Source organism: Arvicola amphibius, chromosome 3 (genome assembly GCF_903992535.2).
Source record: "Arvicola amphibius chromosome 3, mArvAmp1.2, whole genome shotgun sequence".
Taxonomy (NCBI): Eukaryota; Metazoa; Chordata; class Mammalia; order Rodentia; family Cricetidae; genus Arvicola; species Arvicola amphibius.
In genome coordinates, this window is record NC_052049.1 from 5,272,138 (window position 1) to 5,343,085 (window position 70,948).

Below are 70,948 nucleotides of genomic sequence, written 5' to 3' on the forward strand. Positions count from 1 at the left end.
TGTCTTCTGCCAAAAAGAAAGCATCTCATTTTTTAAATTCAATTACCTCTTTTTAACTATAAAACATTTTTGGACATTTATCATTAATTTGGTTGTTGCTCTTGGTTTGTTTTTTATTTTAATCATTCTCTTTCCAGTCCTCTACATAAATTAAGACTTGGCCTTTCTCATAGACCTTTGTGATGTTCATGAACTTCAATTTAAAAACAAAAAATATGCTGGGAGCCATGTGGATTTCTTGGGGGCTCCTGAGAACAGCATGAACAAACTCTCCTTCTTGCAAGGCCCTGGAGAATCTGACCCATTTTTGGAAAGGCCCATGGCTAGTTTGCTGCATAATTCTGGGCATGACCCCAGGAGTACTCTTCTTGTTTCCCTTACACAAATTATTGCTGGTTAATTTGAGTTTCACTTTCTTAGAGCTATGGATGAAATGGCTATTTACAAAAGGAAAACCTTCCCCTGAAGACTCTACTCTGGGTGAACCAGAAGGGATGTTGTCAAAAATACAGAGTGCATTTGAGTTAGCCCCTAAAGTCTTTGATGTTTCGGGTGTGACCATGAATTCAGGCTTCTTAAGAACAGGATGTGAAATGCACCTTGTGACTACCCTGAAAGAGTCACAGAAGTTCAGGACAATATTACCGATTTGCATAACTGTTCTAGATAGAATGATTTTAACCACAAGAGTCTTAGAGAAATGTTAATAAATAGATGATATCAAGGGTTAATGGAACAGTCTAGGAACAGGGAATGGAGCAGAATCACAGAAACCCACAATGCCCTCATCTTTAATAGCTGTGCCAATGCTGTAGAAACACATGAAAATAAGAGATAAGCAGTGCCAGCTATAAAGAGTAAGCTTTTTAATTGTGTAGCTTACAAGATGGTAGGAAAACTACTGGTATAGTCCCTATAGGAGATATTAGAGTACGGAATGAAGAACGAATTGGTCCAGCCTCGGCTGATGAGTTGATTACGATGAGTATAGATTTGACCAGAGCGAAACATTAACCGCCAGGGACAAAATTCTCTTTCTGTAACCACAAACGCAGCCAGCTAAACACACTGTTCCACCCGCAGGTGTACCCAGTTAGAAAACTTCCTCTGTTGTTTGCTAGATTGCTTGTGCTCCTAATATTAAAGCTATGAATCAAATAGGTAATGATTAGCAATGGGAAGGTTGGGGCCGGAAAGGAAATGAGGTGAGGGAAAAAGTTGGCAGTTACCGTAATTATTGTAAGAAACTTAAGAGACTAAATAAGATTGAAAAAATGTTTAGGCAAACTATTGAAACTGTAAAAATAAAAATGGCTCAGGCTATCTGGGCCACTTGTTTGAAACAGACGGTCAGAGTCTTGTCACTGGGCTGACAGACACACCCGGTCCAGGTCATTGGACCCGCTGGGAATCAGGAGATAGTTTCCCAGAACTCTTACTTTTAAATTAACCCATATTCCTTATCTATGCTTTGTCACGTGGCTCATGGCTTGTTATCTCATTTTCTACACATCCTGCTTCCTTGATGGCTGGCTGGCTCCTCCTCATGACTCCTCTTTCCGCCCGTTTCTCCCAGCACTCACAGAATTTCTCGTCAGAATGATTCATTTTATGTGTTTTATGGGCTGAAAAAGGGTAAACTTTTAAGACATTTGTAGGATTTCTCTCCAGTATGAACTATCATGTGTCCAATAAGCTTATAAAGATTAACAGTATTTGCCACATTCCCCATACTTTTAGAGACTGTGCTCAGAATGAATTCTCTCTCTCTCTCTCTCTCTCTCTCTCTCTCTCTCTTCATCGTCTCGCTCTCTCCTCTCTCCTTCCCTAGCTCGTCTACGTCTCTCCTCTCTCTCCCTCCTCTCCTCTCTCTCTCTGTGCCTAAGGATGAAATATGAGTAAAATCATTTACCTAGCTCTTCACCCTTGAAGGTTTCTCTCCAGTGTGCTGTCTGAAGTTCTTGCAGGTGTGCAAAGTAGAAAAGCATTTCCACACTCAGTGCACTTGGAGGGGTTATCTTCAGAATGGAGTGTTTGATGTCATCTAAGGCATGAAGAGGAAGAAAAACATTTGCCACACTCTTCACAATGTTATGATTTCTCTGCAGTATGAACTTTCTTGTGTCTCCAAAGGGATGAGCTATTACGAAAGGCTTCAGGACACTGTTCACACTTGTAAGGTTTCTCTCCAGTGTGAATTGCTTGATGTCCCCGAAGACTCCTGGAACAGGAAAAGCGTTTCCCACATTCTACGCATTTATAAGGACTGTCTTCAGAATGGATTATTTGATGGCGTCTGAAGAACAAGGATGAGTAAAAACAGCTGCCACACTCTTCACACTTGTAGGGATAGTCTTCCGAGTGAACTGCCTGATGCGTCTGAGGGTTGAAGATGAGAAAAAACAGCTCCCACACTTTTTACACTCATAGGATTTCTCTGCACTATGAACTCTCTGTGTTTCCAAAGGTTGAGTATTTACGAAAGGTTTTGTGACATTCTTCACACTTGTATGATTTCTCTCCAGTATGAATTGCATGATGTTCCCGAAGACTCCTGGAACAGGAAAACCATTTGCCACACTCTGCACACTTATAGGGACTATCTTCAGAATGCATTGTTTGATGTCGTCTAAGGGATGAAGATGAGGAAAAACATTTGTCACACTCCTCACACTTGTATGGTTTCTCTCCAGTATGAACTGTCTGATGTTCTTGAAGGTGTGCAAAGTAGGAAAACCTTTTGCCACACTCTGCACACTTGTAGGGATTGTCTTCAGAATGGATTGTTTGATGTCGTCTAAGGGATGAAGATGAACAAAAATACTTGCCACACTCATCACACTTGTAGGCTTTCTTTGCAGTATGAGCTGCCTTGTTCCCAAAGAGAAAGGCAGGCTTAGTAAATCCTTTTCCATTCAGGTCACACTGGTATGACTTCTCTGCAGTATGAACTCTCATGTGTCTCCAAAAGGATGAGAGATAACGGAAGGCTTTGTGACATTCTTCACACTTGTATGTTTTCTCTCCAGAATGAATTATTTGATGCACCTGAAGTCGTAGAGAACAAGAAAAACTTCTTCCACAATCTTCACATTTGTAGGGATTTTCTCCACAATGAGTTCTTTGATGTTGCTTAAGGAATGAGGGATAGCAAAAGGATTTGCCACATTCTTCACACTTGTAGGGTTTCTCCCCAGAATGAATCCTTTGATGTTGTTTCAGCATTGAAAGATAGTAAAATGATCTGCCACATTCTCCACACTTGTAGGTTTTCTCATCAGTATGATCTTTCTGGTGTATAAAAAGTGATTGGCGAGTATTGAAGGCCTTGTGACAATCTTCACACTTGTAGGGTTTCTTCCCAGAATGAATCTTTTGATGATGCTTCAGCATTGAAGGATAGTAAAAGGATTTGTCACAGTCTCCACACTTGTAGGTTTTCTCATCAGTATGATCTTTCTGGTGTATAAAAAGTGATGAGCGAGTATTGAAGGCCTTGTGACATTCTTCACACGTGTAGGGTTTTCCTCCAGTATGAAGTCTCTTGTGCATGGAAAGAGTTCTGTGAGAACTAAGGCCCTTACCACATTCTTCACACTTGTAGGGTTTCTCCCTTGTATGAATTCTCTGGCGTTGACTATGTAGTGAGTTATAATCAGCATTGGATGTTGTTCCTGTTAAGCAAAGTTGAGATATGAAGAAAAGCTAGGAAATATTCATCATACTTACAATACTTTTATGTGGACAGATTTATTCATACATATTGAACCATCAGTGACAAACTACAGTATATTTCAAACCAATAGGCACTGAGGATGAAGGATAAAATATTGTAGCTAGAAATAATTTATACTTATAGTAGAATAATAGGCACAACAAAATAGAGCACAGGCATAATCGCTAGCTAAGTTGCCTGCCTCTGTGTGATGGAATTGTGGGTTTGACTTTAAAAACCCAATCATGTTCATTTTGGTGCAGACATCTTTCTGGCATGAGTCTGCTCGCAAGCCCAGCAAATACATGAGTCTTCTAAATAGAACAGCATTTCCCTGAGTCTTCATTACAATGTAGATTTAAAAAATAAAAAACCTTGGAGATTTGCAGAAAAACATACACAGCTCACCATGGAGGAATCACAAAGCTTAGGAGAACTAAACCATCATGAATGTCTGAGACATCTTCCTTTGATAACAAAGATGTAACGGAGAGATTATCTCCACAACACCTTCTTTCAATGCACATGGGAAAACCTGCTTTTTTGCCCCTGAACCCCTCATTCCTACACACCTGGGTGCACGGTGGCTGCTGCTTGTATCTTCCCATCCCTAGGTCCTTGTGTTTGCTCCAGAAATGTCACCAGGTGTGGCTTAGAGACGACAAGACCTGTTTGTAGGAAAGGGAACAAGATTGTTGGAGTGTCCTTCTACTGGGAACTGACATGGCCCTTCCAGTACACTGTTTATAAGGAAAGGGATGATGAAATAAATGACTACAGACAATCAGTTCCATACGTGTTTCCTCACAGGATCACTACAGCACATGAAGGAATGTACAATGTCCAGATTCTGAGTCTCATTGAAAGGGAAAAACATTAAAATTTGTAGGAATTTTGTAGAGTCACTATATCTGGGGTAGACATTAGGATGAATACTTTTCACTGCATGTAGGGTAAACTTTAGAATGAATATTTGCTTTCTAGACGTACTTTGATCATGGAGAATCAATGTGGAGAACAGTAAGGAATCTTTGTGGAATACAGTGATTGTTTTCTGTGATTTGTACACTTGTTTTCTGAAGGGACACTGCAGCCTTCGCATGACTGTGGTCACAAGATGCCTCTGGCACACCTGAGGCTCTTAGATTAGTGCATATTACAAATGACAGAGTAACGGACTAAAGACATAGGGCATTTGATGCTTTCCTTTAGAGAGACAGATACATTAGATTAGGAACCTTGGTGTGAGGAAGTACTTTAGCCAAAAAACAACATTGTGTAAGAATAAGTAAATATGCCTTTGCATGGTGGCTGTTCAGCATTCAATTCATGATAGGCTGGACCTTCCTGCTGCCATACAGGCCTTAAACTTTCATCTTGGCGTGACCTCTTATTTTAACCAACCCATGCAGCACAGAACACCCTAACTAAAACTGGGTTGTGAAATATTTTAATTAACATGTATGCTCCATGCCTCATGGCATTGAATTTCTAGCAGTCCCAGTAGACATACTATTGAATGGAATACACGTTTAACACTGACAGTTCAAACACACAGAGAGAATACTGGAAAGCTTTGAGCTATGGATTAACCACTCTAATTCTTCTGAAAACGAAGGATATGAAACTGGCTGTTGAAATGCTCCCATGAGAAACCATACAAAGTGAGGAAGCTATATGTTGAGGGTGAAATAAGTCACTATAGATGAGATGCTCACCCAGGAATTCAAGGTGGCTGTAATTCTCCAACATCACATCCCTGTACAGATTCCACTGAGAAGGCTCCAGACATTCCCTCTCTTCTGGAGAGAAATCAATGGCCACATCCCAGAAGGACAGCATTTCCTGCAATAAAAACCAACGTGTTGATGGAGCGGCGGGGCTGCATTCGGCCACCCAGCTAGCTTTACCCAAAATAATTACACAGAAACTGTATTCTTTTAAACACTGCCGGGCCCATTAGTTTCAGCCTCTTATTGGTTAATTCTCATATCTTGCTTTAACCCATATTTAGTAACTTATATAACACCACGAGGGGTGGCTTAACAGGAGAGATCTTAACCTACGTCCATCTCAGAGAGGAGAAGCATGGCGACTAACTATGGCGACTGCCTGAAGCGTCTCCCCAACTCTGCTTCCTTTCTCCCACAATTCTGTTCTGTCTACTCCGCCTTCCTAATTTCTGTCTCTTAAAGGGCCAAGGCAGTTTCTTTATTAATAATGAAAGTAACACATAGACACTCCTCCATCACCAATGAATGATAATTAATTAAAACCGCAAATAATAATATAATACCAAGATGCATTGGGCTGGATAGTTTTCCTGTCAGCTTGACACTAGCTAGGGTCATTTGAGAAGAGAGAAGCATAATTGAGAGGAAGCCTCCCTAAGACTGCCCTGTAGGGAAGCCTATGGCATTGTCTTAATGACTGATACTAGACAGCACAGCCCATCATGGGTGATGCCCACCACAGTCAGGTGACCCTATATCCTATAAGAAAGCAGAATAATGTGGAATAGTGTGATATGCTTGTATTCTACACACTGAATGAATAGATAGTGGGTCCATCCTTGGGGAAGACCAGTTCCCCCTCTCTCAGCAATTTTTAGGCACATATTGTATTGGCTGGTTTTGTGTGTCAACTTGACACAAGCCAGAGTCATCAGAGAGGAAGGAGCCTCAGTTGAGGATAGTCCTCCATGAGATCCAGCTGTAAGGCATTTCTCAATTAGAGGTCAATGGGGGAGGGCCCAGCCCTCGGTGGGTGATGCCATCTCTGGGTCCTGGGTTCTCTAAGAAAGAGGCAGAGCAAGCCAGGGGAAGCAAGCCAGTAAGTAGTTCCCCTCATCAGCTCCTGCCCCCCAGGATCCTGTCCTGACTTCTTTCAGTGATAAACAGTAATACTGAAGTTTAAGCTAATACTCCCTGCCCTCCCCCAACACACACACAACTTGCTTTTTGGTCATGATGTTTTGTCACAGCAATGGGAACCCAAGATGCATATACTTTGGGGTTTTTTGTTGTTGTTTTGTTTGTTTGTTTTTGGTTTTGGTTTCCCAAACAGGGTTTTTCCGTGTCGCCCTCGTTTTCTTGGATTCACTCTGCAGACTAGGCTAACCTTGAACTCAGAATTCCGCCTATCTCTGCCTCTCGAGTGCCGGGACTAAAGGCATGAGCCATCCCCACTGGGTAGTTTTGTATACATCTTTAGGGGCAGCACCGCATGAAATTCTCATCTGCAGGATATCACGGATATTAATGTTGTCATTAACTCCTACTGTTGGGGCGTCACGTCTCTCCCTTGAAGGCTAGCAAAGCACCTTCTAGTGCTACGAACACTCGTCCGTAGGCCAGAGGCTCTCAGGTCAGACTGAGCATTGTGTCTGAAGTGCACGGTGTTTTCAGCACTAGGAGGAGGGAGGAGCCATGCTCAAGACTTTTGGTGCAGGGGAAAGGTCTACTCTGTAAGGAATCATCACACTGAAAATGTCTGCTAAGCAACAATGAGGATGTTGCCAGTGCGTCTTCAAATCAAATCAGACTGGAGACATTTGGGGAACAGAACACTTATTCCTCAGGGAAAAGCAACTGACACACGGCGAAAGTGTCTTTGTACCTCATGGAGCACGTTCCAAAATCTACAAGGGAGAACACAAAAACCAAACAGAGTTTCTACTCCTTTTTTTTTTTTTGTTAACAATGAGTTTGCCTACAGCAGGGCAACCTGGTCCCTAGGGAAACGACAAACATTGGGACAGAAGGAAGACGTAAAGGCTGTTCTCTGAGAGAACTAGAGCAGGTCCCCAACGGAGAACTCACTCTAAGACACTCCCTGATAGAGCCCAGCAGAAGGGGACACTGTTCCACACAGGGAAGTGTCTGCTCTCCTGGGACTAGCCTTTTGTGAGACGCTGCGCCTGTAAGCAGGATAGGACTAGGAGGGTTTGTTCCCAATACTATTAATAGCAAACATTTCAGAGGACTATGAAACTGGCAAGATTTATTTTCTTTTTGGAGAAGAAATGCAAATGATGTCTGGTCAGAGATGAACAATCTGTCATTCATTAAAAATTGCTACACGATATTCTTACTACAGTTGGGAGGTCAAAACCTGCACTCCACTTGAATAGGGGCTGTTCCTAGAACAACAGAATGGACAGAGTTGATGTTCTGAGAACTCTGGTATCACCTCTCGTTGTCTTTAAGAAATGTCTTTTCAGAGAGCCAGACAAAACCAAACATCTGTAGGGCATTAATGGGAAGTACAAGTCAGATGCCACAAGAGGACCTGATGATACCTGATCAGGTTTTTAACAATAGTGACCCTGCATTCGCAGCAGCCTGTGGACGGACTAAGCCACCTAGTGCTTAGAACGCAGCACACACATCATCGAGGAGCTACTCCTCGATCTCTGTCCCAGTTCTTTATTCTCTGTCCCAGTTCTTTATTCAGCAAGTGTGGAATGGAACCATCACTGATTTTTTTTGCTTTAAGCTACCATTTTTTGGAATGCTATGGCTCAGAGAATGGAATTGGAACCATGAAAAAAGCATGGGAGACTAAATGTAATGTCCTTTATGGAAAACATGAAGGATAGAATGAGAATTTAGTTTAAAAATAAATATCACATGCTCTGTACATTAGCTGTGCAAATGTAGTTGTGAATTTTAACAGCCTGTATATTGTTTCTGAGTCTTCATAGAGCAAGAGGAGTGTCTCCAGTAAAGAGCTGGGACATACACTAACATAGATCTGACTCATGTTTAAAATAGATTTTGCAAAGAAGAGAACAATGAACTGCAGTTTTTAAGAGAACAGGCAGGGAAAACAGGCACAACTTTGAAGTCAACACATGTAACTGATATGTTACTACATGTAAAACGACTACAGAGGACACCATGGCAGACTCTCCTATAACCAGAGTTGACAACATAATGAAAATCTGTGTGGCTCAGGTTTATTCCTCGCATATGTTTGACCCCTGCTCAGATCTTTTGCAAGGTCTCTCCATGGCCTCTGACACAATCATTCAGATCGATCGGCAGGAACTGAATGTCATCACCCAGCACCTCCACTCCAGGGTTCCCAGAGATGACACGTCTAACACAGCACGGCCATGCATGAGCTGTAAACACAATAACTCCTTCCGTCACGCTGACATAGAGCACAGTGAAAGAAGCCCGGGAGGAAAGACACAGGACTGTCAGCAAGGGGACTGGACTGGACCTATGCAAGAGCAGGACCCACCATTAGCAGTTGGCTTTACTGGATGGCTATGCAGTGCCCCATGTGGAGGACAGTGCAGGAAGTGGTTTTGTTCTGGCAAACTGTAAGAAGCATCTGCGCACAGTACACCCTCTGCTGTAAGGACAGGGGAAGGCTTCCCAGCTGCAGCTACAGACAAAGACCCAGGAATGAAATCACAGCAGCCGCATCAGTCAAGAAGTGCAGAATAAAAATGAAGAAATAATGGAGTCTCAGATTAGATATGAAAGGAACAAACTGGAAGAAACCAGTGAAAACTAGAAGAAAGCCGCATCAGGTCATGAGAGCAGCCAACAGAGATTAATATGCAAAAAAGAATGAACATTCATTGCGTATAGGAATATTCAAGCAAGGCAAAGAATTCTTCTTTACAGAGTAAATGCAAACAATTGTCTAATCACCAAAACTTAATGTCTTTAACAGAAACATGTTAGTGACAAAAGTTGAAATTACACCTGGACTGGGTCAGCAGAAGTTAAGCAGAAATAGTTCTTAAGTCAGCAATGCGCTGACTGCACGGGTGTGTCAAGGTGCTCGCTGTAATAAACAGGAAATTAACGATAGAAACTATTTATCCCATACATGAAGTATGTTTAAATGTTTTCTGACACAGACTCCGGTAGCCTAGGCTGGCCTGGAATTCGCTATGAAGCAGGGGAGGACCAGAGGGCCCTGCCTCCCCCGCACAAATGCAGAGGTGACAGGGATGTGCCTCAGACGAGACTGACGTTTCTTTTCTGTCACAGGTCTGGTTACTAAAATCCCAGGGATACACACAGGTCTGGGAGTTCTCCTCACTTGCTGACCTGACACAAAAGTTTTCCTAGTCCCCATTCTGCTTTGCACGGGGTCCTTCACTCCACACGTCTGCAGAATGTGTGTTCTCTCACCCTAGTCAAAGATTATCTATAGCAGCTGATTCTGGAGGATCTGTCTGTGTTTCGGGATTTCCTACCCGTGACTTCTGGAGCCTCGGGTTTTTCCTCTTAATTCTTTACTGGCAGAAAAAAATGGACACAATCAAGACCTCAAGACTGTTACAGCAGACCGGCTACAGAGTACAGGAGGAGTCAGAAACCATTTGCTCTATAGATACTGAGAAATCTCACAGCACCCCTGTGAGAATGGGTCAGAAGTGAAGCAGGCTTCCCCACCAAAGCCGCTCAGTGAGCTCCCAGCTCCCCCTCAGGAGCAGGCAGTCAGCTGACCATCCTTAGCTTGCAACCCTGGACCTTGCACTCCGCGCTTCCAGGCTGCTCTCCTGTCCCAGAAGCCCAAGGCGGACTCGGGCGGCACGTGGCGTCCTAAGGAAGCCATCACTCAGGACACAGTTCCTGTCGCCCTCTCCACAGCCCTGACCTGCAACCTCAGGCGTCCCAGCCAGTTGAGCACAGCACCTCCAAGGCTGCTTCTCCCTGAGGTTCTTCCGCCAGGTCCGCTTCATCCAAGACGGCCCCGCACCCCGCACAGTGCCTCAGGCTGCGATGCACCCAGGACCAACCTCCGTGTCAGAGACGGAACAGGAATGGGCAGCAGGCGGGACTCTCGCCCAACTTTGAGGAAGACGCACGTGTGGAGACCAAAAGCCGGAAAAAGCTTTCCTGGACGTCTTCGGGTGACGTCACAGTCGAGTGAACTACATTTCCCAGAAGTCTGCGCGAAGGAATCCCTGCAATCCTTGAGGGATGATATTTACTCTTCCTAGACTTGTGTTTGAGTGTGGGAGGAAGAAACAGAGTCCGCTGTACAGCTGGAAGGCCTGAGAAGAACCAATTGCTCGAATGTCTGACTAAAGCAAGCTTAGTTTTCAGGAGCACCAGGAAGAGGCCAGTAGACGTTTTCTCCCAGAGTCGGTATTTCAGAAAGCAGCCCTCATTGCCTTTTTAGGTGCCTTTTTGGGGAAGGATTGGCGTTATTAAAACAAAAAACATTTAAAAAATGCTGTCCAGATTATTGGCCGTTAGAAAGGAAGAAATAAAATAAAAAACAAGTTCAGTAATACATTGTGCGGAGTGGGGGTCATTATCAAGGTATCTGGAAAAATGTTTTCGTAAAGCAAAAGCGCAATCATATCACAGGTTATTTTTATGAGGCAGACGGTGGGCATACCTCACGGGGGCACGAGTTCAGCATCGCTGAAACCTGTTTCGTTAGGTACATTAGGTATTGAAAACAAAAACACGGTATGGAGACTTAATGTATCAAAATGTGGTTTCTTAACAAGGTGGCTACTGATTTGGTTTCAAACAGCCACGGGGAAGCAGTTTGATAGTTCACTTTCAGATCCACAGCCCAACATGTGTGAATGGGAGTCGAGACTTTGACAGAAATGTCAGAGATATTACTGCAGCGTTAAAAATCATGTTGAGGGGCTGGAGAGATGGCTCAGTGGTTAAGAGCATTGCCTGCTCTTCTAAAGGTCCTGAGTTCAATTCCCAGCAACCACATGGTGGCTCACAACCATCTGTAATGTCTGGTGCCCTCTTCTGGCCTGCAGGCATCCACACAGACAGACTATTGTATACATAATAAATAAATAAATAAATAAATAAATAAATAAATATTTTTTTAAAAAATCATGTTGAATCAGTTGTGCTTTAAAACGATCAGGCAATACTGTGTAGGGTAATCATTTTGTACACTGTGAAGATCTGTCTTATTCAGGGCACTTTCTGGTTGGTTTAATAAAGAGCTGAATGGCACATAACTCGGCAGGAGAAGGCAGGTGGTATTTCTGGGAAGGGAGAGGAAGAAAATGAATCTAGCTGCCCAGAGAAGTCAGCAAGATGCTGACCAAGCCAGGGATACAAAATGGTGGAAAGGTTTAAAAAAAAAAGCCATGAGACAGAATATAGATTAATAAGTTATGAGAGCTAGTTGGGAGGAAGCCTAGGCTAAAGCTGAGCTTTGATAATTAATAATAAGTCTCTCTGTCATTATTTGTGGGCTAGCGGTCCAGACAAGGAAGTAAGAATACACAATACACTAACTTGGGAACAAAAAGTATCTTTTAAAAATTAATTTTGAGACCAGTCTTAGTGAGCCTAATGTGATTCCAAATGTCAGAGGGTTATGACAACACAGCATGATCCATACCTGGTCTGGAAAATTTAGAGACATTCTCTGTAAATAATAAAGAAGAGAAACAAAAAACAAAACAAACAAAAAAACAGAAATAAGAACAAGAATTACAGCCGGGTGCGGTGGTGGCGCACGCCTGTAGTCCCAGCACTCGGGAGGCAGAGGCAGGCGGATCTCTGCGAGTTCGAGGCCAGCCTGGTCTACAAGAGCTAGTTCCAGGGACAGGCTCTAGAAAAACTACAGGGAAACCCTGTCTCGAAAAACCAAAAAAAAATAAAAAAATAAAAAAAAAAAAAAAAAAAGAACAAGAATTACAAAATACTTTTAAAACTAACAATATAAATAAGAGATTCTTGGTAAAGAAGTTTGAGTATGATTTAGGCTTTGTCTTAAATATGCAGTCCTGCATATAAATAATTCATGTTCCTCTGTACTGACTCAGATTGGTTCATACATGCATCTGACTCCTTAGCTTGTAACACAGTTTTCCTGGGAACACTGGAATCTCTTCAGTGCAGGAGGTTTCTCGGGGACACAAGGACAATCACTGAACAAGGTTAAAGTTCAACCCTCTGACATTTACTTCCAAAGAAGTCCATAATCCGTCTCAGGGTTTGCCACCTGTCCTTAAGTCCCTTGAAACTTTCAACTGTTAATCTATGTAATAAATTCAGTTTTTATGAGAGTTCAATTAGAATTTTAACAATATTACCGTTGTTTTTGTTTGTTTGTTTTATTTTGTTGCATGTGTGTGTGTTCTTTTTCACAAACCCAGATGTATATTTGGCACCAGGTGTGTTGAGTTCATGCTTACGTTTCCTTCTCCTCTCCAGAGTGGTAGGATACAGTTCCTGGCTTAAACTGGTGTGTGTAAGGACAAGTCACACATTATCCGTGGTTAGAATTCCCCTCTACATAAGTTTGATCTATTGTGCTCAATTTCCTTTCTTTCTTTAATACTGAAATTTGTCCTATGTGAGAGTTTTTTGAAAGTCGGATCATTTGCCTCGAATGTATCTCAGTTTCTCAAAATCTGGACAGAAAAATGCAAATTTCTAAAATTAAAAGATACAAGAAAGAAGTATGTAGTGAGGAGCTGCGGGCTCCCCACTACAGAATGGCACCCACGTGGATAACTGAATCCACAGAAAGCTTGAGAAACCTTGGGAAAGAATAGAGTAAAGCATGGCTTCTTGGTAGCAGCAATTTCTCGGGTCAGAACATGTGTTTTTCGGTTTTCAGCCGTAGTAGGAAAAAAAGCTGTGCTGTTTTAAAATGCCGGCTTTCTGGGTCATCCTACCAGGGCAAACTCTGACTCTTTCAAGCAGGCGGTCCTGACTATGGAGCTTTTGATTGTTGTTTAACACTGTTGCAGCTTGCTTGCTGGCAGGGACCTTGAACCGCCACAGAGCTGTGGTGATAAACATGGCTACAGCCCGTACCTCTGCCGTGAGGCTGGAAAGCTAAGGAATGGGCTGGATCTAGCTGTCAAAGTCACAGCTTTAGTCCTACTGATATTGTTTCGTAAATTAAAGACTCATGTGGTCCAAAAAAAGAGATATACAGTAAAAGAAAGATTCAAAGTTGAAGAAAACGTCAAAATGGTTTACAATGTGTTGAAAATATATGTAGACTAAAGTTAAAGTTCTTAAAAGTAAAAAAAAGAAAAAGAAAAAGAAAAAAAAGGAAGTAGTTTGTTGTGGTGGTACACACCTTTAATCCCAACACGTGGGAGGCAGAGGTGGATTGACCTCTGTGACTTCAAGGTGTGGTAGCACACACCTTTAATCCAAATGCCTGGGAGGCAGAGACGGACAGATCTCTGTGAGTTCAAGGTGTGGTAGCATACACCTTTAATCCCAGCACTTGGGAAGCAGAGACAGTTCTGAGAGTTCAAGGACAACCTGGTCTACAGAGTTATTCCAGGACAGAGATATACAGAGAATGTGTCTCAAAAAGTAAAAGTAAAAATAAATGAAATAGAGGTAAAAATAAAGCCACATAAAGATGGAAAATATACGGAGAATTTTGATACTGTATGTTATTATGCTCTCTTTGAATTGTTTGAATGCTGAGGAAGAAGCAACAGCTGCTAAAAGATATTTGTTTATAAATGCTGCTGAACTAATCCAACATAGACATTTTGAAAATACCTTGACTTCAGAATTTGGATCTAAGGATATGATACTTTGGAAAAGAGATTCTTCTTTTGTTTTCACAGAGGATGAGACACTGTGGATTGCTTCTGTCCCAATGTGGTATGATAGACCACGCCCTCCTGAAAGGTTGCTGTGAACACCTTCAGAAAATTACTTCACCCAACTGATGATTGAGATGAACCTGGCACACAGGTTACACCATGAAAAGATCTGATTAACAGCGTCCCCATTCAGCAGGAAGCAGTTTGGAGAGAAATAACTGCGCCCATATTCCCAAATATTGTTTATAAATGTTCTTTTACATTTAAAGGGGGAGATGATATAGATATGAATAATTTGCATTGGTATGGATTTTAAGGTCAATTTTGTTATATGTATATGTATTTCTGATCTTGATTGTGATTGTGTAGTTCATTTTAAAAATGTAATGTATAATTAAGAAATATAGGTTGTTAATGGATAATCATCGATAATAGTAAAGCTTATAGTCATGTTAGATTTTCTAGATATATAGAGATATATTTTAGTTAGATAGGCATTCATAATATCTTTCAAAGACTACAGAATATTCCACTTAAATGTTTTAATAACTTAAGGCTTTTCATGACAATGAGACATATCTGCTCCTGGCAGCACTAGCTACTTCAAGAGGAAAATGGGCATCGAAGAGGCTCCTTATAGAGTTTGATAGCCATTTGGGCAAGAAACTGCTCTTGACTGGACTGATGCATAGACTGGACACAGAGAACCCTAAGAGAGAGGACTGCTGAACTTACCTATAGGTGAGATGACCTTTCGGGGTTCCTGATTCATGAAAGAGTCTCCAAGACATTTTGCAGGACACAGCAGATACTGACTGAACTGCCTTTGAAATTTCCTGCATCATGGAAATGTCTCCTGGAAACTATGGGCCTGTAGGCCGAAGATGGATGCCCCAACAGTACAAAAGAACTTTGGGTGACTGCCCAGGCAGCGAGATGTTTCTGTCACTTCTAGAGTTTAAAAGTTACTTATTTCTTGTTTAATTAGGTAATATTATATCTTTCTGGAGTCTTTGATGGAGTTGAAGAAAGGATAGATAGTTATAGTTTTCCTTAGTTATGATAAAAGATAAAGTAGATATAAATATTGTAACTGTAATTTTTGAATGATAACTGTTTTATATGTATATATGTTATATGTAATTTTACTATGTTAAAGTTAAAGCCTTTCCTTTTTGTTTAAACAGAAAAAGGGGAAATGATGGAGGCGGGTCTTCTATTAATCTGTTGATTTCATTGGTTAATTAATAAAGAAAACGGCTTGGCCTAATAGGTTAGAAAATAGGTGGGTGGAGTAGACAGAACAGGAAGAAGGAAGTGAAATAGATGGCTCAGACAATTGCCCCGCCTCTACAACCAGAGGCGATGAAGCTCCAGCCCAAGATGGACGTATGCTAGAAACTTCCTGGTAAGACACCATTCATGGTGTTACACAGATTATTAGATATGGGTTAAAGCAAGAGATGTGAGAATTAGACAAAAAGAGGCTGAAACTAATATGGGCCAGGCAGTATTTAAAAGAATACAATTTGTGTGTTGTTATTTCGGGTGTAAAGTTAACCATGCAGGAGCCGGGTGGGAAGAAAAGCAGGCCTGCCTGCAGCTCCACACTACAGAAGTATCAAGTAATCTTATTAGAATTTGACGCTGAAATACCTTACTACCCACCATAACTTCCACCCTGGAAACCCCTGAGAGTTTCACTTTCCTCTCTTCCTAGGAAAGGCAATCCATACTCAGTATCCCTTAGACTCTATAGTCAGAAGACAGTCAATGCCCAAAGTCTCTTGACTTTGTAATTCAAACAATTGCTTATCCCTATTTGGATTATGCTCATTGTTAATGAGAAACTGATTGGCTAGTAGCAGGGCAAGAAGAGATTGGATGAGACAACCTGACACAGAGAGAATGATGGGAACAGGAAGCACAGACTCAGAGCAGTCACCAGACACAGTTAGAGAGTATCTTCTTTTCCTCAGTGATCTACTACTAACTTTCGTTGGTAGACATTAGCAGAAGTTTGTCTAAGGCATTTGAGATCTCCTCAAGTGGACTGTCATGCATCCTGGATGACTGAGTTGAAGTCAGGTATACCATAGGGATGTCACAAGACACTGGTTGTCCCAGAAGGGAGTTGAAAGATTACATATCTTTATTACCATGCCTTACCTTGGAACATTGACTTTATAGAACATGATGATAGAAATCTGTAGAGTCCCTGGAGATTAATCTGAACATGAAGAGATACTTAGATACTAACATCCAATCTGTCCTGGTTTCATGTGTGTTTGCATGACCATGTTTGTCCTTGTTACTTAGAAATACATTAAGAAACATCCATACTGTTTCCAGTTTTCTGCAATATCAGACATTTCTTGTGGAAATCCTTGGTCTTGGCACTTGCATGTCTATACGGTTTATACATGAGGTCTGCTACTTCACCTATTCCCTACCCTGTAACCTCTGTAGTGTCTGTTTGTTTAAAGACAAAGTATTTCCTTAGCTATATAGACCAATCTATCAAAAATGTATAGATAGAAATGGTCACAGACAATCAACGCCCCTTCAATTTTAATGTAACTTTTTAGTTACGGGAGAAGTCCATGTGTTTGTTAACTTCTTCTAACTCCCAGAGGAGTTATAAAAGCTCAGTTTATAGCTTAGACTTTACCCCACTGTCTCTTATGACTTAAATTACCTATTTCACTTCGTCTATGGTTGTCTACCACATTTTTGGTGGTATAATCCTCTTGTACACTGTAAAGATTTGTACTCAACTTGGTTTAATCAACACTATTGGCCAGTTAGCCTGGCAGGAAGGATAGGTGTGATGAGCACACTACAGATGATGGGAAGAAGGGCAGAGCAGGAGTCATGAGCCAATGCAGAGGGAGCAGGGACATGAATGTGTCATGCTAGATAAGGACCACCCAGTGGCAATGAGTAAACTGAGGAATAGGGTTAACTGAAAAAGTAAAGAGCTGGTAGTAATAACTCTTTTATATTGGATAAGAATTTACAATTATATAACCCTTAAGATTGGGTTATTAGAAGCGAAAACGAGGAACTACCATCCATACCCATGACTCCCGGCTTTTACCTCTTCCCCTTCATGTCTTGCTCCCTTGGTGTCTCTCAAGATATTCTGTCTTTATCCTGCCCAAAGCCTCTTTAACCAGAAGTCAGGGTTATTAGCCATTTAGACTTTTTATTAAGCCATTAAGAAGTTGACATGACAATGTATCTTCACAGTGTACACACAAAAATCTATTCCACAAAACGTCTCTTACACTAACTACTCTCTTAACCTGAGAAGGCACCCCCCAAAAAAAACTTGTAAAATATTTCTTCAGCCCAACACCTAGTGGTCATTCTGTTTGAATACATTTTACATTCTTATGAAATTCATTATCCATAATGTTATCCTGATAACTGCTCCGATTGCTAAAAAAGTGCCAATATGCACTTAGTGATCCCAGATACTTTGGCGCTTGAGGTCACCAGGCTCTGAAGAAACTTTATTAAGTCTCTGGTTACCTTAAAGGAACCCATGGATGGATGGGAAACAAAGCAAATTCGATGTGCTCACAGCCTGAGGTGAGGGAGCCCAGAATAACAGCCTGTGGGGCCGCAGGAGGCTCCCAAGCTGGAGCTGCCATGACTGCAGTAGCCAAGCAGTCTCCCTCCACCTCTTCACCCTCCTGAAACCCTAATCATGCAGCAGACCACGGAGCCAGGGAGGCCGCTCCCAACTCACAGGGGCTATGGGGGTTTGGGACCACTTTTTCTATGCTGGGGGGCACCTTAGTGGTGCGGCTCTCTAGCTAGAGAAGTTATACTGGGTCCCTAATGCCAGCTGTTCTTAATAGGCCCTCAGGTCTCCCTCCTCTAACTGTGGGAGGATATTCCCTCTGCCCTTGAGATTTTCCGTGCTTTATGACTGTGGTCTGCCTTGCTTTCTTTCCCAACAAGCCTGGCTACTCCTCTTTATATTTTTACTTTTAATACATAGAGGACAATTGCTTTCAGAGTATTGCTAATACTACACATATATGAACATATGTCTTTGAGGCTAGGAATTGGGTGATCCCACATCAGCCCCAAGCATATGAATCTCGAAGGGGTTGTTTTAAATTTCCTGTCCTTAGCCAGTGCCCCTTACTTGAGACAGGGAAAAGGAGATCAAAAAGACAGGTAGAAGACATTGTGGGATTAACAACAGCTAGCAGGCTGCTATGCCAAGGGAGGCCGTCATTGTTTATCTCCAGGTATAAAGGTGTCTGAATAAGGCGGGCGGTGGTGGCGCACGCCTTTAATCCCAGCACTCGGGAGGCAAGAAGGCGGCATCTCTGAGTTCGAGGCCAGCCTGGTCTAAAGAGCTAGCTCCAGGACAGGCTCTAGAAACTACAGGAAACCCTGTCTCGAAAACCAAAAAACAAAAAAAAAAAAAGAAAAAAAAGAAAAAAAAAGGTGTCTGAATAAACACAGATAATGCATTCAATCAGTTTTTTCCAAGTTCTTGCCGATGTATTCACCATAAAAATGCATGACAGAAATACTGTACTATCCATATGTGAAGAATATGTATGGGTGTGTACTATGTAATGAGAAAAAAGAATAAAGTTAAATATTAGGGGATGAGGGAAGGATTTAAGCAGGTAGTGAACATGGATTGTGAAGAGCACCTAAGATACTGATTTTTCTTCAATTCAAGTGCCCATCAAAATCCCAGCAAAATTCTTCAAAGAGCTCGAAAGAACGGTACTCAACTTCATATGGAAGTACAAAAAACCCAGGATAGTCAAACAATCCTGTACAATAAAAGTGTTTCTGGAGGCATCACAATTCCTGACTTCAAACTCCATTACAAAGCTACAGTAGTGAAAACAGCCTGGTATTGGCATAAGAACAGACAGGAGGAACAATGGAACTGAATAGAAGACCCGGATATCAATCCACACATCTTCAAACACCTGATCTTTGATTGTAGTGTGGAGCTGCGGGCTGGCTTCCCGCCGCCCGGCTCCCAACCACCAGCTAGCTTTACCCGAAATAATTACACAGAAACTGTATTCTTTTAAACACTGCCTGGCCTACTAGTTCCAGCCTCTTGTTAGCTAATTCTCACATCTCTTGCTTTAACCCATATCTAATAATCTGTGTAACACCACGAGTGGTGTCTTACCAGGAAAGATTCAGCATGTCTGACCTGGTGGCTGGCTCCATCTTGTCTATCTCCCTGAGGAGAGGCATGTGCAGTCTGTCTCAGAGAGCATGAGACATGGCGAGTTATTACCTTCCCTGCCCAGCATTCTGTTCTGTCTACTATGCCCACCTAAGGGCTGGCCCATCACTGGGCCAGTCAGTTTTCTTTATTAGCCATGAGGTCCTCTATCATTTGATAAATAAGCAAAAAAATATCAAATGGAAAAGAAAAGGATATTTAACAAGTGGTGCTGGCATAACTGGATATCAATATGTAGAAGGATGAAAATAGACACTTATCTATCACCATGCACAAAACTCAAGTCCAAATGGATCAAAGACCTCAACATAAAGCCAGCCACACTGAACCTGATAGAAGAGAAAGTGGGAAGTACACTGAACGCACTGGCACAGGGAACCACTTCCTAAATAGAACCCCAGCAGCACAGACCCTGAGAGAACAATAAATGGGAGACTTCTGAAACTGAAAAGCTTCGTAAAGCAAAAGACATGGTCAACAAGACAAAACAACAGCCTACAGAATGGGAAAAGAATCTTCACTAACCCCACATCAGACAGAGTACAGACCTAAACAGAGAACTCTCAATAGAAGAATCTAAAATGGCTGAAAGACACTTAAGGAAATGTTCATCGTCCTTAGTCATCAGAGAAATGCAAATCAAAACAACTCTGAGATTCCATCTTACACCTGTTAAGAATGGCCAAGATCAAAAACACTGATGAAAACTTATGCTGGAGAGGTTGTGGGGAAAAGGGAACACTTCTGCATTGCTGGTGGGAATGCAAGCTGGTACAACCCCTTTGGATATCAGTGTGGTGATTTCTCAGAAAATTAGGAAACAACCTTCCTCAAGACCCAGTAATACCATTTTGGGTATATATCTAAAGGAGGCTCAATTGTGCCACAACGACATGTGCTCAACTAAATTCATAGCATCTTTGTTTGTCATAGCCAGAACCTGGAAACAACCTAAATGCCCCTCGACCGAAGAATGGATAAGGAAAATGTGGTACATTTACACAATGAAGTACAATACAGCAGAAAAAAAAAATACAGCTTGAATTTTGCAGGAGAATGGATAGAGTTAGAAAACATTATTTTGAGTGAGGGTAACCCAGAAAACAGAAAGACAATTATCATATGTACCACTCATAGGTGGTTTTTAAACATAAAGCAAAGAAGCCAGCCTACAAACCACAATCCCAGAGAATTTAGACAAACACTGTAGACACTAAGAAAGACACACATATATCTGATCTACATGGGAAGTAAAAAAGTAGAAAAAAGACAAGATCTCCTGAGTAAATTGGGAACACAGGGACCTTGGGGGAGGACTGAAGGGGGGGAGGGGAGATGCAGTGTGGGGCAGAGAAAAACGTAGAGCTCAATAAATTATAAATAAAAAGAATTCCAAGACCAATACTGAGATAAGCTCAACAAGCTAATGAATGAGTGGTTAATGGTGGTGACAGCTCTTAATCCTCCTATCTGGTATGACAAAGCAGCAAAGCCTGTTAAGACCGCACACAAGGAAGGATCAACCTTAAGGGAAAGGGCAGTTGAGCTTGGCTACCTCACAGCAGAGCAGTCCATGAGTGGTGAAACCCAAGGACATGCTGGACCAAAGTGACTTAAATAAATTTATATTTAAATAAATTTGCATGAAATTAAAAAAAAATAGCCTTTCTACACAGAAGCCATTCTTGGTTATTAACTGAGATGAATTGAAGTGAGAAGCACATTTCTCTGTTTCCTCTAATTTGCACATTTACATGTTAATGAACTGTTTTAAAAAACTCAATGATAGGAATTATAGGATAGGTCTTTTGTAACTTTCTACCCACCAAGTTCAGTTGACGGCTATGTGCTTCCCCACTTTATGATGATGGATGAGCAGGAACTAAGGCAGCTGTGATCACTGTGGATGTAGGAGAGGGGGGGAGGGTGGAGAAGCCCTGTACATCGTTCCTCTGTTGTAGGCATGACAAAGTCAAGGGGAGGATACAAGGGTTGACTCATCCCTCAAAGCAATCCCTGTCTCTTCCCTGAGGGTTACACTGAGGCAGAGCTTCTTAGTCCCTGCATCTGAGCCCTTCGGGGAGTCCTCTCACCTGCTCCTCGTGAGGCCTTCCCTGTAAGGGTGCTGATCCACTGTAACTTCATGACAGCCAGATTCAGGTACTGTAATCACTGCTAAAATAAGTTTGGACATGTACAAAACCAACAAACTTTAAAATGATATTTGGGGAGAATTTAATACATGCACGTTGCATATCTTTTACTTAAAGTTCCATATTCCTTCATCTATTACTTCTTACTTTGAAAAAACAGCATTGCTCTCACAACATGCTCGGCATTTTCTTTGTTATTTCTTCAATGCACTTAGTGTTTCCTCAATGTTAGGGGTGCAGAAGAGTTAGTGGAACCTGGAGATAACCAGTCGATTGTCTTCCTTAGGAGTCAGCAATTGCCAGAGTTCCTCCACTGAGGTGAGACAGTGAGGGCCTTATGCACCCATGCTTGTTGTATGCTGGGGGTTCAGCTTATGTGTTATCCACATAGTCATAGTCACAGAATATACATACATTAAATGGTATTAGCATTTCTATCAATGTTTTCACTGTTCTAGAAATGTCTCAACATCTCTACTGCTTCAGGGCCACACATCTACTATACCTGGCTCTGACATTCTTCCCAACTCTTCTCCAGGACTTTTGGCTTTAGATGTGTGCAAGGGAAATCACTTACAATGTGTGATACAGTATCACCTATGGATTAGGACCCCCACAATGAATATTCTCTCACTTTGATCATTTTGCATCTGTGTAGTCTTTTCCATCTACCACACAACTAATACATTCTGGAGAGGGTTGAGAGGTGCCTGACTGTAGGTATAAAGTTGAGAACTTGGGTTCATTTAGTTACTGTCCGCTCATTAGAATGACAACATTAAGTCCTCCCTAGGACTTATCACCCAGTCAGCACAGGTTTATCACAACATTAACATCACATGAGTTACAGTTTGTAGAAGGAGCTTCAAATGCAGTCAGCAACTGATTGTTACCCCAAGAGCTTTAATGCCATTGTTGCTCTACAGCACTGCTGTTTTTATCTGAGGCAAAGCAGCTGCACCTGAAACTATCACTGCCTCAGCTGATGATGGCACCTCTGCAGCCACAGCTGCTTCCTTGCTGTGGATATCTTAGACAGTAAGAGTTTTAAAACAGTTTTAACTCTGTCTCTGTCCTTTATTTTACCAATAAGGATTATCAATATAGATTATCAAATGCTGGGTGAAAAATCTGCTAGCTCAGAGAGGCAGAAGCTTCTCACACCAAGGAGGAATTACAACAGCTTGGATGACTCCAGTGAGAAAAACAACAGTAACTTTGACATAGCCCAGATCTCATATTCTGGGCAACCAATGGACAAAGCTATGACATGGTAAGGTTTCATGGAGTATTTATAGTTACAGAAGATAGAGACTTATTAATAATGGCAAGTTTCAAATACACTGCTTGAACAACTGGTTGGGAGTTGGCAGCAAGAGAAGTCTCTGCTGTTCTCCTGATGACATTCTTAGTATTTGTGCTCTTGTAAGCTACATGCTGATGTTGAATTCCAAATGTGAACTTATTTCAGGTGGATAATACCTGATTTGCTGGCAAAGATTTACCACATTCACACACTCATGAAGTTTGCGGGCTGAATCATCTGATGTGTGTTTCAGGTTTGAAGAAGTAAACTTTTCTAAAACATTTGTTGGATTTCTCTCCTGCATTAAACATATCATGTGTTGAATACGGATATTAAGATTAATAAAGTCTTGCTACATTCCCCACAATTTTAGGGTTTCTCTTCAGAATGAGTATTTCTTTTATGTCATAGAAAGGATAAAGTTGAGGAAAAGCATCTGCCACAGTCTTCACCTTTGTAGAGTTTCTCTCCAGTATGAAGTGTCTTGTGTCTACTGAGAGATGACTTAAATGAAAGGTTTTGTGACCATTCGTCACATTTGTAGGGTTTCTCTCCAGTGTGAACTCTCTTGTGTCTACTAAGGTATGAGTTATAACGAAAGGTTTTGTGGCATTCTTCCACTTGTAGGGTTTCTCTCCAGTATGAAGTCTCTTGTGTCTACTAAGGTATGAGTTACAATGAAATGTTTTGTTACATTCTTCACACTTGTAGGGGATTCTCTCCAGTATGAAGTGTCTTTGTGTCTACTAAGAGATGAGCTTAAGATGAAAGGTTTTGTGACATTCTTCACACTCGTAGGGTTTCTCTCCCAGTATGAACTCTCATGTGAGTCCTAAGGGATGAGGAAAATGAAAGGCTTTGTGACATTCATCACACTTGTAGGGATATCTCTCCTGTATGAAGTCTCTTGTGTCTACTAAGGTATGAGTGACAATGAAAGGATTCATGACATACTTCACACTTGTAGGGTTTCTCTCCAGTATGAAGTCTCTTGTGTCTACTAAAGGATGAGAGATAAGGAAAGGCTTTGTGACATTCTTCACACTTGTAGGGTTTCTCTCCAGTATGAATTCTTTGGTGACGCTGAAGATCCCTAGAATTTGAAAACCTTTTGCTGCATTGTACACAGGAATAATGACAGTCTTCAGAATGGATTGTCTGATGTTTTTTAAGGGGATACAGATGAGTTAAAACATCTGGCACAGTATTCCACACATGTAGGGGTTTTCTTTCCATTATGAATTCTCTTGTTTTTTCTAAGCATTAAGGGATGATGAAAGTTTTGTGACATACTTCACACTTGTAGGGTTTTTCTTCAGTATGAAGCTCCTGTGTCTCCTAAGGGATGCATTACGTTAAAGGTTTTGTGACATTCTTCAACACTTGTAGGGTTTCTCTCCAGTATGAGTGTCCTTGTTTCCTAAGGGATGACTTGCGCTGAAGGTTTTGTTACATTCTCCACTTGTAGGTGTTGTTCCTTGTGTGAATTTTTCTGGCATTGAATATGTAGTGATTTATAATCAACGGCCTGGAGAAAAATGCTACAATCTTCGGGTGTTGTTCCTTTTGAGCATAAAGTTGAGATATGAACAAAGTTAGAAAATATTCTTCATACTTACAATGCTTATCTTTTTAGAAGAAACACTTATAATACATACCTGAAGCAGTGAAAAACTAGAGTCATTTCAAAACTTAGAGGCACTAAGTATAAATGATAAAATATTGTATATGCAATGATCTATACTTATAGTAGAATAATGGAACATACAAATAGAACATAGACATAATGGCCTATAATTCAAGTTAAAATAGCTAAGTTGCAAGAGTATTTTACTACAACAGAAATAAATTCATCATATGAATAGAGATTTTAGTATTGCAGAACACACATAAAATTAGAAAGTACCTGAGTCTAGGAAAGAGAAAGTTAATTTTGGCTTTGTGAATTTGAGACATAGTCTAAATAAACATTTTTATAACTGCCACATATACTTTTACTTTGGAGTACAAAAGATATGCTGGCACCCGTACACAGTCTACATAAAGATGAAATTCATAGTTCATATTCAGGACATTATTTTACATTTCATTTGAAAGACCAGAATATATACCTGAAACATATTGAGTCATGGTAAAACAAAACAAAACAAAAAAACCCTTCAGATTCACCTGTGCATAATGTAAATTTGTCAATAAAGAGATGACAAAATTACTTCTTTCCCTTTTTGTTTGCTTTGGTTTTAGAAGACAAGGTTTTTCGATAAAGACCTTGGTCTTCTGTAACTCACTATCTAGACCAGGCTGGCTTCAAACACAATATTAGAGGGAGAAAAACATTTCTACCTTCCATTATCCAGCCCTCTGTGTAGTGATGAGCTGTGGGCAGGCCTGCTTTTCATCCTGCCTGGCTCCCGCATAGCTAGCTTATGCCCCGAAATAACAACACACAAACTGTATTCATTTAAACACTGCCTGGCCCATTAGTTTTAGCCTATTATTTTAGTTTTAGAATTATTATCTAATTCTCACATCTTGCTTAACCCATTTCTAATAATCTGTGTAGTACCACAGGTGGTGTCTTACCAGGAAAGATTCAGCATGTCTGACCTGGCGGCTGGCTCCATCGCATCTGACCCAGAGAGAGGAGAGGCATGGCGATTGCCCAAGGTGTCTGCCTCACTCCCAGCATCCTGTTCTGTCTACTCCACCCACCTAAGGGCTGGCCTATCAAATGGGCCAAGGCAGTTTCTTTATTAACCAACGAAATCAACTCAAACAGAAGACCCTTCCATTATCCAGTACATGTCATCAGAGGAAATCCTAAAGTAAGAGACTGAAACAAACTTAAGTTCAATTTTTTCCTTTAATATGGAATAATATTAAAATCAGATGTACTTAGAATAAGCGGTTATTGGGCCTGGAGTGGTGACACACACTTTTAAATCCAGCACTCAGGAGCAGAGGCAGAAAGATCTTCTTGAGTTCAGTGCTAGCCTGGTCTACAGAGCCAGCTTCAGGACTGCCAGGGCTACAGAGAAACTGTCTTGAAAAACCACAACAAGAACATCAAAACAAAACAAAAACATAAAATTCTGGTTATCGAAACTGAATTTTTCAATGCTTGAGTAAAAAGAGTCAAATCTAGACTACACTTGCACGGCAGGACACCCAGGGTGGATTAGACCACCTTCACTCAGATGGACACAGGAATAATGGATTAATGGCATTCCAGTTTCAAGAGAGGATAAGGATGCTTAGGGAACAGGAGTTCAGTGTTCGCTGCTGCTTTCTCCTTCCAGTCTGTAAACCAGACCAGGAAATCCCACTCTTTAAATGTTGGGAAGATGATTCCATGGGAAAGGGATGGATTCTCTCATGCTGAGGAGGATCTCAGATTCTGCACCACATTCTAAATGTGTCAGGCAATGGAGACCATCACTGCAGTTTCTCTGTACTCCGAGTCTCCTGATCTGATAGTTGAGCATACCATACTGAGGGGACCCTCATACCTATGCCTACCACCCAACTGGTTAAGGGAATTTCATGGTGGTTCAAAGGGCCATGCCCTGTACCCTGGCTTTGAATATCATCCTCTCGACAAAGGTAATCGCACAGGTGAGATGTCAATGGCAGATTTTGTAAGCAGTCATCAGCAAAGTGGTAGATATGACCGAGGCTCTGACAGAGGGACGGTCAGCACAGCAGGATAAACTCTGGGCACTCATTCAAACTAAGTCACATGTGCCAAGTGAGGACCCACCACATCAGATGACAAAAGTAACACAGCCTGAGGAGGAGGCGAGGTGGGCAGTGAAAGCTCACCCAGAGCAGGCGTCCTGAGTCACCTGCCAGAGCCACCTGGACCAGCTCCTCTGCTGTGAAACATTGTTTTGTACAATAAAAATATATATTATTCCCATCATTAAAAAACTGATGGGTGGATGGCTAAGCAGAATTTTCTGGGTAGAGAGACTGCTAGGAAAAAAAATAGCAGAGTGTGTAGAGTTGCCAGAAGATGCAGAAGAAAAAGATGAACATACTGTATTGAAATACGAAAATGCCATGTGACAAAGGGTAGATACTGAAATAAGAAACTGCCATGTGACAGCATCCTACAGATTTGAGCCACCAGCTTGAGTTCCACCAATGCAATGGGTGGCAGAGTTTGGGTTTGGGTCATGTAGACAGAAAAGGTTACAGATGTTTAGAAAAGAAAGATCCAGATGGTAAAGAAATCTTTAAATGTCTTACAGTGTTTAAAAATGCACAACGTCTTGTGAGGGAGAAAATAAAAATAGTATAGATGGTCAGGAGATATATATCCACTTTTAAAATAAAGCAAAAGTCCTTAAAAAGGGAATAAAGCAATATGAAAGTTATGACACACAAAAAGTAAAATACACAGATTGTTTGGAATCCATGTATTACTGTGTTGTCTGTAGATTTTCTGACTGCTAATGAAGGAATGAGAGCTGCTGAGACTCACTGGATTGTGAAAAATGCTGGATTAAAGCAACCAATATAGTTTTTTTTAACATGTCTTGACTTTACAAGGAAAAAAGGAAGGAGAGAGGTTATGTTTTTGCTTCCAACAACATGAGAGGCTCTTTTTGTTATGTATACTTTTATCTATGTTAAAGTTACAACCATCATTTTCAATTAGACAAAAAGGGGGAAATGCTGTGGAATAAACTTTTGCTACACTGTGAAGATGTGTTGCTTTTATTGTTAATAAAAAAATGGTATGTCTAAGGCTAAGCAGGATTTTGGGGGCTGATGAAATCCTGGCATTAGAAAAGCAGAGTCAGAGCAGTGACCAGGATTCTGATAGAAGCAAGGGAAAACATACAATAATGATGTGGGAGAGTCTTCTGTTTGAGTTGATTTCATTGGCTAATAAAGAAACTGCCTGGCCCATTTGATAGACCGCCCCTTAGGTGGGTGGAGTAGACAGAACAGGAAGAGGAAGTGAGGTAGAAGGATCAGTAAGATGCCACACCTCTCCTAAGTTAGTCAGACTGCCGTGCCTCTCCTCAGAGAGATGCCAGACACAATATGAAGAAAAGGTACTGCCATGTGTAAGAGTGTAGAAGACATAGGGGTTAATGAAAATGTAAGACCTAATTTATAATAAGCCTGAGCTGTCATTCAAGCATTTATAATTAATATAAAATCACTGTATGCTTATTTGGGATTGGATGCCAGCACAGAGCTGATCCATAGAGTTGCCGATGAAAAACACTGCTTAAACTCATCAGTATTGATCCCATTAAAAACCTAGACTAATGAAAATATACACTGAAGACATTTGAGAATCAACAGGAGACCTTGAGAAGAAGTGATCACAAAATATTTTCATCCAATTTAACTCATGGTAACATTAGCCATAATGCTTCCTATACTTCTACACAGGGTGTCAACCCTGAATGTATCTGAAATAAAACATATTACCAGTACTGATGTATCTGGAAGCAACAGATTGATACATATAAGTTTGCATTTCTTTAACAAGTTGTTACAGCCTATATATCCAAATACTAGTACTTGTTCATGATAAATTTGAAAAAAAAAAAAACCCTGAAAAACCCATGGAGCCTTACAATTCACTAGAACGCTTAAATCTACTAACTATGATGAAAGAGAGGCACACAAATACTGTACCAATAACTGGCTTGATGGGCTTCTTGAATCAAAAGTGTAAGGCCTTCCAGGTTGTCCTGTCCTAATCTTCCTATGTCTAATGGTCATGACATGCTGAAGCAATTGGGGGTAAAAATATTGAAAAAACCCAAACCGCCTCTGTTAAATTAGCATTCCTAGGGCCCATACATCCCCTTTATAACGATATGCTAATGCTTTGACTCTTCCTAAGATCAGTGGAGAATGCACTTCCCAAAGTGGCATCCAGTTTTTTTCTGAGTTTCATACAGCGGCTTCCAACCCCCCAATTGTTCTGACCAACAGAATCAACACTGTTGAGCCTACTGTCTCTGCCTGCCTCTCTGTGATGGAACTGTGGGTTTACCTTTATCACTACTACTATGTGTACAGACTTTTTTGCTTGAGTCTGCTCTCAACCTCTGTAAAAAGAAAAGACTCTCAGTCTTTAAAACTCTGAGTTCTATTTCCCTGAGTCTTATACTACAATGGAGACTTAAGAAAAGGAAAAACCTTGGAGGTCACTGTAAGTAGAAGCACAGCTTGTGATTGGGGAAATCCAAAGATTAATAACTTAATCCCTCATAAAATTCAGACACGTGCTTTGACAACAAAAACAAGGAGAGACCTAAAGATTGATTCCCATAGTATCATCCTTCAAGGTAAATGGGAAAACTTGACTTTCTGTTGGATCTCAGGATCTCTACTCTGCCCCTGAACCCCTCATTCCTACAAACCTGGGTGCACGGTGGCTGCTGCTTGTCTCTTCCCATCTGAAGGGTCTGGTCTTTGCTCCAGAAACGTCACCAGGTGTGGCTTAGGCACAGCAAGACCTGTGTATAGAATAAGAGAGAAGATTGTTTATGTGTTCTTTTACTCGGAATTGACATGTCCCTGCCTGTACCTGGCTTGTAAGGACAGAGATGAGGTGACAAATGACTGCAGACAATCAGTTCCTTAAGTGTTTTCAGACAGGATCACTACAACATGTGAAGGAGTCTACAACATGCAGATTCTGAGTTTCATTTCAAGGGAAAAACAGTAAAACTGAATTGTAAAACACTTCAAGTAAAAAGTGAGCTCCACCTCTCATGCCACTGAATTTCTAAAAGTCCCACTAGAGTCAGGGAAAGATATATCCAACTCAGAAAGGTTAAACACAGAGAGGAGGAAACAGTGTAAGGAATCTTTCTGTTTTCATTATTTATTTTAATTTTTATATACATTAGTGTTTTCTATAGAAGTAAGTCTGTGTGAGGTTGATTTGATAATCTAATTAATTATTATGAATAAAAAATCAGGACTCACATATCGGGTAAGAAAACCCTCTGACTCCAATCAAGCTTTATTTGTCAGAACACAACACAATCAAAACATCACACAACATGGGGATGTCAGACCTTGGGTTTACAAACAATTGTGAGCTACCATAGGAGTGCCGGTGATGTGGGATTTCCTGCCTGGGCTAACAGGCCAAACAGTGTTGTAATTAATATAGTTTCTGTGTGATAACTTGTGTCTGGGTGGCCAGGAACAAAAGAGCAGTTTCCTATGACTTAAAGGTCCTCTAGAGGAGCAGTCAGTGCTCTTAACAACTAAGCCATCGCTTTAGACCCAAAATGATTTTTAATATAGCAATTTCCTTAATTTTTTTGAAAACAAAGGATATAAAACTGGCTGTTGAAATGTTCCCCTGAGAAACCATACAAAGCAAGGAAGCGATATGTTGAGGGTGAAATAAGAAGTCACTATAGATAAGATGCTCACCCAGGAACAGAAGGTTGCTGTAATTCTCCAACATCACATCCCTGTACAGATTCCACTGAGCAGGCTCTAGACACTCCCTCTCTTCTGGAGAGAACTCAATGGCCACATCCCAGAAGGACAGCATTTCCTGAAATAAAGATCAGCAAGTGATACCACACATTAATTTAATTAAAACCATTAGTAATTTAAATGCCAAGATGCATTGAGCTTGATAGTTATCCTATGAACTGAAACTAGATAGGGCCAATTTGAAAAGAGAGAAATAATTGAAAAATTTTCTACCAAGACTGTCCTGTAGCCAAGTCTAGGGGGCATTTTCTGAACTAGTGATTCCTATGAGACAGCACAGCCCACTATGGGGGTGCCTGCACTGGGCACGCAGTTCTACATGGCACAGGAAAGCAGTCTCGGGGACTCAGTCAGCAGTGTTCTTCTGTGGCCTGTTCTCCACCTCACGCCTAGGGTTCCTGCCTTGAATTCTCTCAGTGATGGACTGTCACCTGGAGTTGGAGTCTAAAATAATCCCTTTCTTCTCCAAGCTGTCTCTCATCATGGGCTTTAGCACAATAGAAACCCTCAGACAGGCATCACGGATTTGTCCCAGGATGAAAGAGAGCTAGAAATGTTTCTTATTCAGGTAGTAATATTCCTCAGACATGCCTGAAGTGGTCACATGATCCCACGCTGACCATCGATAATAAAGAAAAGGTAAATGAGCCCATAAGCCGAGTTGGACATGCTCCATTTGAGAAAGACATGTAAAATGAATGCATCCACAGAACATGCATTAAGTGCCATGTGCTACTACACACCACACACATATGTATTCCTCACAGGAGAAAGTCACTGTGAAGGAGAAGGGATTTCTCAACAGTTCGTGCGCACAGTCATGACAGTGAAGTGTAATGAAAATACAAAGTCTGATGCAGCAGCTCTGGCTGTGCTGTGGGCGCAGGATTTCTACAGAGTTCAGTAATGATGCAGATGGCAGTGACACGGGACATGAGAAGGAGCAGGCAAGGCGAAGAACTCACAGAATAAATATCATTTAACTATCTGATCAGATGAGAAAATAGGCAAGAATAGGACTAACAATACTGCTTGAGAATTTAGAATAGAATACACATCACTTGATGTTTTCGTCATTTTCCCTTTCTACCTTTTCTCTGATAGGTACTGATGGAGGTGTTTGCGGTATTCCTAAGCATATTTGTACACAGGACACCTGAGCATCAGTGTGCATAGCTGAGAAATAGAATCGCTGATGCTATTTTCACATTTCAAAAGTTAATGATCTATAAATACAATCACACATCATTTTTTCTTTTTATCACTACAGAAAGTTTCAGCAATTAATTAATAATGAGGTATTATGTATTAATTAATAATATAATAATTTCATGGGTAAGCTTTGGATTATCTTTCTCAGTTATGGTATTTTCACACGTCAAACACTTCCTTCCAGACTTCTGGAATGTACTCTACATAAGGCACATCCAGCATTTGGGAAACTGTCATGGGCTTCTCCCTCCCATCATGCTGACCCAGAACACTCACTGTTCAGGGAGTGCAGTTAACATTTTTTAAGTGTTTATTTATTTATTATGTATACAATGTTCTGTCCGTGTGTATGCCTGCAGGCCAGAAGAGGGCCTCAGACCTCATTACAGATGGTTGTGAGCCACCATGTGGTTGCTGGGAATTGAACTCAGGACCTTTGGAAGAGCAGGCAATGCTCTTAACCTCTGAGCCATCTCTCCAGCCCTGCAGTTAACATTTTTATTCAACTGCTCCCAAGTAACGACACAGAGACTTCTTTTTAATTATGGAAGCTTGGCCTTTAACTTATGTTTGTCCCACTACCTCTTATAACTTAATTTTACCTGTTCCTATTCATCTACATTTTCCCCGGGGCTTTTACTTTTCTTTCATTCTGTATGTCCCACTTTCCTGCATCCTCTGTGTCTGCCTGGACCCTGGTGTCTCCCTCTGTCTCTGCCTCCATGAGTCCTCCTTTCCCTTACTCTCTCTGCATGGAAGTCCCGCTTACACCTCCCACCTAGGTATTGGTCATTTAGCTGTGAGATGAATCAGCTGCCTCATGCAGGCAATGTAAACAAATGCAGCACATCTTTCCATAGTGAAACCAGTATTCCACAACCAGATGGAAAACCTCTTTACTCTATACATAGTTAAACTCTTTTTTTTTTTTTTTTTTTTTTTTTTGGTTTTTCGAGACAGGGTTTCTCTGTAGTTTTGGAGCCTGTCCTGGAACTAGCTCTTGTAGACCAGGCTGGCCTCGAACTCACAGAGATCCGCCTGCCTCTGCCTCCCGAGTGCTGGGATTAAAGGCGTGTGCCACCACCGCCCGGCCATAGTTAAACTCTTTACATAGTTAAAATGATAATCCACAAAAAGGAAGTTCAAGTATTTGCTTCCTGATATTACTGATAAATGGAAAAAAAATCATTACATCTCCAGCTTCTGTGACTTACAATGCTTTATGTTTAACAAATCTCTATTGTATATGAGTTTCAATTCATTACATTTAACATATTGATGAGATCATGTGCTATTTATCTGTATCTGCCTGAAATAACTTCCAGTTTTACCAACTGTCATAATTGGCAAGAGTGTAATTTTTCTGTAAAAATTATTGAATTGAAATATGTCACTTTCCCCTCTATCTCCTCATTGCAACTTCTTCATGTACCCCAATAACCCATCTCATGTACATGGTTTACTCTCCTCTAATTAATGTTGTTACACACACAGCACATAATTGTACATATCTACACTGCACATACCTACTATATAAATATGAACGGCCTAGTCTGTTCACTGTTGCTTGTGTGTGTGTTTTGGGGACTGACCACTGTTACTGGATAAATAGTGAGTGGGCTCAGCCCTGGGGAAGACTAATTCTCCTCTCTTAGCAGTCCTCATGTGCCTATACTTCTCTGTTAGCCAGCAGACTGCCCCCTGCAGGGGATCTTGTGCCACTGCCATTGTGCAGGGCTTGTTCAAGCATTCATATTGTTGGGGTATCATGGGTGCTGCTTCCCTTCCTTTTCTAGAAGACACAAATTCAAGCCAGACTTCCTGGACCCCAGCTCTCAGAATCAATATGGTCTTTCTCCAGACATATTCCCTGACCTTCTACACAGGAATTGTGTTGTGGTGTATCTACTGAGTCAGGGCATCACAAGACAATAGTTCCCTGGATTCGTACGTTTCAGTTTTCCGTAATGCTCTCTCTGCTACAGTGAGCAGGGTCTTTAACAGGTAGTGACAGCTACACTTTGGTGTAAGTCTAAGGAAAAGCAACATAGAAAGTATTTACCACATCTTTAAACTTGAAATGTTCCCTGTCACTGATTCAGGTAGCCTAGGCTGCCCTGAAATTTGCAGGGGAGGACCAGAGGGGTCCTGTCTACCCTTCACAAACAAGAGATGACAGGGATGTGCCTCAGACAAGACTGACGTTTCTTTTCTATCACAGGTCTGGTTACTAAAATCCCAGGGATACACACAGGTCTGGGAGTTCTCCTCACCTGCTGGCCTGACACAAAAGCCTGGCGCTGTAACACAAGGCCATGAGAGCTTTTCACCTGTTCCTAGGGACCCTGCTTCTGGACCAGCTCAACAAGCTCAAGGCCACATCAAGATGTTGACACAACCATTGGGGGCCAAGCAGACATCCTGCCGTTTTTACAGTTAGTCTGCCCTACATTACATATGGAGGACCTTTCAAAGCTTTAAGGAAACCCAGAGGTTAATATGCCACCTGGAGTCAGGTTCTCCGTTTCCTTCTTCCTGCAGAGGGTCATCTGTGTGTGGGCTGTATGTGTGTTCTCTCGCCCCTAGTCACAGCTTTCTATAGCAGCTGGTCCTGGCAGACCTTGCTGTTTCCTTCCAGAATTTACCGCCAGAGACCTGAGGTCCCTCAGATATTTTTCCTTTCTTAGTTCTTTAGCCGTCAGAGCAAATGAACACAAGGTAAACTGTCTCCCTCACTCACCTGCCTCTCCTGTGCCAGGGTGCCTCTCCATCCCACTTGTTCTGACAGTTTCCCGTGGCTGGCCCCAATCATAGGATGGATAATAACAATCTATTTGTTCTCCCAGCAACCTGCCTTCTCATCTCCCTTAAGGAACAGATGCTGAGGTCTCCAGGATGGCAGGTAACCGGATGCCTCTCTAGCCACAGCTCCCGCTAACTGTGAGCCCACCAACTCCTGACTCTCCCCTCCCCTATATCAAGCAATGCCCACAGGTGTGAGACCCTCACCCCTCATTCTCAAAGGGGCAAGAAGAAATTTCCTAGCAGAATATTTTAAAAATAGAAACCCAGACTAGCTTGTTCCCAGGAAGATAGTGGCCTTCCCCCTTCCCACCGGAGAAATTATGCCCGACCACCTGGTACAGGCCGATAAAGATGGCCTGACTCAGGAATGGGGTGGCTTTGCTCTAAAAACAAAGAACTAGCTGACACCGCAGGATGGGACAGATCAAAAGAACTTGTGCCCCTACCAAAGCAGAAAAGGCCTCTTTGTAGTCACACCTTTAAAAGCTTACCCCACAGAGGGGCTCTAACTCCTCCAACTCACTGAAACGGAGGGGGGGGGGAATTGGAAACAAGTTCTGAACTAATTCGTATTACGCTAAATAAACCTTGATTATTACAGTCTGGGCCTCTCTGGTGGTCTCTAGGGGTAGTAATCTGGGCACAACACATATATCTGGAATGTTTCAGTTAAGGTCACTTCAGCCCCTGCATTCATATAGCCAGAATCTGGAATATTTTCGTGGAAGTTCCATGTCAAGCCCCCTCCTCCCCAGAGATGCTCAATACCACTCTCACAGAGTATTTTAAATAGCACCCCAGAGCACAAACATATGGTTTTCCAGTCTTCCCCATCTCCTCTCTCTGGGTGGCTGGAAAGCCATCAAGGAGCATTGGTATCTATTAAACCTGGGCTTTTTTTCTAATTTGGTTTGACGTGGTCTGATTCGGATTATTGCATAGGCAGAGAGGTTTACTGGAGAATAAAAACTTTTCATAAACCTCAAGACCATACATTAGACTAGTTACAAAGTAAAGGAAGGATCAGAAACCACGACTGCTCTACAGATACTGAGAAATCTCAGCTGGGGGTTGGTGGCACAGGCCAATACCTGCACTCGGGAGGCAGAGGCAGTTGGACTTTGGTGAGTTCGAAGCCAGCCTGCTCTACAAAAGCTAGTTCTAAGACAAGCTCCAAAGCTACAGAGACACACTGTTTGGAAAATCCAAATAAATAAATGAAAATAAGATATTGAGAAATCTCACAGCACCCCTGTGAGAATGGGTCAGAAGTGAGGCACGCTTCCCCACCAAAGCTGCTCAGTGAGCTTCCAGCTCCCCGTCAGGAGCAGGCAGTCAGCTGACCATCCTTAGCTTGCAACCCTGGACCTTGCACTGTCATCTACTCCGCGCTCCCAGGCTGATCTCTTGTCCCAGAAGCCCAAGGCGGATTCGAGCTGCACGCGGCGTCCTAAGGAAACCATCGCTCAGGGCACAGTCCCTGTCGTCCTCACCCCAGCCCTGACCTGCAACCTCAGGCGTCCCAGCCAGTTGAGCACAGCACCTCCAAGGCTGCTTCTCCCGCCCTCCCAGCCAGCCCAGATCCGCTCCTTCCATGACGGCCGCGACCCCGCACAGTACCTCGGCTGCGATGCACCCTGGACCAACCTCCAAGTCAGAGTCGCAACAGGAAAGCACAGCAGGCGGGACTATCGCCCAACTTTGAGGAAGTCGCTCAGGTCAAGACCAAATCCAGAAATGTGATTTCCTAAAGCGCGTCTTGTGACGTCATAGACCCAGTGACTACATTTCCCAGAAATCTGAGCGAAGCTTAAATCTCTTCTCGATTCAGAAGTCCAGAATATTGGCCCTTTAGCTTTTTATTAAACCTATCAGAAGTTGCCTTAACAACAACCTAGCTTCACAGTGTACACAAAAATCTATTCCACAAAACCTCTCTTACATTAATCTCTCAGCCTGAGAAGGTCCTCAAAAAGACAATTTTGTAAAATATTTCTTCACCCCAACACCTTGTGGCCTTTCTATTTTAATACATTTTACATGTTGTGACATTCACCATCCATCATGTTATCCTGATAACTTCTCCGATTGCTGAAAAATTGCCAATATACACTCAGAGATCCCAGATACTTCTGCGCTTGAGGTCACCAGGCTCTGAAGAAATTTTATTAAGTCTCCGGTTACCTTAAAGGAACCCAAATTTGATGTGCTCACAGCCCGAGGTGAGGCAGCCCAGAATAACAGCCTGTGGGGCCTCAGGAGGCTCCGAGCTGGAGCTGCCATGACTGCAGTAGCCAAGCAGTCTCCCTCCACCTCTTCACCCTCCTGAAACCCTAATCATGCAGCAGACCGCGGAGCCAGGGAGGCCGCTCCCAACTCACAGGGGGCTATGGGGTGTGGGACCACTTTTTCTATGCTCTGTCCTTGAGATTCCCGTGCTTTATGACTGTGGTCTGCCTTGCTTTCTGTCCCAACAAGCCTGGCTATTCTTTAGGTTTCTACTTTTCAAAAACATAGAAACAATTGCTTTCAGAAATTTCAGAGTATTGCTAATATTACACATATATGAACATATGTCTTTGAGGCTAGGTTTTGGTGTCCCCACATCAGCCCCAAGCATATGAATCTCGAAGGGTCTTTTAAATTTCCTGTCTTTAGCCAGTGCCCCTAACTTTGAGACAGGGAAAAGGAGATCAAAAGACAGGTAAGAAGACATTGTGGGATTAGCAACGACTAGCAGGCTGCCTATGGCCAAGGGAGGCAATTATTGTTTTTCTCCAAGTGGTTAAGAGCATTGCCTGCTCTTCCAAAGGTCCTGAGTTTGATTCCCAGCAAACTCAGGCTCACAACCATCTCTAATGGGGTCTGGTGCCTCTCTTCTGGCGTGCAGGCATACACACAGACAGAATATTGTATACATAATAAATAAATAAATAAATATTAAAAAAAAAGATGTCTGTTTAAACACAGATAAGGCATTCAGATATTTTTCCAACTTGCAGAATGTAGTTCATCATAAATGCATGACAGGAACACATGTACTACCATATGTGAAGAAATGTGTATGTGTGTACTATGTAGATGAGAAAAATAATAAAGGTTAACTATTAGGGGATGAAGAAGGATTTAAGAAGGTGGTGAAGATGGGTTGTGAAAGAGGACCTAAGATAACTGATTTTCAGGTTCCAATCTGTCGTGGATTGTAGTTTTAAGGGTGTACGAGTGCATACAATATATTCAGTGCAGACATTGTCAAATACAATGTGAACAACTCAGTTTCTGTTTTCAATGTCTGTTCTAACTGTACAGAAGTTCATGACTTCAGTAGTCTAACATGCTTTCCATTGACCAACAAACTAGCTTCCAAATCATGACGTGGAAACTTATTGTTTATAAATGCTTGGCCAAAGATTAGGCTCATCCTTGCTAGCTCCTATAACTTAGACTCTCGTCGCCTACATTTTCCCTTGGGACCCCTTACTTTGCTTTCCTCTCTATATTGTGCTTTCCTGCTGCCGCATGGCTCCCTGGAGGCTGCCTGGCCACTGGCCCCAGCATGTCCCTCTTTCCCTCATTCTCTTCTTTATTCCCCTACCCTAGATTCCTCTTCTCATTTATTCTGTCTGCCTGTGAGCTCCACTTATCCCTCGTGCCTAGGTGTAGGGCCTGGGTCTACCCCTGCTCCTGGGTTCATCTTGAGGACAGTTTCTGGTCAGCCAGCTAAAACATTCTGTTTGTTCCTGTGCTCCCTCTGCCCCGCCAGGTGATTAGCTGTAGGGCATTGTTTACTCCATTTTGGGTGTGGCAATTTCCCACCTGCCTGGGGGGAACTCCTGGTGCAGCAGCTAGGTATTTAAGGATTTCCCCCGAAGTTGAATAAACAGCATTCCGCTGATCTTCTTTCGAATGACCCAGGTCTCTTGTGTGTTCTTTCGATCTCCAGGCCCTTGTCTGGCCAGCAAACTGTACCAAGAGGGTAACACAGAATCGGGCGTTACACCTAGGTATCAGACGTTCTATGTTTTATTAATCAGGTGCCTTAGGTCACAAGCTGAAGCAGATACAAGGCATCCTTACATTTTTAACAAGGTAGTATCTGCAAATGTAACAACCTTACACAGTTAATGTCATAGACAAAAGAAACACATCTTTTTTCTAAATAGTCCACAACACTGTAGTTTTTAGATCCTAATTTTCACATATGAATTTATTTTTCTTTCAAAATAAAGGGGTTTTAAATTTAAGAGAAATGAGAAAATCCCACTGAGTTTATGAGTCTCTGCTATACTATTTACTTCTGAGTGTGTTTGTTCTCTTCTATACTATCTACTCTGACAGCATGAGCCTTTGCTATATTATTTTTCCCTGAGCTTGTGAATCTCTGCTATACTCTCTACTCCTGAGACTGTGTCTCTGCAATAGTCCTCACATAAGCTGATCCTTTATTCTACAGATAGCAGCTCTGAAAAAAAATCATACTCTTGTAGAATAAACATATATCCATTAAGGCCATTTCTACTCATAAGGAAACCTCCCTCTGTGTCATGAGGAAATCGATACCCAGGTCTGCAGAGACTCCAAGCAGGAAGAAAATACTGACTCACATACATAGCAAGCCCAGCATTTTTTACTAGGTGCCTTGCTGACCACATCTTAGACATTTTTAAAAACAGAGCCTTACCACAGTCTTTCTGGGTTATTAACTGAGATGGAATTGGGAGGTAGAAGCACTTTTCTCTGTTTCCTCTAATTTGCGCATTTACATGCTAATGAACTGTTTTAAAACTCAATGATAGGAATTATAGGATGTGTAACTTTCTACCTATCAAGTTCACTTGACAGCTACAGTGGTTTCCCAACTTTAATGATGATGGATGAGCAGGAACTAAGGCAGCTGTGATCACTGTGGATGTAGGAGAGAGGGGAGGGTGGAGAAGCCACTGTACATCGTTCCTCTGTTGTAGGCATGACAAAGTCAAGGGGAGGATACAAGGTGACTCTGGCTGCATCTCATCCCTGCAAAGCCATCCCTGTCTCTTCCCTGAGGTTACACTGATGCAGAGCTTCTTAGTCCCTGCATCTGAGCCCTTCGGGGAGTCCTCTCACTTGCTCCCTCGTGAGGCCTTCCCTGTAAGGGTGCTGATCCACTGTAAACTTCATGACAGCCAGATTCAGGTACTGTAATCACTGCTAAAATAAGTTTGGACATGTACAAAACCAACAAACTTTAAAATGATATTTGGGGAGAATTTAATACATGCACGTTGCATCTTTTACTTAAAGTTCCATATTCCTTCATCTATTACTTCTTACCCTTGAAAACACGTTGCTCTCACAACATGGCGGGCCTTTTCTTTGTTATTTCTTCAATGCACTTAGTGTTTCCTCAATGTTTACGGGTGTAGGAGAGTTGAGTGGAACCTGGAAGGTAACCAGGTTGATTGTCTTCCTTAGGAGTCAGCAATTGCCAAGAGCTCCTCCACTGAGGTGAGACAGTGAGGGCCTTATGCACCCATGCTTGTTGTATGCTGGGGTTCAGCTTATGTGTTATCCACATAGTCATAGTCACAGAATATACATACATTAAATGGTATTAGCATTTCTATCAATGTTTCACTGTTCTAGAAATGTCTCAACATCTCTACTGCTTCAGGGCACACATCTACTATACCTGGCTCTGACATTCTTCCCAACTCTTCTCCATGACTTTTGGCTTTAGATGTGTGCAAGGGAAATCACTTACAATGTGTGATACAGTATCACCTATGGATTAGGACCCTCCACAGATGAATATTCTTCACACTTTGATCATTTGTCTTCTCCATCTACCACACGATTAATACATTCTGGGGAGGGTTGAGAGGTGCCTGACTGTGGGTATAAAGTTGAGAACTTGGGTTCATTTAGTTATTGTCCACTCATTAGAATGACAGCATTAAATCCTCCCTAGGACTTATCACCCAGTCAGGCACAGGTTTATCACAAATTAACATCACATGAGTTACAGTTTGTAGAAGGAGCTTCAAATGCAGTCAGCAAATGATTGGTTACCCCAGAGCTTTAATGCCATTGTTGCTCTACAGGCACTGCTGTTTTTATCTGAGGAAAAGCAGCTGCACCTGAAACTATCACTGCCTCAGCTGATGACGGCACCTCTGCAGCCACAGCTGCTGCCTTGCTGTGGATATCTTAGATGGCAAGAGTATTAATACAGTTTTAGCTCTGTCTCTGTGCTTTTATTTTACCAATAAGGATTACCAATATAGATTCAAATGCTGAGTGAAAATCTGCTAGCTCAGAGAGGCAGAGCTTCTCACACCAAAGAGGAATTACAACAGCTTGTATGAGTCTACTGGGAAAAACAACAGTAACTATGCTACAGCCCAGATCTCATATTCTGGGCAACCAATGGACAAAGCTATGACATGGTAAAGGTTTCATGGAGCATTTATAGTTACAGAAGATAGAGACTTATTAATAATGGCAAGTTTCAAACACACTGCTTGAACAAACTGTTGGGAGTTGCAGCAAAGAGAAGTCTCTGCTGTTCTCTGATGACATTCTTAGTATTCGTGCTCTTGTAAGCTACATGCTGATGTTGACATTCCAAAATGGTGAACTTATTTCAGGTGGATAATACCTGATTTGCTAACAAAGATTTTACCACATTTCACACACTCATGAAGTTTGCTGGCTGAATCATCTGATGTGGTTTCAGGTTTGAAGAAGTAAACTTTTTAAGACGTTTGATGGATTTATACCCTGTATTAACTATAACATGAATTGAATAAGGATATTAAGATTAATGAAGTCTTTGCTACATTCCCCACAATTTTAGGGTTTCTCTACAGTATGATGATTTCTTTTATGCCATAGAAAGGATGAAGATGAAGAAAAACATGTCACAGTCTTTACACTTGTAGGGTTTCTCTCCAGTATGAAGTGTCTTGTGTCTACTGAGAGATGACTTAAGATGAAAGGTTTTGTGACATTCTCAACACTTGAAGGGTTTTTTCTCCAGTATGAAGTTTCTTGTGTCTCCTAAGAGATGACTGATAATGAAAGGCTTTGTGACATTCTTCACACTTGTAGGGTTTCTCTCCAGTATGAATTCTTTGGTGATCCTGAAGATATTTTGAATTTGAAAACCTTTTGCTGCAATGTACACAGGTATAACAACTGTCTTCAGAATGGATTGTTTGATGTTGTCTAAGGGATACAGATGAGTTAAAACATCTGTCACACTCTTTACATTTGTAGGGTTTCATTCCATTATGAACTTTCTTGTGTCTCCAAAGGGATGAGTGATAATGAAAGGCTTTGTCACACTCTTCACACTTGTAGGGTTTCTCTTCCATATGAACTTTCTTGTGTGTCTTAAGGGATGACTGATAATGAAAGGCTTTGTGACATTTGTCACACTTGTAGGTTTTCTCTCCGGTGTGAACTGTTTGATGATCCTGAAGATCCCTGGAATAGAAAAACCATTTGCCGCAGTGAACACAGGTATAAGGACTGTCTGCTGAATGGATCGTTTGATGTCGTCTAAGGTATATAAGAGAGTTAAAGCTTCTGCCACAGTCCATACAATTGTAGTGTCTGTCTTCACAGTGAATTGCTTGATGTTGCCGAAGAAATGAAGTGAAGCCAAAACACTTGCCACACTTCTCACACTTGTATGGTTTCTCTCCAGTATGTTTTCTTTGATGTCGTCTAAGGTATGAAAATGAGCAAAAATACCTACCACATTCTTCGCATTTGTAGGTTTTCTCTCCAGAATGAATCCTTTGATGTTGCTTCAGCACTGAAAGATAATAAAATGATCTGCCACATTCTCCACACTTGTAGTTTTTTTCCTCAGTATGATTTTTCTGGTGTATAAAAAGTGATGAGCGAGTATTGAAGGCCTTGTGACATACTTTACACGTGTAGGGTTTTTCTCCAGTATGAAGTCTCTGGTGCATGGAAAGAGTTCTGTGAGAACTAAGGCCCTTACCACATTCTTCACACTTGAAGGGTTTCTCCCTTGAATGAATTCTCCGGCATTGAATATATTGTGAGTTATAATCAATGGACTTGGAGAAAATGCTATAATCTTCAGGCATTGTTCCTGTGGAGCAAACGTTGAGATATGAACAATGGTCAGAAAATATTCTTCATACTTACAATGCTTATCTTTAGAAGAAAACATTTATTAATACATCTTGAAGCAGTGAAAAAAGAGAGTCAGTTCAAAACTTAGAGGCATGAAGTATAAGTGATAAAATACAGTAGGTAGAAATGATCTATACTTTTAGTAAATAATGAAACATCCAAATAAAACATAGACATAATGGCCTATAATTCAAAGTTAAGTAGTTAAGTAAGTTGCAAGGGCATTGTACTAACAGAAATAACTCTATCGAATGAATAGAGATTGTATATTGCAGGACACCCATGAAATTAGAAAGTAGCTGAGTCCGGGAAAGAGAAAGTTAATTTTGACTTTGCAAATCTGAGACATAGTCTAATACAAACTTTTTATCCTTCACTTTTACTTTGGGAGTACAAAAGATATGCTGCACAAGTAGACAGTGTACATAAAGACGAAATTTATAGTTCATATTCAGGACATTATTTTATATTTTATTTGAAAGACCAGAAAATATACCTAAAATATACTGAGTCATGGTAAAACAAAACAAAAAACCTTCAGATTCACCCGTGCATAATGCAAATTTTGCTGAGGCATTATATTTGTCAATAAAGAGATGACAAAATTATTTCTTTCCTTTTTTGTTTGTTTTGGTTTTAGAAGACAAGGTTTTTCTATGAAGACCTTGCTGTCCTGTAACTTACTATATAGACCAGGCTGGGCTTAACACTATATTAAGGAAGAAAAACATCTCTACCTTCCATTATCCAGCCCTCTGCAGTTTCTCTGTATTCCATGTCTCCCAATTTGATAGTTTAGCCTACCGAGGGGACCCTCATACCTATGCCTACCACCCAACTGGTTAAGGGAATTTCATGGTGGTTCAAAGGGCCATGCCCTGTACCCTGGCTTTGAATATCATCCTCTCAACAAAGGTCATCGCACAGGTGAGATGTCAATGGCAGATTTTGTAAGCAGTCATCAGCAAAGTGGTAGATATGACCGAGGCTCTGACAGAGGGACAGTCAGCACAGCAGGATAAACTCTGGGCACTCATTCAAACTAAGTCACATGTGCCACGTGAGGACCCACCACATCAGATGACAAAAGTAACACAGCCTGAGGAGGAGGCGAGGTGGGCAGTGAAAGCTCACCCAGAGCAGCCGTCCTGAGTCACCTGCCAGAGCCACCTGGACCAGCTCCTCTGCTGTGGATCATCTTTTTGTACAATATGAATAAATATTACTCTCATCATTAAAATACTGATGGGTCAATGGCCAGTCAGAATTTTCTAGGAAGAAAGACTGCTAGGAAGAAGAAGGGCCGAGTGAAAGAAGTTGGCAGAAGATGCAGAGAAAAAAGGTGAACATACTGTATTTAAAGAAGGAACTGCAATGTGATAAAGGATAAATAAAAAATGTGGGCTCATTTAAAAAGTAAGAGCCAACTAAAAATGAGCCCAAGCTATCGGCTGAGCATTTACAATTAATAAGTATCTCCATTTCAGTCACTTTGGTGGGGCTGTTGGGACAGAAACTTCTGCCTACAAATGACATTCCAACACGACACACCCTTGACTATTCAGGCATTAGGAAGCTCAAAAGAACTTCTCACTACACAAAAGCAGAGACAAATGCATCTTGCTAGTCTTGTGTCTCTCATGTGGGCTGCAGGACAAACAAAGCATCTCCTCACAGCTGCCTACGGATTTGAGCCACCAGCGTGAGCTCCACCAGTGCAGTGGGTGGCAGGTTGGGGTTTTGCTCATGTGGACAGAAAAGGTTACAGATGTTCAGGAAAGACAGATCCGATATGATGGTAAAAAAAAAAAATCTGGTTAGTCTGAGTTTTATCCAACTGCTTACAACCCCCAAATTGTTCAGACCAACAGAACTGACACTGTTGAGCCTTCTGTTCCTGCCTGCCTCTCTGTGAAGGAATTGTGGGTTTCCCTTTATTAATCTACTATGGTTACTTTAGTGTAGAGATCTTTCTGGCACGAGTCTGCTTTCAGCATCTGTAAATAGAAGACTCTCGGTCTTAACAGCTCTGAGTTCTACTTCCCTGAGTCTTATACTACAATGGAGACTCAACAAAAGGAAAAACCTTGGAGGTCACTGTAAGTAGAAGCACAGCTTGTAATTGGGGAAATCCAAAGGTTAATAACTTGATCCCTCATAAAACTGAGACACGTGCTTTGACAACAAAGACAAGGAGAAACCTAAAGATTGATTCCCATAGTATCATGTTTCAAGGTAAATGGGAAAGCCTGACATTCTGTTGTATCTCGGGGTCTCAACTCTGCCCCGAACCCCTTGTTCCTACACACCTGGGTGCCCGGTGGCTGCTGCTTGTCTCTTCCCATCTGAAGGGTCTGGTCTTTGCTCCAGAAATGTCACCAGGTGTGGCTTAGGCACAGCAAGACCTGTGTATAGAATAAGAGAGAAGATTGTTTATGTGTTCTTTTACTCGGAATTGACATGTCTCTCCCTGTACCTGGCTTGTAAGGACAGAGATGAGGTGACAAATGACTGCAGACAATCAGTTCCTTAAGTGTTTTCAGACAGATCACTACAACACGTGAAGGAGCCTACAACATGCAGATTCTGAGTTTCATTTCAAGGAAAAAAAACTGTAACAGAGAATTAAAAATCACTTCAAGTAAAAAGTGAGCTCCACCTCTCATGCCACTGAATTTCTAAAAGTCCCACTAGAGTCAGGGAAAGACATATCCATCTTGGAAAGGTAAAACACAGTAAGAAGCAAACAGTGTAAGGAATCTTTCTGCCTTCATTATTTAATTTTTCATATGCATTAATGTTTTCTACAGATGTACGTCTGTGTAAGGTTGATTTGATAATCTAATTAATTTTTATCAATAAAAAATCAGGAGTCAGATATCGGCTAAGAAACAGTAAGATCAGAGAAGCACCTCCCTCTTCCATTCCCACCACCCAAAGGGCAGAGATCCTGTCTCAGCCCCGCCTTTCCACGTCCTGTTCCTCTCTCTACAGTCTTCCATATCTCAATGGTCAGCTGGTGGCTAATTCTACCCTCTGACTCCAATCAAGCTTTATTTGTCAGAACACAACACAATCAAAACATCACACAACATGGGGATGTCAGACCTTGGGTTTACAAACAATTGTGAGCTGCCATAGGAGTGCCAGTGATGTGGGATTTCCTGCCTGGGCTAACAGGCCAAACAGTGTTGTAATTAATATAGATTCTCTGTGATTATTTACATCTGGGCGGCAGGAAGGAAACAACAGTTTCCTTTTACTTAATGGCTTTCTAGAAGAGCATTCAGTGCTCTTAACGACTGAGTCATTGCTTTAACCCCAAAATATTTAATATAGCAATATCCTTAATATTTTTGAAAATGAGGATATGAAACTGACTGTTGAAATGCTCCCATGAGAAACCATACAAAGTGAGGAAGCAATATGTTGAGGGTGAAATAAGTCCCTATAGATGAGATGCTCACCCAGGAATTCAAGGTGGCTGTAATTCTCCAACATCACATCCCTGTACAGATTCCACTGAGCAGGCTCCAGACATTCCCTCTCTTCTGGAGAGAACTCAATAGCCACATCTGAGAAGGACAGCATTTCCTGAAATAAAGATCAGTGAATGATACCACACATTAATTTAATTAAAACCATAAATAATTTAAATGACAAGCTGCATTGAGCTTGATAGTTATCCTATGAACTGAAAATAGCTAGGGCCAATTTGAAAAGAGAGAAATAATTGAAAAAATTTCTACCAAGACTGTCCTGTAGCCAAGTCTAGGGGGCATTTTCTTAACTAGTGATTCCTATGAGACAGCACAGCCCACTACGGGTGGTGCCTGCACTGGGCATGCAGTTCTACATGGCACAGGAAAGCAGTCTCGGGGAGTCAGTAAGTAGTATTCTTCTGTGGCTTGTTCTCCACCTCACGCCTACGGTTCCTGCCTTGAATTTTGTGTCACCTGGAGTTGGAGTCTAAAATAATCCCTTTCTTCTCCAAGCTGACTCTCATCACGGGCTTTAGCACAACAGAAACCCTCAGACAGGCATCAGAGTCTGATGCAGCAGCTCTGGCTGTGCTGTGGGTGCAGGATTTCTACAGAGTTCAGTAATGATGTAGATGGCAGTGACACGGGACATGAGAAGGAGCAGGCAAGGCGAAGAACTCACAGACTAAATATCATTTAAGTATCTGATCATGTGAGAAAATAGGCAAGTACAGGACTAACAATACTGCTTGAGAATTTAGAATAGAATACACATCACTTGATGTTTTCGTCATTTTCCCTTTCTACCTTTTCTCTGATAAGGGTACTGATGGAGGGGCTTGCGGTATTCCTAAGCATGTTTGTACACAGGGACACCTGAGCATCAGTGTGCATAGCTGAGAAAAGAATCGCTGATTGCTATTTTCACACTTCAAAAGTTTAATGATCTATAAATACAATTCACACATCATTTTTTCTTTTTATCACTACAGGAAGTTTCAGCAATTAATTAATAATGAGGTATATGTAATAATTTCATGGGTAAGCTTTGGATTATCTTTCTCAGTTATGGTATGTTCACCCCTCAAACACTTCCTTCCAGACTTCTGGAATGCACTCTACATAAGGCACATCCAGCATTGGGAAACCATCATGGGGCTTCTCCTCCAATCATGCTGACCCAGGAACACTCACTGTTCAGGCAGTGCAGTTAACATTTTTTTTAAATGTTTATTATTTATTATGTATACAATGTTCTGTCCATGTGTATGCCTGCAGGACAGAAAAGGGCATAAGACCTCATTACAGATGGTTGTGAGCCACCATGGTTGCTGGGAATTGAACTCAGTACCTTTGGAAGAGCAGGCAATGCTCTTAACCTCTGAGCCATCTCTCCAGCCCTGCAGTTAACATTTTTATTCAACTGCTCCCAAGTAACGACACAGAGACTTCTTTTTAATTATGGAAGCTTGGCCTTTAACTTATGTTTGTCCCACTACCTCTTATAACTTAATTTTACCTGTTCCTATTCATCTACATTTTCCCCGGGGCTTTTACTTTTCTTTCATTCTGTATGTCCCACTTTCCTGCCTCCTCTGTGTCTGCCTGGACCCCTGGTGTCTCCCTCTGTCTCTGCCTCCATGAGTCCTCCTTTCCCTTACTCTCTCTGCATGGAAGTCCCGCTTACACCTCCCCACCTAGGTATTGGTCATTTAGCTGTGAGATGAATCAGCTGCCTCATGCAGGCAAGGTAAACAAATGCAGCACAATCTTTCCATAGTGAAACCAGTATTCCACAGCCAGATGGAAAACCTCTTTACATAGTTTAAACTCTTTACATAGTTAAAATGATAATCCACAAAAGGAAGTTCAAGTATTTGCTTCCTGATATTACTGGTAAATGGAAAAAAAATCATTACATCTCCAGCTTTCTGTGACTTACAATGCTTTTATGTTTAACAAATCTCTGTTGTATATGAGTTTCAATTCATTACATTTAACATATTGATGAGATCATGTGTTATTTACCTCTATCTTCCTGAAATAACTTCCAGTTTTACCAAATATGTCATGATTGGACAAGAATGTAATTTTTCTGTCAAAAATTAATGAAATAAAATTTGTCATTTTCCCCTCTATCTCCTCATTACACCTTCTTCTCGGTGTACCCCAATAATCTGTCTCAGATACATGGTTTTACTCTCCTCTAATTAATATTGTTACACACCATATTAGGACATAACTGTACATATCTACACTGCACATACCTATATATAAATATGAACGGCCTAGTCTGTTCACTGTTGCCTGTGTGTGTGTTTTGGGGACTGACCACTGTACGGATGAATAGTGAGTGGGCTCAGCCCTGGGGAAGACTAATTCTCCTCCTCTTAGCAGTCCTTATGTGCCTATACTTCTCTGTTAGCCATCAGGGACTGCCCCCTGCAGGGGACCTTGTGCCACTGCCATTGTTCAGGGCTTGTTCAAGCATTCATATTGTTGGGGTATCATGGGTTGCAGCTTTCCCTTCTCTTTCTAGAAAGCACAACCTCATGACCAGACTTCCTGTCCCTGGCTCTAATGATCAATATGGACCCTCTCCCAGAGATATTCCCTGACCTTCTGCACAAGAATTGTGGTGAGGTGTATCTACTGGGTCAGGCATCACAAGACAAACAGTTCTCTGGATTTGTACGTTTTAGTTTTCCATAACACTCTCTGTGCTGCAGTGAGCAGGGTCTTTAACAGCAGTGACAGCTACACTTTGGTTGTAGGTCTAAGGAAAAGCATCTGGAATGCAGTTAGCAACTGTGATGCTTTAGTGGCTCCAGTGTGTTCTCCTCTGTGACTTAGGATTTAAGAAGTCATCAGAGACAACTGCTGCTAATGCCAAGATGTGGGAGACACTGGGGCACCTCTAGGGATCTAATGCCATACTGCTCATGGGTGTGGTTCACGGGTATAACTGCTAAGCAGGACTATTTATTGCTTCTCTGCCTGTACGCTTATAAAACACCTTACAGCAGTAAGAAAAGTCATCCTTAGGCAGGGTCAAGCCAGAGCTCCAATTTCCTGAGTCTTGTGTCTGCAAGTGTAAAATCATAAAAAAAAGTAAGAAAGAAAGTAGTTGTGTGTGGTGGCACACACCTTTAATCCAAACACTTGGGAGTCAGACGCAGGCAGATCTCTCTGAGTTCAAGGATAACCTTGTCTGCAGAGTGAGCGCCAGGAAAGCCAAAGATACACAGAGAAATCTAGTCTGAAAAAGATAAAAAAGCAAAAATTGAAAGTAAATAAAAAAGAATCAGAGTTTAAAATAAAGCCACGTAAAGATGGATAATACACAGACAGTCTGGATACTGCATGGTTTGTTTTTTTGTCTTTGAATTGTTTGATGGCTGAGAAAGGAGGAACAGCTGCTGCTAAAAAAACATTTGATTACAAATGCTGCTGGATTACCTCAACATACATACATATATATATGCTTTGACCTCAAAATTTACGTCTAAAGATATGTTACTTTATAGAAGAGGTTTTATTTTGTTTTCCACAGGAAAAGAGAGGCTGTAGATTCATTCTGGGTTAAAAAAAAGTCTGGTTTGATCAAGGAAGAACCCCCTGAGAAACATCTCCGATAGGAGCAAGTGGGTCAGGTGTCTGAGTTCTACATCCTGAACAGCTTCAAGACTGCTGGGTGAGATGATCAAGCCTCACAGAATATTCTATTCAGGACATGACCATATATCTCAATTTTCTTTAGGTCCCTATAAGATTACCAGCCACCCCCAATCAGCAGGAAGCAGCTTAGAAAGGTACACCTACATTAGCAAAAAAAGGGATTATAAAGTTGGTCTTTGTTTAGAGTGTTGGTTACAAGTTGTTAAGGATAACGGTCAAGAAGAAAGCCTAAACAAGGAGACTCGATTCACAGTTTCAGGAGTAGTGGCGGCTGGTCCTGGAAGTGAGCCAAGAGTAACAAAATGGACAGTGTCCATAGAAAAAGAATTCTTGCATTTCCTCTTGGTGTCCCTCAGAAACAGCTTTCAGAGAGACAGTCAAAACTGAAGACTAGGTGGGACCGGTGGGTACTCAAAATGATGTTCAAAGAGAGGATGGGATTGCAGGTCAGGATCTAAAAATTAGGGACCCTCCATTCAAAGTAGACAACCTACGAATCACATGACATAGTGCTTAAAACACACACCACAGACATCAGGAAGTAGCAACTCCTAGGTCTTTGTTCCAGGGCTCTACTCACATGAATGTGGCATGAAACAATCACTAGTTTTTCCTTCAAGCCACCAAGTTCTGCAATTCTATGACCCAGAAGGTGAATTAAACCATGAAAAATATGGAAGAAATATAGTACCTGCTTTGGAAACATGAATTACATACTGAAACTTTGTTTCAAAATAACTATCACATGTTTTGCTGTGTATGTTAGCTGTCTAGATGTATTTGAGGATATTGATAGTCCATACATTGTTTCTGAGTCTCTTAAAGCAACACACTGACATAGAGCACAGTGAAAGAAGCCCGGGAGGAAAGACACAGGACTGCCAGCAAGGGAACTGGACTGGACCTGTGCAAGAGCAGGACCCACCGTTAAGCAGTTGGCTTTACTGGATGGCTATGCAGTGCCCCATGTGGAGGACAGTGCAGGGGAAGGGGTTTTGTTTTCTGGCAAACTGTAAGAAGCATCTGCGCACAGTGCACCCTCTGCTGTAAGGACAGGCAAAGGCTTCCCAGCTACAGCTGCAGACAAGACCCAGGACATGAAATCACAGCAGCCGAATCTCAGATCAAATTGAAAGAAGCAAAACTGAAGAAACCAGAGAAAATCAGAAGAAAGTCACATTGGATCATGACAGTAACCTAACACAGATTAACATGCAAAAAGAATGAATGTTTGCAGACAGAACTATTCAAAGGAGGCAAAGAGAATTCTTTCTCACAGAGTAAATGCTAACAGGTATGCAATCATCACTTTAACAAGAACATATTTGATATAAAGTTTAAATTACATGTGGGCTGAGTCAGCAGAAGGTAAGCACACATAGTTTGAACATCAACAGTATGGACTGGGTGCTCACTGTAAGAAATGGGAAAGACACCATGGAAAGTATTTATCACATTATTAAAGTTGAAATGCTCCCTGTCACAGACTAGGTACCCCTAAGGCTGGGCCTGGAATTTGCTATGAACCAGAGGAGAACCAGAGGGCTCTGCCTCCCCCTCACAAATGCAGAGATGACAGGGATGTGCCTCAATGGAGACTGACGTTTCTTTTCTGTCACAGTCTGGTTACTAAAATCCCAGGGATACACACAGGTCTGGGAGTTCCCCTCACCTGCTGGCCTGACACAAAAGCCTGGCGCTGTAACACAAGGCCATGAGAGCTTTTCACCTGTTCCTAGGGACCCTGCTTCTGGACCAGCTCAAACAAGCTCAAGGCCACATCAAGACGTCGACACAACCATTGTGGGGCCAAGCAGACAACCTGTCGTTTTTACAGTTAGTCTGCCGTACATTAGGGATGGGGGACCTTTTAAGGCTTTAAGGAAACCCAGAGGTTAATATGCCACCTGGAGTCAGGTTCTCCGTTTCCTTCTTCCTGCAGAGAGTCATCTGTGTGTGGGCTGTATGTGTGTTCTCTCGCCCCTAGTCACAGCTTTCTATAGCAGCTGGTCCTGGCAGGACCTTTGCTGCTTCCTTCCAGAATTTGCCACCAGAGACCTGAGGCCCCTCATATATTTTTCCTTTCTTAGTTCTTTAGCCGTCAGAGCAAATGAACACAAGGTAAACTGTCTCCCTCACTCACCTGCCTCTCCTGTCCCAGGGTGCTTCTCCATCCCAGTAGTTCTGACAGTTTCCCGTGGCTGGCCCCAATCATAGGATGGATAATAACAATCTATTTGTTCTCCCAGCAACCTGCCTTCTCATCTCCCTTAAGAAACAGATGCCTGAGGTCTCCAGGATGACAGTTAACCGAATGCCTCTCCAGCCACACCTCTAGCTGACTGTGATCCCACCAACTCCTGACTGTCCTCCTCCCCTACATCAACTAATGTCCAAAGGAAGAAGGACAGACTGGAGCTGGAGCCCCTATACCAAAAGATGTTTGGGAGGAAGCTTCACCTCAGCCCCTGGCATCCATATAGCCAGAATCTGGAATGTTTGTAGTTCCATCTCAATCCCCCTCCTCTGGGAGTTGCCTCAGTCCAGACTCCACCTCAGAGAAAGGCCCCCAAACAATGTCCTCTCCCCAAAGATGCTCACTACCACTCCCACAGGGTATTTAAACAGCACCCTAAAGAACAAACACATGGTTTTCCAGTCTTCCTTCCCCAACTCCTCTCTCTGTGGGGCTGGAAAAGCCATTTGGGTGGCATTGATTTCCATTAACCCTGGGCTTTTTCTAAATTCCGTTTAATTTGGTCTGATTCGGATTGCTGCATAGGCAGAGAAGCTTATCTGACAGTAAAATTCTTTTCGTAAACCTCGAGACCATAATTAGGCCAGTTACAAAGTAAAGGACAGACCCAGAAACCACGACTATTCTAAAGATACTAAGAAATCTCAGCTGGGCGGATAGTGGCACACGCGTTTAATCCCAGTACACCTTTAATCCAGGACTCAGGAGGCAGAGGCAGGCAGATCTCGGTGAGTTTGAATCCAACATGGTCTACAAGAGCTAGTTCTAAGACAGGCTCCAAAGCTACAGAGACAATAGTATTGAAAAACCAAATAAATAAATAAATAAAATCTCACAGCACCCCTGTGAGAATGGGTCAGAAGTGAAGCAGGCTTCCCCACCAAAGCCGCTCAGTGAGCTCCCAGCTCCCCCTCAGGAGCAGGCAGTCAGCTGGCCATCCTTAGCTTGCAACCCTGGACCTTGCACTCCGCGTTCCCAGGCTGCTCTCCTGTCCCAGAAGCCCAAGGCGGACTCGAGCTGCACGCGGCCGTCCTAAGGAAACCATCGCTCAGGGCACAGTCCCTGTCGCCCTCCAGCCCCAGCCCTGGACCTGCAACCTCAGCGTCCCAGCCAGTTTGAGCACAGCACCTCCAAGGCAGCTTCTCCCTGAGCTTCTTCCGCCAGGTCCGCTCCCCTCCAAGGCGGCCCCGCACCCCGCACAGTGCCTCAGGCTGCGACGCACCCAGGACCAACCTCCGTGTCAAGACGCAACGTGAACGAGCAGCAGGGGAACTCTCGCCCACACTTTGAGGAAGTAGCTGAGGTGGGAGACGAAAGCAGGAAACTGTGATTTCCTAGAGGGCTTCTAGTGACGTCACAGACGCAGGGACTACATTTCCCAGAAATCTGCGCGAAGCATAAATCCCTAGAGGTCCATGAAATTAGAAACAAACTAAACTAAATAAAACAAAAAGAAATGGTATACCCACTTTAATTATCCCCAAAATGTAACTCCACGGCCCCGGATTCAGATGCAAAGCACAAGAGGGTTTTTAATATTTAATATGGAGTTCGAACTACATCTCCACCACACCAAAGGAGTAGGTGATGCAAAGTGCATCCTGGAGCCCATGGAAAAGTAGAACTTTTAAAGAGGAAAGGCCGTAATCAGAAGAGTTAACACATAATTTATATCTCTGTTAGCCCCGTTGCTTGGTACCTTTTATCATTGAGTGAGACAGTCTCATCTTCCTTCCTCTTGGTCGACTTCATGACTGTTGTGTGATTAAGAACAGCTACAGGCTTCCTAACTGCAACCGAGACCGACCATTGTTTATCTCCTGGGTAAAAAGGTGTCTGACAAAACACAGATAACGTATCTCATTCCTTTTTCCAGCCTGGAGTATGTAGTTCCGACATAAATGCAAAGAGGCTTCAACTTTCCTGTGAAAGCAAGGTTGTACACGGTAGATTTAGTTAAGGTTCCCACCCTCACAGCCAAAGGAGGACATCCTCCAACCAGGAATTGAGCCCAGTGGCCTCAGGTGTGAGTACAGATGGGACCAGATGTTCCCTAGGTGACCATATGGAGTCAAATCCTGGCCACCGCCTTGGCCCCTGAGAGCCTGCAGGAGCAAAGCACTAAATTTCAGAAGCAGTGCAGTCTACTGTCTCAGGCTGTGGTTAGGGCCACGAACAAAGGAGCCCTCTGAGACCCACAACAGCATAGACTATGGTGCTGCAGTAGCCACTGGAACCTCCACATCTGCACCTCACACCACTGGAACCAGGCCCCTAGTCCTCTGTACTGTCCCCTCTATTTCAATCCTGAGTTATGCTATGTAACGGCACACCTTAAAGAGATCTTTGTGTCCCATGTTGATTGCTTCTTTATTCTCACTTGTAAATAACCTAAAATCAACAGAAAAATGGATAGACTTCAATGGAGTTGAAGTCATGCAATCATATAATATACACTGCATATTCTACCTATATGTTGAGTCTAGAAAGTAATACATATATGTGAAGAAATACATACGTGGGTTCAGTGTGTAGAGAAGCAGATGCAGATTAACTTTTAGGGGATGAAGATGGATTTAAGCAAATAACATGGATGTTGCATCTTTTACTTAAAAACTCCATATTCCCCTCACCTATTACTTCTTACCCTTGCAAACACTTTATGCTCATGACTCATTGGGCTTTTCTTTGTTATTTCTTCAATGCAACTTAGTGTTTCCTCATGTTTAGGGGGTATAGGAGAGTTGACTGGAACCTGGAAGGTAACCAGGTTGATTGGTCTCCCTCAGTAGCCATCAATTGCCAGTAGCTCCTCTACTGAGGTGAGACAGTGAGGGCCTTATGCACCCATGCTTGTTTGTATGCTGGGGTTGAGCTTATATTAGTGTTATCCACGTAGTCATAGTCATACGGTGTCCGTGCATAAAATTTCTATCAGTGTTTCACTATTCTAGAAATGTCTCAACTCTCTATTGCTTCAGGGCACACATCTACTATACCTGGCTCTGACATTCTGCCCAACTCTTCTCCATGACTTTTGGCTTTAGATGTGTGCAAGGGAAATCACTTACACTGTGTGATACAGTAATCACCTATGGATTAGGAACCTCCACAGATGAATATTCTTCCACTTTGATCATTTTGCATCTGTGTAGTCTTCTCCATCTACCATACAACTAATACATTCTGGAGAGGGTTGAGAGGTGCCTGACTGTGGGTATAAAGTTGAGAACTTGGGTTCATTTAGTTACTGTCCACTCATTAGAATGACAGCATTAAATCCTCCCTAGGACTTATCACCCAGTCAGGCACAGGTTTATCACCAAATTAACATCACATGAGTTACAGTTTGAGAAGAGCTTCAAATGCAGTCAGCAAATGATTGGTTACCCCAGAGCTTTAATGCCATTGTTGCTCTACAGGCACTGCGTTTTTATCTGAGGCAAAGCAGCTGCACCTGAAACTATCACTGCCTCAGCTGATGACGGCTCCTCTGCAGCCACAGCTGCTGCCTTCCTGCGGAAGGCCTTATAATTGCAAGAGCATTTGTACTGTTTTAACTCTGTCTCTGTCCTTTTAATCTTACCCATAAGGATTCCAGAGTCAAATGCTGGGTGAAAAACTGCTATCTCAGCGATATTTTTATTTTACAGCAACGGGAGATGTTGCAGGAGCTTCGACGACTCCACTGGGAAAAACAATAGTAAATATTCTGATCTCAGAAATCCGGGCAACTAATGGGCAAAGTTATGACATGGTAAAGTTTTAATGGAGCATTTATAGTTACAGAAGATAGAGATTATTAATAAAGGCAAGTTTCAAAACACATTGCTTGAACAAACTGTTGGAGTTACAGCAAAGAGAAGTCCTATTCTTCTCTGATGACATTCTTAATATTTGTGCTGCTGACATCCCGATATGAATTAATATTATCCATATATATTATTTCAGTTGAATAATGCCTGATTTGTTGACAAAGACTTTCCAAACAAACAGTTCACACACTCATGAAGTTTCAGTCAGAATGAATCATTTGATGTGTTTTAAGGTTTCAAGAAGTGAACTTTTTAAGACATTTGGATTTTCTTCCCTGCATTAACTATACCATGTGTTGAATAAGGATATTGAGATTAGTATCTTTGCTACATTCCCCACAATTTTAGGGATCCTCTTCAGAATGAAGATTTCTTTTATGTCGTAGAAAGGATGAAGATGAAGAAAAAGCATCTGTCACAGTCTTCACACTTGTAGGGTTTCTCTCCAGTATGAACTCTCTTGTGAGTCCTAAGGGATGAATTACAATGAAAGGTTTTATGACATTCTTCACACTTGTAGGGTTTTCTCTCCAGTATGAAGTCTCTTGTGTCTACTAAAGGATGAGTGATAATGAAAGGCTTTGTCACACTCTTCACACTTGTAGGGTTGTCTCTTCCATATGAACTCTCCTGTGTGTCTTAAGGGATGACTGATAATGAAAGGCTTTGTGACATTCGTCACACTTGTAGGTTTCTCTCCAGTGTGAACTGTTTGATGGATCCTGAAGATGGCTTAGAATAGGAAAACCATTTGCCGCAGTGTACACAGGTATAAGGACTGTCTGCTGAATGGATTGTTTCATGTCGTCTAAGGGATAAAAAAGAGTTAAACCTTCTGCCACAGTCTTCACAATTGTAGGGATTATCTTCAGAATGTATTGTTTGATGTTGCCGAAGGGATGAAAGGCAAGTAAAAGCATTTGCCACACTCTTCACACTTGTAAGATTTCTGTCCAGTATGAATTAACTGATGTTCCTGAAGGTATGTAAAAGAGGAAAGAGTTTTGCCACACTCAGCACACTTATAGGGATTGTCTTCAGAATGTACAGCTTGATGTCGCCGAAGGGATGAAGTGAAGCAAAAACACTTGCCACACTTCTCACAGTCGTATGGTTTCTTTCCAGATGTGTTCTTGTGATGTTGCCTAAGGTATGAAAATGAGAAAAAACATCTGCCGCATTCTTCAACACTTATAGGGTTCTCTCGACATGAATCCCTTTGATGTTGCTTTAGCATTGAAGGATAGTAAAATGATCTGCACAGTCCTCCACACTTGTAGGGTTTCTCATCAGTATGGTCTTCTGATGTATGAAAAGTGCTCCACGAGTATTGAAGGCCTTGTGACATTCTTGACACACGTAGGGTTTTTGTCCAGTGTGAAGTCTCTGGTGTATGGAAAGTGCTTTATAAGAACTAAGGCCCTTACCACATTCTTCACACTTATAGCTTTTAATCCTTGTATGAATTCTCTGGCATTGAATATATAGTGAGTTATAAATCAATGGCCTTGGAGAAAATGCTATAATCTTTGGGTGTTGTTCCTGTTGAGCAAAAGTTGAGATATGAACAAAAGTTAGAAAATATTCTTCATATTACAATGACTATCATTTAAAAAGAATACATTTATTAATACATAATGAAGCAGTGAAAAACTAGAGTCATTTCAAAACTTAGAGGCACTAAGTATAAATGATAAAATACAGTAGGTAGAAATGATCTATACTTTTAGTAGAATAATGGAACATCCAAATAGAACATAGACCATAATGACCTATAATTCAAGTTAAATAGCTACGTAAGTTGCAAGGGCATTGTACTAACAGAAATTAAGCCATTAAAAGAATAGAGATTGTATATTGCAGGACAAACCCATGAAATTAGAAAGTAGCTGAGTCTTGGGAAAAAATAAAGTTAATTTTGACTTTGTGAATTTGAGACACAGTCTAATACAAACTTTTTAATCCCTTCACTTATACTTTTACTTTGGGAGTAACAAAAGATATGCTGCACACGTACACAGTCTACATAAAGACGAAATTATAGTTCAAATTCAGGATATTATTTTACATTTTATTTAAAAGACCAGAATATATACCTGAAACATATTGAGTCATGGTAAAAACAAAAACAAAACAAAAAAAACTTCAGATTCCACCTGTGCATAATGTAAATTTGGTTGAGACAATATATTTGTCAATAAAGAGATGACAAAATTACTTCTTTCCTTTTTTGTTTGTTTTGGTTTTAGAAGATAACGTTTTTCGACGAAGACCTGGCTCTCCTGTAACTCACTATCTAGACCAGGCTGGACTCAAACACAATATTAGAGGGAGAAAAACATTTCTACCTTCCATTATCCAGTCCTCTGTACCTGTCATCAGATCTTTTTTTAAACAATATAAATATGTATTACGCTCATCATTAAAATTGATGGGTCAATGGCTAGGCAGAATTTACTGAGAAAGAGAATGTTAGGAAGAAGAATGGCAGAGTGAGAGAAGTCGCGAAGAAGATGCAGAAAAAAAGGAAAACATACTGTATTAGAAGAAGGAACTGCCGTGTGACAGAGGGGTAGATAATAAATATGGGTTCATTTAAAAAAGTAAAAGCTACCTAAAACTGAGCTCAAGCTATTGGCTGAGCATTTACAATCAATAAGTATCTCCATTTCGGGTATTTTGGTGGGGTTTTGGGACAGAAACCTCCGCTTATACATGGCATTCCAATCTGGGGCACACAGGACCACATAAGGCATGAGGAAGCTCAAAAGACCTTCTCACTACACAAAAGCAGAGCCAAACCCATCTTGCTAGTCTTGTGTCTCTCATGTGGTCTGCAGTATGCATCTCCTGACGGCTGCCTACAGATTTGAGCCAACAGCTTGAGGTTTGAGATTTTGCTCATGTAGGCAGAAAGGGTTACAGATGCTCAAGAAAGATCCAGACGTAAGAAAAAAAAAAAAAAAATCTTTAAATAGGTTACAGTGTTTAATAATGTACAAATGCTTGTGAGAGTAAAGAAAAATAGTATAGATTGTCAGAAAAAATATATACATACTTTTAAAATAAAGCAAAAGTCCTTAAAAAGGGAATAAAGTAATATGAAAGTAAAAAGACAACACAAAAGTAAAATACAGAGTGTCTAGATTCCACATGTTACTGTACTGTCTGTAGATTTTCTGACTGCTATTGAAGGAATAAGAGCTGCTGAGACTCACTGGATTGTGAAAATTGCTGGATTAAAGCAACCTATGTAGTTTTTATCATGTCTTGACTTTAAAAAGGAAAAAAGGAGGGAGAGAGGTTATGATTTTTTCCAACAACATGAGAGGCTATTTTTGCTAAGTATACGTTTACTATAATAAAGCTAAACCATTCTTTTTAATTAGACAAAAACGGGGAAATGCTGTGGAATAATCTTTCTGCACACGGGAAGATGTGTTGATTTTACTGTTAATAAAGAGCTATTTGGTCTATTTTTATGGCTGACCAAATCCTGCTATTAGCAAGGCAGAGTCAGAGAACTGACCTGTATGCCCAGAAATAAGAGGTAACATGCCATATGAAGAAAAGGTACTGCCATGTGGCAGAGTGTAAAAAAAGACATATGGGGGGGCTGGAGAGATGGCTCAGTGGTTAAGAGCACTGCTTGCTCTTCCAAAGGTCCTGAGTTCAATTCCCAGCAACCACATTGTGGCTCACAACCATCTGTAATGAGATCTGGTGTTCTCTTCTGGCCTTCAGGCATACACGCAGGCAGAATACTGAGACTACAGTATACATAATAAATAAATCTTTAAAAAAAAGGCATATGGGTTAATTAAAATATAAGACCTAATCGGTAATAAGCCTGAGCTGTCATTCGATAGTTTATAAGTTAATATAAAATCTCTATATGGTAATTCGAGAGTGGCTGCCAGCACAAACTTGATCCATCAGTTGCCTAAGAAAAAACACTGCCTAAACTCATCAGTGCTGATCCCATTGAAAACCTGGAAGCTAGTGAAAATATACACTGAAGATGTTTGAAAATAAACAGAAAGACCTTGAGAAGAAGTGACCACAAGATATTTTCATCCAATTGGACTCATAGTAACATTAGCCATAATGTTTCCTATAGGTCTAGAGACAGTGGCAAACCTGATAGTATCTGAAATTAAACATTTTACTAGAACTGATGTATCTGGAAACATCAGATTGACACATAAAAGTTTATACTTTCTTTAGCAAGTTGTTACTGCATATATATCCAAATACCAGTCCTTGTATATGATAAATAGATTAACCTGGGGAAAAAAACTTGAAAAAACCCATGGAGCCTTACAACTCACTAAAAGGCTTAAATCTACTAACTATGATGAAAGAGAGCACACAGACACTGAACCCATAACTGGTTTGATGGGCTTCCTGAATCAACAGTGTAAGGCCTTCCAGGTTGTCCTGTCCTAATCTTCTTATGTCTAATGGTCATGACCTGCTGAAGCAATTGGGGTAAAAACATTGAAAAAACCCAAACCGCCTCTGTTAAATTAGCATACCTAGAGGCCGAGCACATCCCCCTTTATATGATATGCTAATGCTGTGGCTCCTCCCTAAGGTCAGTGGGGAATGCACTGCCCAAAGTGTATCTGGTTCGCCTGAGTTTTATCCAAGGTTCCAACCCCCAATTGTTCTGACCAACAGAACTGATAAGTTGAGCCTCTGTCCCTGCCTGCCTCTCTGTGATGGAACTGTGGGTTTGCCTTTATTAACCCATTATGGTCACTTTCTTTTTCACTTTTTTAAAAAAATTCATTTGTTATGTATACAATGTTCTGTCTGCACGTATGCCTACATGCCAGAAGAGGGCGCCAGATCTCATTACAGATGGTTGTGAGCCACCATGTGGTTGCTGGGAATTGAACTCAGGACCTCTGGAAGAGCAGCCAGTGCTCTTAACCTCTGAGCCATCTCTCCAGCCCCTATGGTCACTTTTCTGTAGAGATCTTTCTTGCTTGGGTCTGTTTTCAACCTCTGGAAATAAAAGACTCTAGGTCTTTACAATTCTCAGTTCTATTTCCCTGAGTCTTATACTACAATGGAGAATCAACAAAAGGAAAAACCTTGGAGGTCACTGTAAGTAGAAGCACAGCTTGTAATTGGGGAAATCCAAAGGTTAATAACTTGATCCCTCATAAAACTGAGACACGTGCTTTGACAACAAAGACAAGGAGAAACCTAAAGATTGATTCCCATAGTATCATGTTTCAAGGTAAATGGGAAAGCCTGACATTCTGTTGTATCTCGGGGTCTCAACTCTGCCCCCAAACCCCTCATTCCTACACACCTGGGTGCACGGTGGCTGCTGCTTGTCTCTTCCCATCTGAAGGGTCTGGTCTTTGCTCCAGAAACGTCACCAGGTGTGGCTTAGGAAAACCAAGACCTGTGTATAGAATAAGAGAGAAGATTGTTTATGTGTTCTTTTATTCGGAATTGACATGTCCCTGCCTGCACATGGCTTGTCAGGACAGAGATGAGGTGACAAATGACTGCAGACAATCAGTTCCTTAAGTGTTTTCAGACAGGATCACTACAACATGTGAAGGAGTCTACAACATGCAGGTTCTGAGTTTCATTTCAAGGGAAAAACAGTAAAACTGAATGTAAAACACTTCAAGTAAAAAGTGAGCTCCACCTCTCATGCCACTGAATTTCTAAAAGTCCCACTAGAGTGAGGGAAACACATATCCATCTTAGAAAGGTAAAACACAGAAAGAAGGAAACAGTGTAAGCAATCTTCCTGTTTTCATTATTTATTTTAATTTTAAATATGCATTGGTATTTTCTCTGGATGTATGTCTGTATGAGATTGATTTCTTTAATTAATCTTTATCAATAAAACATCAGGAGTGAGATATCAGCTAAGAAACTGAAAGATCAGAGAAGCACCTCCCTCTTCCATTCCGACATCCAAAGGGCAGAGATCCTGTCTCAGCCCCGCCTTTCCACGTCCTGTTCCTCTCCCTACAGTCTTCCATATCTCAATGGTCAGCTGGTGGCTAGTTCTACCCTCTGACTCCAATCAAGCTTTATTTGTCAGAACACAACACAATCAAAACATCACACAACATGGGGATGTCAGACCTTGGGTTTACAAACAACTGTGAGCTGCCATAGGAGTGCCGGTGATGTGGGATTTCCTGCCTGGGCTAACAGGCCAAACTGTGTTGTAATTAATATAGTTTCTGTCTGATTTATCAGGTCTGGGTGGCCAGGAACAAAAGAGCAGTTTCCTATGACTTAAAGGTCCTCTAGAGGAGCAGTCAGTGCTCTTAACGAATGAGTCGTCGCTCCAGCCCAGAAACGATTTTGAATATAGTGTTCTCCTATTTTATTTTGAAAAAAAAAAAAAAAGATATGAAACTGTTGAAATGCTCCCATGAGAAACCATACAAAGTGAGGAAGCTATATGTTGAGGGTGAAATAAGTCACTAGAGATGAGATGCTCACCCAGGAATTCAAGGTGGCTGTAATTCTCCAACATCACATCCCTGTACAGATTCCACTGATCAGGCTCCAGACATTCCCTCTCTTCTGGAGAGAACTCAATGGCCACATCTGAGAAGGACAGCATTTCCTGAAATAAAGATCAGTGGATGATACCACACATTAATTTAATTAAAACCATAAATAATCTAAATGACAAGAGGCATTGGGCTGGATAGAACTTGAAACTAGCTAGGGCCAATTTGAAAAGAGAGAGAAATAATTGAAAAAAATTCCTACCAAGACTGTCCTGTAGCCAAGTCTAGGGGGCATTTTCTTAACTATTGATTCCTATGAGACAGCACAGCCCACTATGGGGGTGCCTGCACTGGGCATGCAGTTCTACATGGCACAGGAAAGCAGTCTCGGGGACTCAGTAAGCAGTGTTCTTCTGTGGCCTGTTCTCCACCTCACGCCTAGGGTTCCTGCCTTGAATTCTCTCAGTGATGGACTGTCACCTGGAGTTGGAGTCTAAAATAATCCCTTTCTTCTCCAAGCTGTCTCTCATCATGGGCTTTAGCACAATACAAACCCTCAGACAGGCATCACGGATTTGTCCCAGGATGAAAGAGAGCTAGAAATGTTTCTTACTCAGGTAGTAATATGTTGGGAGCAGTGAGACCCCAGATCCTGAATTGTTTGTAATCTCCTGATCTGAGTGCCTACAGCTGCTCTGAACACGAGACCTTCAGGAGTTCCTGATGGCAGGAGAGTGGTTTCTGGTGAGTTTGGCTGGGGCGTGGCTATTTCTATATAATCTGCCCCTGAACACAATAAAGGGGGCATTCTTGGGGAATTCAAGGATGACCCGTGTCGCTGTCTCTCTGTCTGTGTGTGTTTGTGTATTTTAACCTCCTGCCCCTTGCCCGAAGCTCGTGAACTGGGTAAAAGCGCACCAAACACAGACACAGGGGCGGGGGCGAGGTGCATGGCAGTAATATTCCTCAGACATGCCAGAAGTGGTAACATGAGCTCACACTGACCATTGATAGTAAAGACAAGGTAAATGAGCCCATAAGCCCAGTTGAACATGATCCACTTCAGAAAGGCATGTAAAATGAATGCATCCACAGAACATGCATTAAGTGCCATGTGTTACTACATACTATACATATATGCATTTCTGAATTGAAATATGTCTTTTTACCATGTATCATCTCATTGCAACTTCTCTCATGTACCCCAGTAATCCATCTCAGAATCTTGGTTCATTTTTCTCTATTATTATTGTTACACACACAGCACATAACTGTAGATATCTACACTGTACATACCTATTATATAAATATGAATGTTCACTGCTACCTGTGTGTATGTTCTGAGAACTGACCACTTGTTACTGGATGAATAGTGAGTGGACTCAGCCCTGGGGAAGACTAATTCTCCTCTCTTAGCAGTCCTTATGTGCCTATACTTCTCTGTTAGCCAGTTGATTGCCCCCTGCAGGGAATCTTGTGCCACTGCCATTGTTCAGGGCTTGTTCAAGCATTCATATTGTTGGGGTATCATGGGAGCAGCTTCCCTTCCCTTTCTTGAAGGCACAACCTCACGACAGACTTTCTGTCCCCGGCTCTAATGATCAATATGGACCCTCTCTAGAGATATTCCCTGAGCCTTCTGCACAGGAATTGTGGTGAGGTGTATCTACTGGGTCAGGGCATCACAAGACAACAGTTCTCTGAATTTGTACGTTTTAGTTTTCCATAACACTCTCTGTGCTGCAGTGAGCAGGGTCTTTAACAGCAGTGACAGCTACACTTTGGTGTAGGTCTAAGGAAAAGCATCTGGATGCAGTTAGCAACTGTGATGCTTTAGTGGCTCCAGTGTGTTCTCCTCTGTGACTTAGGATTTAAAAAGTCATCAGAGACCACTGCTGCTAATGCTAAGATGTGGGAGACACTGGGGCACCTCTAGGGATCTAATGCCATACTGCTCATGGGTGTGGTTCACGGGCATAACAGCTAAGCAGGACTATTTATTGCTTCTCTGCCTTGGAGCTCGCAAAGCACCTTCCAGCACTAAGAAAAGTCACCCTTAGGCAGGAGACCTTCAGGCCAGGCCCAGCTCCAATCTCCTGAATCTTGTGTCTGAAAGGCATGGTGTTTTCACCACTGGCAGGGGGCAGCAGCTTATCATCACAAGACTTTCAGGAGAACTGAAATATATCTGCAGTAAAGAATGACTACATGGGGCCTGGAGAGATGGCTTAGACATTAAGAGTGCTGGCTGCGTTTCCAGAGAACTGAGTTCAATTCCCTGTAACCATGTGGTGGCTCACAGCCATGTTTAATGCATTTCAGTGCCCTCTTCTGGCCTGCAGGCATGCATGCAGGCAGAACACTGTATACATAATAAATAAATGAATAAATAATAAATCTTTACAAAAACTCAGAATGATTACATAGGAAAATGTCTTTAAATAAAGTGCAGAGTTGAGCATCAATGGTGGAGCCACCAAATCCTGAAGAAACAGGCAGAATGAAGCAATTTGGTGAACAGAATACCCAGTAATTTCTCATGAAAAAACAAACTGAACTGTTTTGAAAGCTTCTTTGTAGCTTGTACAGAATGTTACCACCTTTAGAAGTGAAAATAAATAGATCCCATGCTTTTATTAACCAGGTCACTAGTTCCTCACATGAGGGTCATGACCCCTTGGAAAAACCTTCAACTACAAAAGTATTTACAACAAATAACTTTGGTAAAATCACAGATATGTTGTAGCAAGGAAAATAATTTTATGATTGAGGGTCACCAAATATGAGGAACTGTATTAAAGGGTCACAGCATCAGGAAAGGTGAGGCAGGTGAACTAGGGGTCACCAAGAAGAGGTCAAAATTACCAGTGTGGAGAAGGGCAAGAGCCCAGAGAAGATGAAGATGGAAACATTAACCTCTGAGAGAAGCTGAGCCACTCCCCAAAGCAGAAGGAACTGTAAGGACCACTGCCCATACTGCTCAGCCCGGCTACCATCACTCTACATGGGGAAGTGTCTGCTGTCTTGTGGCCAATCTCCTGTGAGGCGCTGTGGGTGGAGGGCAGTGTGCCTGCAAACAGGGTATCATGAGGAGGGATTTTAGCCAACAAGATTAACAGCAAACATTTCAGGTAATTTAAGACTGGCAAAAAACAAAAAACAAACAACAACAACAACAACAACAACAAAAAAACAAAACGGGGGAAGTGCTATGGGAAAGAGTACTTACTGCTGGACAAGCACACATGTCACTGAAGGAAGCTTTATTTCCTTCTCCAGGCTCAACTGGTATTACTAAGAGTTTTATCCGTGTGGTCGAGATTCATTTTTCCACAATAAGCCTGCTGAGATAATAAGTTGTCAAAGTATAATTTGCATTGCAATGTCAAACACCTTCTAAACTATTGGTATAATCTGTACTTATAAGTCATTATTTCTTCTGGTAATTTAATGAATCTTAAAGTTCTTACTTTATTAACCAGATCAAGATAGTTTTCTCTTGCTTCCTGATACTGCTTCATTATTTCTTCCCAATCTCAATGACTAGCATATTCTGTCTGTATTTTTTGCCACCAACGTGGACAGCTATATCCACTTAAAACCTGAGTTTGGGGAGTAATTCTAGAGACAAAGGGACAGAGTTAAGCATGGCTTCATGGGAGCAGCATTCTCTCGGGTGGGCCGTTAGCTAGGTAAGCACAACTCATTAAGAGAGGGTTCCTGACTCGGCTTTCGCTACAAAAAACTTGCAGCTGTTTTAAGAGGACCCACCACCGGACACTTAAATGGTGTTTATGACTAGCATGCTTCTTGGTAGTGGCAGGGACCTTGAAACTCCAGAGCTGTGGCAATAAACATAGCTCTAGCTATTACCTTCACCATGAGGCTAGACACGCTAAGGAAAGCTAAGGAATGGGCTGGATTCAAAGGCACTGCTTTAATCCTACTCATACTGCTTAGCAAATTAAAGACTCATGTGGTTAGAAAAAGAGAGATATACTGTAAAAATAGATTCAGAGATTCAGATTAAAAAAAACTCTAAATGGTTTAGAGTCTGTTTAAATATATAAGAGGGCATGGGATTGAAAAGAAAGAAGAGAAAATTACAAAAAAAGAGAGTAGTTGAGTCAGGCGGTGGTGGTGCACGCCTTTAATCCCAGCACTCGGGAGGCAGAGGCAGGCGGATCTCTGTGAGTTCGAGGCCAGCCTGCTCTACAAGAGCTAGCTCCAGGACAGGCTCTAAAAAAAAAAAAAAAAAAAAAAGCTGCAGAGAAACCCTGTCTCGAAAAACCAAAAAAAAAAAGAAAAAAAAGAAAAAAAAAGAAAGTAGTTGGGTGTGGTTGCACACATCTTTAATCCCAACACCTGGGAGGCAGAGGCAGGCAAATCTCTGCAAGTTCAAGGCGTGGTTGCACACAGCGTTAATCACCAAATTGGGGAAACAGAGGCAGGCAGATCTCTGTGAGGTCAAGGATAGCCTAGTCTATAGAGTAAGTGCCAGGACAGCCAAAGATGCACAGAGAAGTCTAGTCACAAAAAAAATAAAAATAAAATAAATAGAATTTTAAATACAGTCACGTAAAGATAAAAAAGACAGAGAGAGTCTGGATACTCTTATGTTATTGTGTTGTCTCTGAATTATTTGATGGCTAAGAAAGGAGCAACAGTTGCTAAAAGATATTTGATTACAAATGCTGCTGGACTAATACAACATACATATTTTGAAAATGCTTTGACTTCAAAATTTTAAGTCGAAAGATATGTTACTTTGGAGAAGAGGTTTTGTTTTTGTTTCCACAGGAAATGAGAAGCTGTGGATTCATTCTAGGTTAAGAAAAATCAGGTATGATCAAGGAAGACCCCCCTGAGAAATGTCCAATAGGAGCAACAGCCCTAGAAATCTGAGTTCTACATTCCAAATAACCTCAAGACTGCTGGCTGATAAGATCAAGAATATTCCAGTAAAGAAATGACCATAAATCTAAATTTTCTTTAGGTCCCCATAAGATTACCAGCACCCTGAAGCAGCAGGGAGAAGCCTAGAAAACTATGCCAAAAAAAGGATTATGAATGTTGGCCTTTGTTTAGAGTGTTGGTTACAAGTTGTTATGGACAACGGTCAAGAAGAAAGCTAAACAAAGGAGACTCGATTCACAGTTCAGGAGTAGTGGCGGCTGGTCCTGGAAGCGAGCCTAGACTAAACAAAGGAGACTCGATTCACAGTTCAGGAGTAGTGGCGGCTGGTCCTGGAAGCGAGCCTAGAGTAACAAAATGGACAGTGTCCATAGAAAAAGAATTCTTGCATTTCCTCTTGGTGTCCCTCAGAAACAGCTTTCAGAGAGACAGTCAAAACTGAAGACTAGGTGGGACCGGTGGGTACTCAAAATGATGTTCAAAGAGAGGATGGGATTGCAGGTCAGGATCTAAAAATTAGGGACCCTCCATTCAAAGTAGACAACCTACGAATCACATGACATAGTGCTTAAAACACACACCACAGACATCAGGAAGTAGCAACTCCTAGGTCTTTGTTCCAGGGCTCTACTCACATGAATGTGGCATGAAACAATCACTAGTTTTTCCTTCAAGCCACCAAGTTTTGCAATTTTATGACTCAGAAGGTGAATTAAACCATGAAAAATATGGAAGAAATATAGTACCTGCTTTGGAAACATGAATTATATACTGTAATTTTTGTTTCAAAATAACTATCACATGTTTTGCTGTGTATGTTAGCTGTCTAGATGTATTTGAGGATATTGATAGTCCATACATTGTTTCTGAGTCTCTTAAAGCAACACACTGACATAGAGCACAGTGAAAGAAGCCTGGGAGGAAAGACACAGGACTGCCAGCAAGGGAACTGGACTGGACCTGTGCAAGAGCAGGACCCACCGTTAGCAGTTGGCTTTACTGGATGGCTATGCAGTGCCCCATGTGGAGGACAGTGCAGGAAGTGGTTTTGTTCTGGCAAACTGTGTAACACCCGATTCTGTGTTACCCCCTCGGTACAGTTCGCGCGCCACTGTACCTTACGCGAGTCGGACAAGGGCCTGGAGATTGAAAGAACACACAAAGAGACCTGGGCCATTCGAAAGGAGATCAGCCGAATACCGTTTATTTAGCCTTGGGGAAAATCTTATATACCCCACTCCTGCCCAAGGAATTCCACCCAGGCAGGTGGGAAATTACCAATCTAACTGCTGCACAAGGACTTCCACCTAGGCAGGTGGGAAATTACCATACCACCAATAGAGTCAACAATGCCCTACAGCAAATCACCAGGCGGGGCAGAGGGAGCACAGGAACAAACAGGATGCTTAGTCATCTGACCAGAAACTGTCCTCAAGGTGAGCCCCAGGAACAAGGGCAGACCCGGGCCCTACAAAACTGTAAGAAGCATCTGCGCACAGTGCACCCTCTGCTGTAAGGACAGGCAAAGGCTTCCCAGCTGCAGCACATGGTTTGCAAATCAACCAAGTGTGGACGGCATGGATTTGTCAAGGTGCTCACTGTAAGAAACATGGAAAGCACAATGGAAAGTATTTATCACATCATTAAAGTTGAAATGCTCCCTGTCACAGACTAGGTAACCTAGGCTGGCCTGGAATTTGCTATGAAGCAGGGGAGGACCAGAGGGCCCTGCCTCCCCCTCACAAATGCAGAGATGACAGGGATGTGCCTCAGATAAGACTGACGTTTCTTTTCTTTCAAAGGTCTTGTTACTAAAATCCCAGGGATGCACACAGGTCTGGGAGTTCCCCTCACCTGCTGGCCTGACACAAAAGCCTGGCGCTATAACACAAGGCCATGAGAGCTTTTCACCTGTTCCTAGGGACCCTGCTTCTGGACCAGCTCAACAAGCTCAAGGCCACATCAAGACGTTGACACAACCATTGTGGGCCAAGCAGACATCCTGCCGTTTTTACAATTAGTCTGCCCTACATTAGGGATGGGGGACCTTTCAAGGCTTTAAGGAAACCCAGAGGTTAATATGCCACCTGGAGTCAGGTTCTCCGTTTCCTTCTTCCTGCAGAGGGTCCTCTGTGTGTGGGCTGTATGTGTGTTCTCTCGCCCCTAGTCACAGCTTTCTATAGCAGCTGGTCCTGGCAGACCTTGCTGCTTCCTTCCAGAATTTACCACCAGAGACCTGAGGTCCCTCATATATTTTTCCTTTCTTAGTTCTTTAGCCGTCAGAGCAAATGAACACAAGGTAAACTGTCTCCCTCACTCACCTGCCTCTCCTGTGCCAGGGTGCTTCTCCATCCCACTTGTTCTGACAGTTTCCCGTGGCTGGCCCCAATCACAGGATGGATAATAACAATCTATTTGTTCTCCCAGCAACCTGCCTTCTCATCTCCCTTAAGGAACAGATGCTGAGGTCTCCAGGATGACAGTTAACTGGATGCCTCTCCAGCCACACCTCTAGCTGACTGTGATCCCACCAACTCCTGACTCTCCTCTCCCCTACATCAACCAATGCCCAAAGGAAGAAGACAGACTTTAGTCACCATCCCTATACCAAAGAGTCTGGGATGCTTGTGTAGAACTTCCACCTCAGCCTCTGGCATCCGTTTATCTGGAATATTTCAGTTAAGGCTTCACCTCAGCCTCTGGCATCCATATAGCCAGAGTCTGGAATGTTTGGGTGGAAGATCCATCCGAAGCCCTCTCCTGTGGGAGTTACCTCAGTTCAGACTTCACCTCTGAGAAAGCCCAGCAAACAATGACCCCTCCCCAGAGATGCTCAATACCACATCCACATGGTAGGTACTTAAACAGCACCAAGAGAACAAACACATGGTTTTCCAGTGTTTCTTCCCTATCTCCTCTCCTTGGGGGGTGGGGGGGCTGGATATCCATCAGGGAACATTGGTATACATTAAACCTGGGTTTTGTCTAATTCGGTTTGATTTGGTCTGATTCAGATTATTGCATAGACAGGCTTATTTTCATAAACCTCAAGACCATACATTTAGGCTAGTTACAAAGTAAAGGAAGGATCAGAAACCACAACTGCTCTAAAGATACTGAGAAATCTCAGACGGTGGACGGTGGTGGCACACTTCTTTAATCCCAGCACTCGGAATGCAGAGGCAGGTGGATCTCGGTGAGTTCGAAGCCAGCCTGGTCTACAAGAGATAGTTCCAGGACAGGCTCCGAAGCTACAGAGAAACACTGTCTCGAAAAACCATATATAAAACATACTGAGAAATCTCATAGCATCCATACGAGAATGGGTCAGCTAGTGATGCATGCTTCCCCACCATAGTGGCTCAGTGAACTCCCAGCTCCCCCTCAGGAGCAGGCAGTCAGCTGACCATCCTTAGCTTGCAACCCTGGACCTCGCACTACTTCGCGCTACCAAGCAAAGCCCAAGGCGGACTCGGGCTGCACGGGCGTCCTAAGAAAACCATCACTCAGGGCACGGTCCCTATTGCCCTCTCCGCAGCCCTGACCTGCAACCTCAGGTTGCACCTGAGCATAGCATCACCAAGGCAACTTCTCCCGCCCTCCCACCCAGCCCAGGTCCGCTGCCTCCAAGACGGCCCCGCACCCCGCAAAGTGCTTCAGGCTGAG

The 70,948-nt window shown here is 42.0% G+C and overlaps 4 protein-coding genes and 1 pseudogene across 8 annotated transcripts; all 5 read right to left on the reverse strand.

Moving 5' to 3' along the window:
- Window positions 1-1,920: 1,920 nt before the first annotated feature.
- Window positions 1,921-36,188, reverse strand: LOC119810817 (zinc finger protein 58-like). 4 transcript variants are annotated; one of them, XM_038324480.1, is made up of 4 exons: window positions 36,100-36,188; window positions 5,434-5,560; window positions 4,288-4,383; window positions 1,921-3,674 (listed from the first exon to the last, which is right to left on the reverse strand). In XM_038324480.1, exons 2-4 carry the CDS (start codon window positions 5,555-5,557, stop codon window positions 2,443-2,445), a joined length of 1,452 nt encoding a protein of 483 aa, XP_038180408.1. In that variant the 5' UTR covers window positions 5,558-5,560; window positions 36,100-36,188; the 3' UTR covers window positions 1,921-2,442. The 4 variants fall into 4 exon arrangements, with proteins under 4 accessions (XP_038180408.1, XP_038180407.1, XP_038180405.1 ...); XM_038324479.1 differs by lacking the exon at window positions 36,100-36,188 and adding an exon at window positions 10,485-10,624; XM_038324477.1 differs by lacking the exon at window positions 36,100-36,188 and adding an exon at window positions 10,381-10,613.
- On the reverse strand, window positions 23,374-24,204 carry LOC121677112 (annotated as a pseudogene).
- Window positions 24,375-36,236, reverse strand: LOC119810827 (zinc finger protein 58-like). 2 transcript variants are annotated; one of them, XM_042054628.1, is made up of 5 exons: window positions 36,100-36,236; window positions 30,394-30,520; window positions 29,364-29,459; window positions 28,994-29,048; window positions 24,434-24,531 (listed from the first exon to the last, which is right to left on the reverse strand). In XM_042054628.1, exons 2-4 carry the CDS (start codon window positions 30,515-30,517, stop codon window positions 29,008-29,010), a joined length of 261 nt encoding a protein of 86 aa, XP_041910562.1. In that variant the 5' UTR covers window positions 30,518-30,520; window positions 36,100-36,236; the 3' UTR covers window positions 24,434-24,531; window positions 28,994-29,007. The 2 variants fall into 2 exon arrangements, with proteins under 2 accessions (XP_041910561.1, XP_041910562.1); XM_042054627.1 differs by lacking the exon at window positions 28,994-29,048 and having other exon boundaries at window positions 24,375-24,531.
- Window positions 36,237-38,484: 2,248 nt separating this feature from the next.
- On the reverse strand, window positions 38,485-53,253 carry LOC119810826 (zinc finger protein 58-like). The gene is made up of 4 exons (XM_038324491.1): window positions 53,141-53,253; window positions 46,101-46,227; window positions 44,943-45,038; window positions 38,485-42,589 (listed from the first exon to the last, which is right to left on the reverse strand). The coding sequence occupies exons 2-4, from the start codon at window positions 46,222-46,224 to the stop codon at window positions 41,448-41,450; spliced, it is 1,362 nt and encodes a 453-aa protein (XP_038180419.1). The 5' UTR covers window positions 46,225-46,227; window positions 53,141-53,253; the 3' UTR covers window positions 38,485-41,447.
- A 2,997-nt stretch (window positions 53,254-56,250) lies between these two features.
- Window positions 56,251-68,877, reverse strand: LOC119810825 (zinc finger protein 58-like). Its single transcript, XM_042054671.1, is given in 9 exon segments — window positions 56,251-56,780; window positions 56,782-57,164; window positions 57,167-57,407; window positions 60,035-60,048; window positions 61,192-61,287; window positions 62,355-62,481; window positions 65,598-65,712; window positions 68,264-68,421; window positions 68,702-68,877. Coding segments are annotated over 7 exon segments (1,116 nt in total). The 5' UTR covers window positions 65,616-65,712; window positions 68,264-68,421; window positions 68,702-68,877; the 3' UTR covers window positions 56,251-56,543.
- Between the last annotated feature and the right edge of the window lie 2,071 nt (window positions 68,878-70,948).

What these genes read in the sequence shown, in the direction of transcription:
- LOC119810826 (XM_038324491.1), bottom strand. Translation starts at nt 46,224, where the DNA reads ATGCTGTCCTTCTCAGATGTGGCTATTGAGTTCTCTCCAGAAGAGAGG. An exon ending in CAGCCACCTTGAATTCCTGG is followed by an intron (nt 45,039 to 46,100) that starts GTGAGCATCTCA and finishes TTCTATACACAG; the next exon opens with GTCTTGCTGTGCCTAAGCCA. An exon ending in AGCAGCCACCGGGCACCCAG is followed by an intron (nt 42,590 to 44,942) that starts GTGTGTAGGAAC and finishes TTTGCTCCACAG; the next exon opens with GAACAATGCCTGAAGATTAT.
- LOC119810817 (XM_038324480.1), bottom strand. Translation starts at nt 5,557, where the DNA reads ATGCTGTCCTTCTGGGATGTGGCCATTGATTTCTCTCCAGAAGAGAGG. An exon ending in CAGCCACCTTGAATTCCTGG is followed by an intron (nt 4,384 to 5,433) that starts GTGAGCATCTCA and finishes TCCTACAAACAG; the next exon opens with GTCTTGTCGTCTCTAAGCCA. An exon ending in AGCAGCCACCGTGCACCCAG is followed by an intron (nt 3,675 to 4,287) that starts GTGTGTAGGAAT and finishes TTTGCTTAACAG; the next exon opens with GAACAACATCCAATGCTGAT.
- LOC119810827 (XM_042054627.1), bottom strand. Translation starts at nt 30,517, where the DNA reads ATGCTGTCCTTCTGGGATGTGGCCATTGAGTTCTCTCCAGAAGAGAGG. An exon ending in CAGCAACCTTCTGTTCCTGG is followed by an intron (nt 29,460 to 30,393) that starts GTGAGCATCTTA and finishes TTCTATACACAG; the next exon opens with GTCTTGCTGTGCCTAAGCCA. An exon ending in AGCAGCCACCGTGCACCCAG is followed by an intron (nt 24,532 to 29,363) that starts GTTTGTAGGAAT and finishes TATGCTCAAAAG; the next exon opens with GAACAACACCCGAAGATTGT.